General features: G+C 39.9%; 1 protein-coding gene and 1 pseudogene across 4 annotated transcripts; both read right to left on the bottom strand.

Moving 5' to 3' along the window:
- Window positions 1–3,527: 3,527 nt before the first annotated feature.
- On the bottom strand, window positions 3,528–45,747 carry COPS4 (COP9 signalosome subunit 4). 4 transcript variants are annotated; one of them, XM_036338099.1, is made up of 10 exons: window positions 45,541–45,743; window positions 34,935–35,014; window positions 33,096–33,247; window positions 32,337–32,440; window positions 24,639–24,792; window positions 24,001–24,151; window positions 18,956–19,126; window positions 10,467–10,582; window positions 8,411–8,495; window positions 3,528–4,053 (listed from the first exon to the last, which is right to left on the bottom strand). In XM_036338099.1, the coding sequence occupies exons 1-10, from the start codon at window positions 45,612–45,614 to the stop codon at window positions 3,920–3,922; spliced, it is 1,221 nt and encodes a 406-aa protein (XP_036193992.1). In that variant the 5' UTR covers window positions 45,615–45,743; the 3' UTR covers window positions 3,528–3,919. The 4 variants fall into 4 exon arrangements, with proteins under 4 accessions (XP_036193992.1, XP_036194006.1, XP_036194008.1 ...); XM_036338113.1 differs by having other exon boundaries at window positions 45,545–45,563; XM_036338110.1 differs by lacking the exon at window positions 3,528–4,053 and adding an exon at window positions 7,500–7,631 and having other exon boundaries at window positions 45,541–45,747.
- Window positions 45,748–51,080: 5,333 nt separating this feature from the next.
- Window positions 51,081–52,733, bottom strand: LOC118676641 (annotated as a pseudogene).
- Between the last annotated feature and the right edge of the window lie 8,215 nt (window positions 52,734–60,948).

Raw genomic sequence — 60,948 nt, 5'->3', positions numbered from 1 at the left:
TTAGGGCAGGACACCTGCCACGTTGCCCTGGCGACCGCTGAGCAGCCAGGGGTTAGGGCGGGACACCCGCCACGTTGCCCTGGCGACGTGGAGGGCGTTCCCGCCCCCCGGCCGCTCCGGGCCTATGCATGCAGGTGCCAAGCAGCCTGGGTCCTGGGGACACCACTGGAGTGTCTGGTCCTGTCAGCCCGGCCTAGGGGCGGCTGAAGTTCCCAGTCCTTTTCGTTTCAGCAGCCCCTGGACCAGTAGCAAAAACCAAGAGCGCGGGGAGCACCAGGGATTTTGGGAATCGTAGTTCTGGTGGCAGACACGTTGTGGGATTTCCTAGACACTAGAGCAAGGGTGGGCAACCTTTTTGTGAATGCGTGCCAAAACCAGCAAAATCTCTGACTCAAAATTCTTCTGCATGCCAACCCTAATTTTTTGAGAACATGTTATGCCTACTTGGTATCTCTTAAGGTGTACGTATGTGAAGAACCTTGAAGAAATAATAAAATTCATTCGAGCGACAAAACACAGTATATGATGATGAAAAATACATTTATTTTTTAATGTATACATGTACACTGATAGTCCGACAGAAAACTTTATGACTCCATTTGATATTATCAGTGGGACTTTTGCTGCTGCATCACTGATGACAGAGATTTTACATCAGGTTTATATTTCGTGATCTTCAGAGATATGCACGAGCTACTACTTTCATCTGTCAGGCTACTCCTATTATGAGGCTTAACAAAATTCATCACTGAGAACAAAGATTCACAAGTGTATGTGGATGAAAACATGGAGAGTAACGCTGTTGCAAAGTTTTTTAAATAGAAAAAATTTTCTGGAATGGCATTCCAAGTCCTCAATAGTTCGTTTTCGACACTTCTCTCTGGTACTCCTGTCTCTAATCGCTTTTTTTCAATGTTTTCCAAGTCAACTCTAAGGTCAATAAATTTCTGCTTCCAAATTGAGCTACTCTGAAATTCAATCAACTACATTTCAAAGTCGGCCATGTCTATCCATGAAAAGATTTGTAAGTTTAGTTCCTCCAGTTTCATGCTGTCTGGAAACCTCATGAATTTTGCTCTCTTCCAGTTCTCTGAATTTCGCAAATCTTGAGAAGAGCTGCTCAATAGTTGACTTGATGATGTTTAAAAACAGCTTTTGAAGGCTTTGACAGTCTGTTCTGTCATCTTTTGGGAGGTCTTTGATGTGCCTCTTGAGGTTTGGGAAATATCTAAATCTCTCACCATCCACATCCCTCTTAAAGACTTCCAGTTTCTTTACAAAAGCCTTTATGTAACCAAACATAACATCAAGTGTCTTGCCAGTTCCTTGTAATTTAACATTTAAGTCATTCAAATGTTCACAATTGTAAATGGAAGATTATAAGAGAGGGTTTCACGTGCCAGCAAAAGTTACTGGCATGCCATGTTTGGCACACATGCCAGGGGTTGCCCACCCCTGCACTAGAGCAAAGTGAGCCTGGAGCAAATTACTGTTGGGGGGATGAAGGGAGAGCAAAGGTGAGAGACATAAGTAAAGTCAGAGTGTCGAGGAAAAATTAAAAGGAAGATATCCTGCAACTTCTATGAAATCTCCACAATGGAGCAAAGGGAAAAAAAAAGACCTCTACTATTCTGTGAGCACTAAACCAGACTGGGCTGGCGTCTCAGACAATTCCCTCACATGATTGCACAGACAGACAGAAACTCCCAGATTGGAGAGGGCTCCCCTATTGGAGAGGGTGCAGGTCGGGCTGAGGGACCCATCCCCCGTGCACAAATCTTCATGCACCAGGCCCCTAGTACAAGAATGAAATGTTTCCCATATTCACAAGTGTTAACCTACTTTTGCCCCACTGACTACATAATAATGAATCCTGACATCTGAACTCTTTTCTTAGTCTCAGGGAAATAACTCACTGAATCTTTGAACTGAATCTTTAAAGTAAAATAATCTTGGTGGCCCTTCTGCTCATTAGCTTGGACCCTATAGTACTCACTGACAATAAAACTTTAGATATACAAATATCTAAAATGAATCAAGAGACAATATCAAAGAATACAATTTATGTTAAAAATAGAGACAAAGGGCCCTAACTGGTTTGGCTCAGTGGATAGAGCATCGGCCTGCGGACTCAAGGGTCCCAGGTTCCAGTCAAGGGCATGTACGTGGGTTACGGGCACATCCCCAGTAGGGAGTGTGCAGGAGGCAGCTGATCAATGTCTCTCATCGATGTTTCTAACTCTCTATCCCTCTCCCTTTCTCTCTGTAAAAAAATCAATAAAATATATTTAAAAAGAAAAAGAGACAAAGGGATATGGGAACCAACTATAAAAACTCCCCATTGACAAAACTGGAAATAGGTTGTATTTTACGCCCTTGGTGTAAAATATCTGTGAGTCCATACAAAATACATAAATATACAAAAACAAACAGGGGAGAGTAGAAATCTCCCAGAAGTACAGAAGAATTCAAAGTAATTTATGTAGATACTTCTCCCTCAAGGAGATGGAGCATAATCCCCCACCCCTTGAGTGTGGGTTTGTATAGTGACTTCTTTCCAAGGAGTAAGAGGGGGGAGTAACCACTGTGGAGAAGCCTGACACAACTACCTCAGCCAGGTGATCAAAGTTAACATCATCAGGGTCAATTCTAGAAGACGTGGGGGCTTCTCTAAGAGTGGCCACTCGGGGTTTTAACTGTCCAGCTAGTCCGCACTCAGCTTCCCATAACTTGTCAGTTGCCATTTCACTGTACACACAGGTTACTAACTTGAGCAGATTCTGTTCCTAAAAAGCTGATCTCCATTGTGATTCTATTTGCCTGTCTCTATAGGTTCTGGAATGGTGGTTTGCTCTGATTTCAATTCTTTTGTGTATCTAAGAAAAGCCATGATTTTCAGCCGGCCCAGCTTTTTTCTTGTTGTGAGAATGAAGTGATGATTCCCAAGCTCTTTACATGTTGGGGCTGAAACTGATAGTCGCCCACAAACTTTTCTGAAACTCCTTTTCCCATTTTCTCTATAAAGCTAGCTGAAATAATCCTCTCTGAGGAGCCTTGCCTGATTTTCTCTGCCAAACGAAAAGCTCTTCCCTGTGTGCTCCAGTATTTGGTACAACTAAAAGTATTACACGTATTATCTATTGGCTCTGTGACTGTGAATGCTAGAGAACAGGCATTATGCATTTCTAGCATATGGTGTAACTGTCTGCCTAATTAAAAGGAAAAAGGAAGCCCTAGCCAGTGTGGCTCAGTGGTAGAGCATTGACCTACTGAAGGGTCTTAGGTTTAGTTCCCAGTCAAGGGCACATTCCTGGATTGCAGGTTCATTCCCCAGCCCAGGTCAGGGCTCATGCAGGAGGCAACCAATTGATGTCTCTCTCTCTCTCTCTCCCTCCCTCCCTTTCTTTCTCTCTCTCTCTTTCTCCCTCCCTTCCTCCCTCTTTCACTCTCCCTAAATATCAATGGAAAAAATATCCCCGGGTGAGGTTTAACAAAAACAAAAAAAACAAACAAAAAAACACTGTTCACTAATTTAAAACAAAGTACTACCTTTATTTGGCTCACTTCTCCATTTATTAGAATAACCACATTTGGAGAGGCACAAAGCACTTAAGTTTTACATGACTACAAAGTTATCACAAATCCCAAACTTCTTAGCCACAGATATTTCACTTACTCTGTTTAAAGAAAACACTTTCAAAACTTCTGAGTTAGCTTGATACACAGAGACCCTGAATATATGGGAACTACATATTTTTAAATGCTTGTACTTCCTGCTCTAATAATATCTTCTTTAAATGGAATCCAGCATAAAAGGGATTGAAATACATAAGGTCATGATGCAAATGCTTTGGAGACAGTGAAATTAATCTGTACAGCATGGAAAAAGATGTAGTGTGCACAGAAGTTCTGCAAGGAGTCACTGAGCCATCTGGGCTTCCATGGCTTGTGCTGTCCATTCCGGTGCTGTCTGACTAATTTTCTCCAAAAGGTTATTCACTTGGAAACAAAGCGATTGGATCTGTTTGTCCCATGTTGGCAGGGCTTCTCGTGCTAAATAAAAAAGAAATAATGTAAAAGCTAAAATTACTCTTTTGTATTCACAGCAAATATAAGTTTAGAGATAAATACAGAGTATGAATTTTTTAAACTTTACTCCAAAAATTGTCTAATAAAATTAAGCTAATTAAGTAATAAAGAAAAGCACCGGAAAAAAAATCACTTAAATCACTGGCACAAAGTATGAAACAAACAGAAGACATGTACACACAGATTATTATTTGTGAAAACAAAATAAAACCAATCAACCAAACAACCACAACTACAATATGACAGCTTCACTAAAACTGTCTCATTACCATTGGCTAATAAGACACTGCCATCTGCTGGGAAAAGTATAAATCTATTTTCAAGGTGACCCCAAAAAATGTACACACACTTTAACAGCTGATAGCTCAATTTTGAAAATGAAATGCATTTTAATAAACACTATCTTTATAATTATTCAAAGTGTGTGTATACTATATATTCAAGGCTGTTTCTACTTGACTCTGAGGGATAAATATTTCAATATTTAAACCCAAAATAAACATACAAACAAAAAAACCCAACTCATCAAGAATCCAGCAGGTTTTTTTCTATATGAGCAATATAAAATTAGAAATGAAAAATAGGGGGGAGGGATCCCATTTAAAGTAACACCAAACTTTACAAAAACTGGGCACAAAATTAATGAAGAAAAAAACTATAAATCTTCATAAAGAACATAGAATAATGAGTTATCAGTCCTTTCCTAACAATATGTAAAATGTTTTAAATTACAAAGACAATCCCATTTTCTTTACTTTGCTTTCTAAACAGGACAAAATTAGAATTTTGAAAATAAAAAACAAGTTGGTATACATTAATTTAAGTTGTCCTCTCACTTGATGGCTGGTTGGAAACTGGATGTAAAGAAGAGTGATCATTTAAAAATGTTTGATGTGGGGGGAAATGTACAATACTGGGGGGGGGAGCAACAAAAAGACCTTTATGATTGGGATTAGAAAGATAAAGCTAAAAAAATAAAAAATCATGTAGGACCCTTTAGAGCAGTGGTTCTCAACCTTCCTAATGCCGCGACCCTTTAATACAGGTTCCTCATATTGTGGTGACCCCCAAACATAAAATTATTTTCGTTGCTACTTCATAACTGTAATTTTGCTACTATTATGAATTGTAATGTAAATATCTGATATGCAGGATGTATTTTCATTGTTACAAATTGAACATAATTAAAGCATAGTGATTAATCACAAAAACAATATGTAATTATATATGTGTTTTCTGATGGTCTTAGACGACCCCTGTGAAAGGGTCATTCGACCCCCAAAAGGGTCGCGACCCACAGGTTGAGAACCACTGCTTTAGAGACTTTGTAGAACTTTGTTATATAAGCAATGGGAAATCACTCATAAGAGTACCAAGAAAGAGAGTAATGTAATACTTTCTTTTGTTTGTTTGCATTTTTAAATTGATTTTAGACAAGGAGGGAGAGAAACATCGATCAGTTGCCTCGTCCTGACCAGAGACTGAACCTGCAACTAGGTATGTGCCCTAACTGGTAATCGAACCCGAGACCTTCCAGTGCACAGGACGACACTTCAATCAACTGAGCCACACTGGTTAGCACTGTTTGCATTTTTAAAAGATCATGATCACTTTGGCTATATTAAGGCAGCTGGACTAGAAAGGAGCAATTATAGATATGAGAAAAATAAGTTAAAAGCTATTTCTCAAGCCCAAAAGAGGTCATGGTGGTTCAGAATAAGCTGGTGACAATAAGAAATGAAGGAGGGTATGTGATTCCAGATGCACCTCTGAGGTTAAATTGAAAGGATTCTGGGCAGCAAAGAAGTGATAAGATCAAGGACAAAGAATGCTGGAGGCCCTAGCCAGGTAGCTTGGTTGGTTAGAGCATAGTCTCAACACACCAAGGTTGTGGGTTTGATCCACAGTCAGGACACATATAAATATCAACCAATAAATGCATAAATAAGTAGAACATAAAATCAATGTTTCTTTCTTTTCCTCTTACTCTCCAAAAATCAATAAATTAAAATTAAAAAAAGGAAGGCTGGAGAAAGTGAACAATGTGGTTACTGGATGGCTTGTTGGTTGGTTGTTGTGGGAGGCAGGCAGAGAGGGGAGATAATGAATTCATTTTGGAATATATTCATTTGGAGATGCCCATCATGTAATCCGGTGAGAAGCACCTAATAATCAATTAGAATCACTGCATCTGGGACTCAGAGATTTACCCCAGAAAAGTATATGTAAGTGTTGCCTGCATAGCGATGATAACTGAATCAATGCAAATAGATGAGATTCCCTAGGGAAACTTAGTAGAGTGAGAAGAAAAGGCCTAGGTGTAAACCCAAGCCGTAGCATTAAATATTGAATCTACAAAGATGACTAGGAAGAATACCTGGAGAAGTAGTAGAGAAAGCAGAAGATGACCGAGTCAAGATGATGGGGGTAGGGCAGGAGATATTAAGAAGTAAATGATCAATCCTATTTGATATATTGAAAAGTCAAGAGGCTTGAGAGGTAATAGGATTTTTGTTAAAATGGAAGAGACCCAAGTATGTTTAAAATTGATGGAAAGAAGCCAACAGAAAAAGAAAAGATGAAAACAGAAAAAATAACTGCTAAGCTCAGGTTCCTAAAAATGTTGGGGAAGTGGGAGTAGTGGCAGAGGCCAGAGAAGGGATCCAAAGCACAAGTGGAAGAACTGAAGAGGGAGGTGGAAACCATCTCTGGTATAACATGAAAGAAGAAAAGAATTAGATCTCCATTTAATACTTACAAGTTTATGAATCTGCTAAAGAAGATAAATTCACACCAATACCTTTTTTTTCTCTCTGTGAAATAGGAAACAAGGTTCTCTGCTGAGATAGAAGGAGAAAAGTCAAGAGATTTAAGAAAAATGAAATCTGAAATAATCATTGAAGAGTAGGAAAAAGAGTTGACTAAAGAAATGTATCAAGAATCTCAGGTAGTGTTGAGAACCCATGACCCTGAATTTGCAGTGGTGTTCAATTTGTCTGGTGCTCTGACTCTTCTCCGACATTAGTTAGCTACTCAAGTACGGGAGAAATGGAATGGGTTCATTCAAGATGAAGTTTTGCTGGACAGCTGGGACAAAAAGATAACAGACAAGTGTTCCAGGGTATCTGTAAAAGAGTAATGGACAAGAGCATTAAAGACAAAAAAGGGCTGGGCTGACTGGAAAAGTCAACAGATGAGAGGCTTCAATGCAGTCAAGGAAGAGTTGAAATGAAATAACTGAGACAGACCACGATAAAGAGAGGAAAATGGTTATGGTCAGAGTGGGATATTTCAAACTAAAATTTTACAAGTGGACTGGTTCTGGGCACAGCAGAGTCCACAGTGTAAATGAGATAGGAACCGGGGCTGAGGAGGTATTAGACAATGAGAAAGTCAAGAGATCTACTTACCTGCCTGCCTCCATTAGTCTAATGAATAGGAAATGCAGCGTTCATCTCTACATGCCTGCTACATGGTATGCATTCAATAAACGTTTGATGAGTAAATGAACGAACTGATGACAATTCCAGTTTCAAATTTTTCTACAGCATAGAAAATGCTGCATTAATGTAAGCTCACAAAACATGTATCTTAAATTATTTCTCTGAGAAAGAAGACTATTCCAGTAGTAAGAGTCTAGGTCAAAGGAAATTGCTCAACATGCTTTAATCATCCTATATAATAACAGGGTAATATGCAAATAGACCAAAAGGCAGAACTAAAAAACCAATCAAAGCGTAATATGCTAATGAATGCTAAAGCCGCTCACTGGCTGGCTCACTATGACGTGCACTGACCACCAGGGGGTAGATGTTCTGACCAGTAGGTTAGCTTACTGCTGGGGTCTGGCCGATCAGGACTGAGTGAGATGGGCTGGACACACCCTGGAACCCTCACATGGTCCCTCCCCGGCCCGATCGTGCACAGGTGGGGTCCCTCAGCCTAGCCTGCGCCCTCTCACAATCTGGGACCCCTCAGGGGATGTCGGAAAGCCGGTTTCAGCCCAATCCCGCAGGCCACTCCCCTTGGGAAGGCGCCAGATGCAGGGCTCATGGTTGGCAAGCACTGCTGCTGCAGCAGCATAAGCCTCTCCCAATCAGGACTGATTGAGCGCAAGCCCACAGCAGGCACAGTGGGGCCAGGATGAGTGGGAGCGGCAAGTAGGAGCTGCAGGCGGCGTTGGACTGCAGGTTTCGGCCCAAACCCTGCAACCCACCCAGAGGGACCCCACCCATGCACGAATTCATGCACCGGGTCTCTAGTAAATATATAACACCTCACTGACATTTCATTATGGCAGAAACAAAAAAAAACTTCTTACTTTCAAAGTGTACTATTCCATCAATCTGATCAATAAATCCATTCATACGTCCTTCTGTTATCATTTGTGATGCTATCTTTTCTGCCTGTTTAAATAAAAAAATAAATTCTCAGACACTTTAATTATCATATCTAACACATTCACATATGCTAAGACAATTGAAAACTCTTGGTTTAGCTACCCATCACTAAGCTTACAAATGTGTTTATCTGCCATTCATTACAAGAGCAAATATGGTAAATCTTCCTATTATACCACACCAATTCTTTCTAGTTACATCCATTGTTTTAAGTTAACTGGGATCTATTTTGCTTGGGAGGTTTTAGAGAAGAATTTTTTATTTTTGGGCAAAAATTTTTTATCACTGCTTAAAATCAAACTAACAATTTTGTTTTTCTACTGAGATCCACACCTCAAAAAAAACCCAACTTTGCCCTAACCAGTTTGGCTCAGTGGATAGAGTGTCGGGCTGCAGACTGAAAGGTCCTGAGTTCAATTCTGGTAAAGGGCAAGTCCCCAGGTTGCAGGCTTGATCCCCAGCAGAGGGTGTGCAGGAGACAGCTGATCGATGACTCTCTCTCATCATTGATGTTTCTCTCTCTCTCTCTCTCTCTCTCTCTCTCTCTCTCTCTCTCTCTCGCTTCTCCTTTCTCTCTGAAAAATATATTTTAAAAAACACAAGACTTTTCTCATTTTATTTTATTTCAATTTTCAGTGTTCACACCCCAAAAACTCTCTAAGAACATAATATGTTTGAAGAAAAAAACTGAAAGGAGAAAGAGATGTTCAAATTTAAAAGAGAACTGAAAGGATTTAAAAAACAATTAAAGGGAACAAAAGGTTCTCTACCTAGTGCCTAAAGACATGTTTCACATTTACTATGTGTGAGTAAACTGGGTTGTAACTCAGTCATTTTAGTAAATCTGACCACCTTCACAATCAATCATAAATCACTTCTAAATAGTCTGTGACTGGCATTTATTGTTAAAAATATATTCATTTCCCTTAGTCTGTTCATAAAGGGATCATACCTCAAAGCCTAAGAAGAAAGCATCTGTTTTTTTTATTTTTATTGATTTCAGAGAGGAAGGGAGAACGAGAGATAGAAACATCAATAATGAGAATCATTGATTTGTTTCCTCCTGCATGCCCCCACTGGGCATCAAGCCCGCAACCAGGGCATGTGCCCTGACTAATTATCGAACCATGACCTCCTTGTTCATAGGTCAACGCTCAACCACTGAGCAACACCGGCCAGGCAAAAGCATTTTTTAATGGTAATTGAGCCTTGGTTCCCACATTGTTTCACTTCCTTTATTGCATATTAAATGTGAACATGTAAAGGAATTGTGTTAAAAATCCTAACTTAAAATTGCACTAACACAGAAAAGAAGATGTGACATAAGTACATGACTTTAAGTTTTACAAGTTAGATAAAAGTAAGGTTAATTGTTTGCTTTTACTATTATTTAAAATTAAGAGAATGTTTTGTAAATGATACCTGAAATGCCCTCTAAATAGAATTGGTACTTTGTTGGGATTTATACATAGCCACTAAACTCTTATCATGACAAAGAATGAAATTAATTCCCTAGTAACTCAGTCAACTTCTTAAGTTAAATGAAGCACAGAAGTTACAATAGAATAGTCTAGTGTATTCTCTCAAAGAGAAGAAATATTTAACATATGAGTCAATCTAGGGCAGAAAATAGAAGTAATAAGGCATCTATCGAAATCTTAAGTTAGTCAGAAATCAGAAACCACTATGAAATGGATGTGAACAGACTCTAATATTCCCATAAACTGGGTATCATAACGTGGAAACGCTTTAAGATTTCCATTCTAGGTCATCTTATCATAAAACACAAACAAAAAACAAAGACAATTCCATTACAGTACTAATCTAAAATTCAAATAATTTATTTCCATTTACCTGAGGCTTTTTATGTGTATTTTTGTTGCAGTTGCCAATATTTTTATCAATTATATATTTTATTTTCTCATTACACTAATAGTCTCTTAACTTCCCTTTTATGTACTGGAAACAAGAACATACCTTAGCTGCAGGGATCTCTAAAAGAGCTCCAAGTTCTTCAAAGGTAATATTATTATATAATTTGCTTGCAGACAACAAATTGTGTTCAATAACAGCTCTGTCCAAGATGCTAGAACCTTAAATATAAATAAGACAGTTTTAAGTTTGAAACTGGTTTTTATTTTTTATTTTAAATATATTTTGATTTTTTACAGAGAGGAAGGGAGAGAGATAGAGAGTCAGAAACATCGATGAGAGAGAAACATCGATCAGCTGCCTCCTGCACATCCCCCACCAGGGATGTGCCTGCAACCCAGGTACATGCCCTTGACCGGAATCGAACCTGGGACCTTTCAGTCCGCAGGCCAACGCTCCATCCACTGAGCCAAACCGGTTTCGGCTGAAACTGGTTTTTAAAAGATGCATCCTTTTTTCCTGAAAATTTCTAAGCATGTAATAACTCATAGTCATTGTCTTTATTCCCATCAGAATTTTAAAAGTAACCAAATGCCTTATTTAATACAGCTTGGATATACAATTAAATACAAATAACACATTTGGAAAATGAGTGATTGGCAAATAATTACTATCTGAATAGATTTAACCCTTTGGGTTTGAGGGTTTGCTTCCTCGTGCTAGCTAGCAGATTCATAACTTCTCTTTTCTTGCTATTAGCTAACTTTTATTAGCAAGCAGTAGCAAAACAATCATGCAACCTCTTCTGCAAGCTTAATAATGTCAATATATACAGCTCAACAGAATTATCTCTACTCTTTTGGATACTTCACAAGCACCTTATTCTGAGGCAAATGTGAAAAACGTCCAGAATGTACGAACAAGCTAACCCTTCATGAGAAATAAGGTATAGCACCCTCCATTAAATGAAGTTATACAGGGCCTGACAAAGTTTTGGATCTAAGGCCCCACCCTGAAGGTGATAGTAGACTGCTGGGCTCCTCCAATTCTTTTGTCTTTCTTTCTAGTTTTATTGAGATATAACTGACATATAACATTGTATTAGTTTAAGGTTTACAACATAATAAGTTGATATATGTATATATGTAAAATGATTACCACAATAAGTTTTGATAAGATCCATCACCTCACATAGTTACAAATTTTTTTCTTCTGATGAGAACTTTTTAAATCTATTCTCTTAGCAACTTTCAAATATGAACACCTAAATAAATGGGAAAATATTAAAGACTTAATGTTGTTAAGATAGCTATAATCCCCAAGTTCATCTACAGAGTCATTATAATCCCTATCAAAATCCCACTGGCATCTTTACAAAAATTGACATGCTGACCTTAAAATTCACAAGGAAATTCAAGGAATCAAGCAGGATTGGACAAAACAATCCTCAAAAAGAACAAAGTTGAAGGACTCACATTTCTGATTTTAAACATACTACAAAAATACAGCATCCAAGACAGTGTGGTACTGGCATGAACACAGACATACAGAATAGTGGAACAGAATTTAGAGTTCTGAAATAAACTCTCACATCTGGGGTCAACTGACTGTCAACAAGTATGCTAAGACAATTCAAAGCAAAATAATAGTCTTTTCAATAAATGGCACTGCAACAACTGGATATCCATATAAAGTAAGACCCCTACCTTACACCATATATAAAAATTAACTCAAAATGAATCAAAGACCTAAATGTAAGAGCTACAACTATAGAACTTATAGAAGAAAAAGAAAAATTTTTATGATCTTGGATTAGGCAATGGTGTCTTAGATACAACACTGAAAGCACAGGCAACAAAATAAAAATAAATGAATTGGACTTCATCAAAATTGAAAATGTTTGTATTTTAAAAGACACCATCAAAAAAGTGAAGAAACAACACACTGAATGAAAGAATTGCAAATCATTTATCTGATCAGATCTAGACTATATAAAAAATTCTTACAATCCTATATAATAAAGGCTAATATGCAAACTGGCCGAACGGCAGAACGACTGGTCTCTATGACGTGCACTGACCACCAGGGGACAGACGTTCAATGCAGGAGCTGCCCCCTGGTGCTCAGTGCGCTCCCACAGGGGGCATACCACTCAGCCAGAAGCCCTGAGCCAGGCTCACAGGTGGTGAGTGCAGCAGCGGTGGCAGGAGCCTCTCCCACCTCCGCAGCAGCACTAAGGATATCTGACTGCCGGCTTAGGCCTGCTAAGCCATCAGTCGGATATCCCCTGAGGGCTCCTGGACTGCAAGAGGATGCAGGCCAGGCTGAGGGGACTCCCCCCATCGAGTGCACGAATTTCGTGCACTGGGCCTCTAGTTCAATAATAAAAGGACAATTAACCCAATTTAAAAATAGTCAAATGAGCCCTAATCAGTTTGGCTCAGTATATAGAGCGTCAGCCTGAGAACTGAAGGGTCCCAGGTTTGATTCTGGTCAAGGGCATATACCTTGGTTGCGGGCACATCCCCAGTAAGGGGTGTGCATGAGACAACTGATCAATGTTTCTCTCTCATCGATGCTTCTAACTCTCTATCACTTCCCCTTCCTCTCTGTAAAAAAAAATCAATAAAGTATATTTAAAAAATAAATAAATAAAATAAAAATAGACATATAAGCCCAGCCTGTGTGGCTCAGTGGTTGACTGTCTACCTATTAACCAGGAGGTCACAGTTTGATTCCCGGTCAAGGCACTTGCCTGGGTTTCAGGCTCAATCCCCAGTGGGGGCCATGCAGGAAGTTGCTGATCAATGATTCTCTCTCATCATTGATGTTTCTATCTCTCTAGCTCTCTCCCTTCCGCTCTGAAATCAATAGAAAAATATATATTTTAAAAACAGTCAGAAGAAAAAGATGGCGGTTGGCAGGACGGAGGTGAGGGATATGAAGTGAGTGAGGGGATGAAAGGAGAGTGGTAGCTCTTCAAAAGACTAAACAAAATTATCATGACCCCTAACTCCATTCCTAGGTATATACCAAGTAAATGAAAAACTTATGTCCAATAAAGACTTTTACATGAAAATTCATAGCAGCATTATTAATTAGTAAAAAAAAGTGAAAAATAACCTAAATGTCTATCAACTGATGAGGAAATAAAATGTGGTACATTCATATAATAAACTACTAGTTGGCAATAAAAGGAACTGGGCGGTAGGGGAGGCTGGAGGAAGGTCAAGGGAGAAAAAAAAAAAAGGAGACACATGTAATACTCTTTGTAATACCTTAAGCAATAAAACAAAATCTAAAAAAAAAAACACTATAGAAATGTAAAAAAAAAAAAAAAGGAATTGAAGTACTGATACATGCTACAACATGGATGAACTTTGAAAACATCAAAGTTCATTTCATCATGCTAAATGAAAGCAGTCACAAAAGGCCATATATTTTATGATTCCATTTATATAAAACTAGAGGCCCAGCACACAAATTCGTCCACCAGTGGGGTGCTTTAGCCTGGCCTGCGGGATGGGGCCAAAACCAGCTCTCCAACATCCCCCAAGGGGTCCCAGATTGCAAGAGGGCGCAGGCCAGGCCAAGGGATCCCACCGGTGCATGATCAGAGATGGGGAAGGACGCGGGAGGTTGGCCAGCCAGAGAGGGGCCGCGGGAGGAATCCAGGGCATGTCCAGCCCTTCTCGCTCAGTCCCAATCAGCCGGACCCCAGCAGCAAGCTAATCTACTGGTCAGAGTGTCTTCCCCCTGGTGGTCAGTGCACGTCATAGTGAGTGGTTGAGCATCCTTAGCATATCCTTAGCATATTACACTTTGGTTGAATGGACAACCGGGCACTTTATCTTATAGGATATCCAGAACAGGCAGGTCTATAGAGCAGGAAATAGATTACTCTTAATGTTCCACAGCTCTGGGACTATATTATGTGTCAAGACTGCTAGCCTAAACTAATATAAAAGATTGCTAGCCTAAGATTGTAGTGACAGTAAATAAAAATGTCCAAGAAAAATAAACAAAGAAAGCAATAATATCTAAAATGAAAGAGGAAGAAGACAAAACATCTGTTCTATCTATACAGCCCCATGTGACAAATTTGAAAATCATTTTCATTCTCACAGAGACTAATGAGTATCCCTCTTTTTAGAACAGAATCATCTGATTATATCTTTTCTTTTTTTCATGGTCAGAAAGCTCAAAGTTGAGAGAAACCAAGATGGCAGCATAGGTAAACACCGGAGATTGCTGCCTCGCACAACTACTTCAAAAATACAACTAAAAGACGGAACGGACATCATCCAGAACCACAGGAAGGCTGGCTGAGTGGAAATTCTACAACTAGAAGGAAAGAGAAAGGCATACTGACTCAGAGAAGGTGCAGTGCGGAAATAAAATACAAAGGTGCGGAGGTGCATGCGGAGAGGCCTGGCGGCTGAGGACACGATTGTCTTCTTCAATCGGGAGGGAGTCTCAGGCTCTGAACTCCAGTTCTGGGCAAGTCACTGGGGACCCAGACTCATACGGAAGAAACAGGACTGTCTGGCATCGGTCGGGACTCGAGGACAGCTTTCTCTCGGAGGTGCTCGCAGCGATTGCCGGGGCATCTGAGGGCAGGACTGAGAGCAGCCATACTGCTCGCTCCGCCCGCCCTGTTGATCCCCTGGGACCCCGCCCTGCCCAAGTGGTGCACGGAGGCTTTTGCATATGAAAGGCCCAGCCCTTCGTAATCTGAAAATTACTTAACAAACTGCAGTGCCCCAAGGCCCCAGGGCAACTTGCATTGCTTTACAGCTGGCTTCTGCTGGGTAGCCTCAGGCAGAGGCTAATTAGCACCTCCTTAGATCCAAGAACCAGTGTACCCAGTGGTCAGAGTGGGACCATCCAATTACAACTCCTCAGATCCATAAGGGACACACTCAGGGGGCAGATTCAGTGAGCACCAAAGCCCCACTGAAACAAGTCTTGCCCCAGAAGGGTGTCTTCAGCACAGAAGTTCTCCCACTGCAGACACAGCTGATTCTCACAGCCAATTGGCCTAGAGGTCTATTCCTCCCAGTGATACCTACAACAATCAAGGCTTAACTACAACAAGACTGTGCACAAAGCCCACAAGGCGGTGCACCAAGAGTGTCTACCTCAGGTAATTGGGGAGACTGAGCCACTGGGCCCTATAGGACACTTAGCACAGAAAGCCACTCTATCGACACAGCGAAGAATAAAAAAGGTCGAGACAAAGAAAAAGGACACAAATGACAGAAATGGAGGAAAGCAAACTACTGGATATAGAGTTCAAAACCACACTTTTGAGGTTTTTCAAGAATTTTCTAGAAACTGCCGATAAACTTAATGAGACCCTCAAGAAATCTAATGAGACCCTCAAGGTTGTGATAAAGGACTAACTAGAAATTAAGCATACACTGACTGAAATAAAGAATATTATACAGACTCCCAACAGCAGACCAGAGGATCACAAGAATCAAGTCAAAGATTTGAAATACGAAGAAGCAAAAAACACCCAACCAGAAAAGCAAAATTAAAAAAGAATCCAAAAATACGAAGATAGTGTAAGGAGCCTCTGGGACAACTTCAAGCGCACCAACATCCGAATTATAGGGGTGCCAGAAGAGAGAGAGAGAGCAAGACATTGAAAACCTATTTGAAGAAATAATGACAGAAAACTTCCCCTACCTGGTGAAAGAAATAGACTTACAAGTCCAGGAAGCGCAGAGAACCCCAAACAAAAGGAATCCAAAGAGGACCACACCAAGACACATCATCATTAAAATGCCAAGAGCAAAAGACAAAGAGAGACTCTTAAAAGCAGCAAGAGAAAGAAACTCAGTTACCTACAAGGGAATACCCATATGACTGTCAGCTGATTTCTCAACCTTAACAGAAACTTTGCAGGCCAGAAGGGAGTGGCAAGAAATATTCAAAGTGAGGAATGCCAAGAACCTACAACCAAGATTACTTTATCCAGCAAAGCTATCATTCAGAATTGAAGGCCAGATAAAGAGCTTCACAGATAAGAAAAAGCTAAAGGAGCTCATCACCACCAAACCAGTATTATATGAAATGCTGAAAGGTATCCTTTAAGAAGAGGAAGAAGAAGAAAAAGGTAAAGATACAAATTATGAACAGCAAATACACATCTATCGACAAGTGAATCTAAAAATCAAGTGAATAAATAATCTGATGAACAGAATGCACTGGTGATTATAATAGAATCAGGGACATAGAAAGGGAATGGACTGACTATTCTTGGGGGGGAAAGGGGTGTGGGGGATGCGGGAAGAGACTGGACAAAAATTGTGCACCTATGGATGAGGACAGTGGGTCAGGAGTGAGGGAGAAGGGTGGGGTGGGAACTGGGAGGAGGGGAGTTATGGGGGGGAAAAAGAGGAACAAATGTAATAATCTGAACAATAAAGATTTAATTAAAAAAAAAAAGCTCAAAGTCAAATCTGAAGCTCAAGTATATCGAGTATGGAAACCTTTTCTTATTTATCTAGCTTTTAACTTGTTTGTCGGATATCTTGCAAAAAGGAGTTAATGCTGCTCATAAAAATGCACAAAATATAACTTAAAAGTAAAAGAGAGGAGCCCGGCTAGCATGGCTCAGTGGTTGAACATCACCCATGAACCAGAAGGTCACAGTTCAATTCCCAGACAGGTCACATGACTGGGTTGCAGGCTTGATCCCTAGTGAGGGGTGTGCAGGAGGCAACCAATCAATGATTCTCATCATTGATGTTTCTATCTCTATCTCTCTCCCTCTCCCTTCCTCTCTAAAATCAATAAAAATATATTTTTTTAGAAAGTACAAGAGGTGATGAGCACACAATACAATATACAAATGATATAATATAGTACACTTGAAATTTATATAATCTTATTCACCAATGTCACCTCAAAAAAATTTTTTTTAAGTAAAAGAAAAACTAGAGTAGTAACAATCAAAACACATACACACACTATTTACAGGTGGAATACAAATTTAAGCTTTCTAGCAGCTAACCAAATTAAGAAAACCAATCGATTTATTAATTCACATTGTTTTTAAATAAGACAAAAACCAACTGCTCAGGAGAATCACAAGTAATCCTAAGACTGAAAAGGAATTTTTCCTGAGGATCTGCATAAAGAGTATCCTATAGAAAAAAATATCTGCTTTAGACAGAAAGAGAATCAATTCGTTTCCTTCTTCTAAGTCAGCGGTTCTTAACCTGTGGGTCTCGACCCTATTGGGGGTCGAATGACCTTTTCACAGGAGTCGCCTAAGACCATCGGAAAACACATATATAATTACATATTGTTTTTGTGATTAATCACTATGCTTTAATTATGTTCAATTTGTAACAATGAAAATATATCCTGCATATCAGATATTTACATTACGATTCATAACAGTAGCAAAATTACAGTTATGAAGCAGCAACGAAAATAATTTTATGTTTGGGGGTCACCAAAACATGAGGAACTGTATTAGGAAGGTTGAGAACCACTGTTCTAAGTGCAATTAAATAAAAGAAATTCAATAGAAGGTCAATCTAATCCCTTCACTGTTCTGGTTTAACTCAGGAAAGTAGGACTGGGTGAACTGCACATCTTTCAGCCAAATTCTACAAAAATGACTTCTTTTAAAAAAAAAAAAAACATATTGTTCTTTTTTTATTTTTATTTTTTATTGATTTTAGAGAAAAAGAAAGGAGGACAGAGAGCGAGATCAGGAGAGGAAGAGAGGGAGAGAAAGACAGATATGTCGATTTGTTGTTTCACTTATCTGTGTATTCATTGGTTGCTTCTTGTATGTGCCCTAACCAGAGATCTAACCCAAAACCCTGGTGTATCAGGACGATGCTCTAACCAACTGAGCTATCCAGCCAAGACTCATAAATTACTCTTTAAAGAACAGCTAAATTATCTTCAATAGGATGACAGTAAATCCAAAGGAGTGAGTCTAACAGATCTGCATGTTTATTTTAACCTTTTCCAGATTTCTGATGTTTCTACAACTACATTTTAATCATGTGGTTATTGATATGAGCTACTTTAAAACCTGTAAAATAAACGATGTTATGAACAAGTATCTATTAAAATTTCTTTCCTGGCAAAAGCAATCTGACTTAAGCAAATACATCCCTTAACTAGGAAACATGAAATCAAGTTCTATTCTTATTGGAACAATTTCACCCTGAATAACCTTGGGCAAGCTAAAGTGCCAAATTTTGTTAAAGCTAAAATTAGACTCGATAATTATTAAACTAATATTTGAGATTAATTTAGGTACTTATCACATGGTTTGAACTTTTTAAAAACCAGTAACTATAAGCCTACCCTATAATTCTTACCATTTCCCTAAAATGCGTAATTCCACAAAATGCTTTCCAATTGGGCTATTTTTATACTTCAAACCCCTATCTATGTCTGATACTCAACCCCAGTCAATGTTTTTTTTAATCAAGTGATATATAACAATGTTACAGGAAGATATCAAGATGCTTCAAATTTAATATACTTTCAATATACTTTCCACTAGCATGTACCTAAATATTCATTACCACATAGTTATTAGACATGATAATTACCATCAGCTGTAGTTGCTTTTTGGTGAGGCATTAGCATGGCAGCAAATTCTTGAAGTTGATTTCCTCTGATGATCCTATCCAGGTACATTTTCTCTAGGATCCCATAAGCAGCAAGTTGCTGGCACCTTTCATCCTTAAAAAGAGTAGCTAGCATTCGAGAACGTTGTTGCCCTAAGGAAAACAAATGTGCATTAAACATTCTCACAACCTATTTCATCACTGAAAAACAATCTTTCTTATGACCCCATTTTTGCCTACTAAAATATTCAGTCAATTGTCATTATTTGTAGTAGTTATCTATATATATAAAAGCCTAATATGCAAAGTGTCCCCTTGGGAGTTTGACCGACCAAGAGTTTGATTGCTCGCTATGATGTGCACTGACCACCAGGGGGCGGAGCAGAACTAAGGAAGGCCCAGGCCGGCAGCCGGGAAGGGAGGCCCCAGTCAGCAGCCAGCAGCCGCTAGGGATCCTACCTGTGCACGAATTTCATGCACTGAGCCTCTAGTGTTTTATAAAGTTGATGTCAACAGTAAATTAGTAAATACTCAATTGCTGTTCCTAGGAGAAATACAGGAATGTTGTGAGCCTCTAGTTACAACATTTTTGTCAGCTAATCAATATGTAACCTTTGCTTTATGTATGTTTCTGTTTAAAGGCACCTTATTTACTGTATATTGTTGATTCAATAACACTGAACTCATGGCCTACACTAAAACTCATGCCTGAATAAAGCTTATCTAATACATGCATTTTCTTTATCAGGTACATCACAGACTTCCTTCACTTAAGAACACAAGACAGTACTTCAGCACTAGCTTAGGGCCCATTTCAAACATCAAAATCACCATCAAAAACATGAAAAACATAATAGTAACAGACCACAAAAAAGAACTTGTTTACAGCATGAGAGCAGAAACAAGGAGGCAGAGCACTGTCTTAGTTAACTCCAGCTGGAAACATACATTGGGAGACTCAAATCATTTGCTGTTCTGCACAAGTTTGCAAATGACTGGGAAAGCACCATGAGTGTTGATTTTGGAGTGACAAATTTTAGCAAGTAGGCAAATGCACAAATATGGAATAATGAGAAACAGCAGTATATTCATTTGTGAAGATTAGGATAGATACCAAAATGCAACAAGTGGTTCAAATTATAGCTAATTGCTACTTTCTTCTTGCTTATTTGTATTTCTACAATGAACATGCATTCCTTTGGTAATAATAAAAAATTTTATAAAAGATGAACAAATATTTCTCTAATGGGAAATTTATACTTTCAAGGATCTTTAAATGATGAAAAATTATGTGACAATTGATTATATTAAAAATTGAACTAATGGAAAAGATACTATGAACAAACTTTTTCTTTTTAAATGTATTTTTAGCTCTGTATTCTAAAGAGCCTAACCACAATGACACCCAGTAGCAAAAAGCATATCTAGCACCCTGATTTTGGTATCTCCATTAAAAGAGAGTAGGGATCCTTGAAATAAGCTGATTTCAAGTAAGGAAAGGAAAAATACAAGATAAGTCTAAGGCATCTTTTTATGCTGCAATGCAGACAAGTATTCAAAGTTTAATGGGGCCATGTCAAAAAGACATGATTTGGTAATATTTGGGATAATGTAACATCAAAAAGAACAATAACTATAATAATAACACACTGAATAAATAAAAAACAAAGTCAAATACACAAGAATGTTTATAGAAATACTATTCCTAATAGCCAATAAGAAACTACCCAAAGCCCTGGCTGGTGTTCTCAGTGGTTAGAGCATCGGCCTGAGAACCAAAGGGACATGGGTTTGATTCCAGTCAAAGGCACATATCTGGGTTGCAGGTTTGATCCCCGGGCCCAGTAGGGAGCGTGTGGGAGGCAAGCAATCACATGTCTCTCTCATATCAATATTTCTTTCTGTCTCTCTCCCCGTCCATTCCCTCACTTCCACTCTCTCTAAAAAAAAAAATCAATGGGAAAAATATCCTCGGGTGAGGATTAACAACAACAAAACTACCCAATAGGATAAAAAAAATCGTGGTATGGTCACATAATAGAATACTACATAACAATGAAAATGAAGAAACTATATGTTACAATATGGATAAATTTTATAAAGTTAAGCAAATGAAGCAGGTAAAACTAGTATATACTAATGATTACTCTCGGAGGTGGGGAGGGCTAATAACTAAGAGAAAGCATGACAAAGGCTTTCAGGATAACGATAATATTTTGCTTCTGGTTCTGGATGTTGATTACATGATGATGTTCATTTGGGACAATTCATCAGGCTGTACAATTTTTATATGTGCATTTTTCATGTGTGTATATTATACACACACAATAATAAGCAGAAAAAAAGTCCATAGTGATACTAAAAAATAAAAAGGAGGGAAATAGAGAAAAGTTTTTATGTAGTAGTAGCTAATAAATGTAGAACAGAATTAATAAATTACCATTTTCAGTTTATATTATAGAATATAATGAATGATCCAGAAAAAAATTAATAGATAATAAATTATCAAAAGTTAGGGAACAGGATTTTTGCAGTGTCAAAGCAGCACCCCAGAAATTATTTACAAAATATAAAGGGAATAAAATACCTTTAAAATGGAATTTCTACCTTAACCAAATGACCAAACTCAGCATCACTAACTGTGGGACAACCTGACATTATATGTTTTCTGATATAATACAACTACAAGGACAAAGCATCGCTATGAGGTATTCTTAATAGAAAAATTTTAACCTGGATCTAATCTAACCTTTGGCTAACTTCTACTTTACAGGAAATAATTGGGATTAAGCAATAAATAATATATACAAAACAAATCTAGAGTGAAGAACATTCCACACAACAACTTCAAAGAGTATTTTTTTTAAGTGAGAAAACTCTATAATGTTATATGTTAATTATATCTCAAGAAACTTCAGTTAGGGGTGAGGAATCTATTCTAGACCAAAAATGTTTGAAGACTAAAAAGACAATCACCAAATGCCACACATGAACTTGTCCCTTGTTCAGCAGGGAAAAAGGCAGATACAAAAGATATTCCAACTTGGGCAATGACAGACCAAATGCTAAATTCTACAGTTGACTCAGTTAATTTTTTTAGGGATGACAATGGTACTACAGTCATGTAGAAAAATGTTCTTATTCTTAGGTGATGCATGATGATATAAGAAGGGAATGTCATGATGGCCTACAAATTACTTTGAAGAGAGAGTATACCTGCTAGATAATAAAACATGTTATGAAGCTATAATAATTGAAAGAGCATGGTACCAGTATATTCATAGACAGGCTAATTAATGAAACAATACTGTGTCCAGAAATCTACTATAATGTGCTTTAAATCAATAGGAAGAAAAACATGGATTGTTCAATAAAGGATGCTAGGTCAAACGACTAGTCATTTAAGAAAAAAAATTAATTTCCCTATCTCATTCCTTACACTAAAATAAATCCTAATGAATTGGGATTTATAGGTAAATTTAAGTACAAAGTAGACAAAAATAATCTACACTAGTGATTACTGTTTGAGAGAGGGAGTTGGAGGTAGTGAGCAGGAGAAGGCATGAAAGTCACAGCACAAACCAAGGCAGTGACATGGGTGCCATACTGTATTATGCCACACACTCAACAGTCAAAATAAAAATATAGTTGCACTTTAAAATGTTCTTGCAGCAGTAAAAAATTATTTTTATTAATTCTTGATACTTGAAACTATATCTTTTTAATATTTTATGTGATGAAATGGAAAATGCAGTTTCTTTTTTCATGGAACATCATTTACATAAAATAATGACTGATAAGTTACAGTTTTTCAGGCATGGGTATTTGGCAGGCATTTTTCTTAAAAATGAACAAAGTGGTCTTGGCTGGTGGGGCTCAATTAGTTGAGCGTCCTCCTGTGCACCAAGGGGTAGCCGGTTCAATTCCTGGTCAGGACACATGCCCAGGTTGCAGGCTCAATTCCCAGGGGGCATGCAAGCAGCAGCCAATGGATGTTTCTGTCTCTGCCTCCCCCTACCCTTCTCTCTATAAAATCAATGAAAACATATTTTTTAAAAAATAACAAAGTGAGCCTGTCACTATCAATCAACAGTATTTGTGGCCCCTGATAAAATTCGAGTTTTCAACAAAAACAAATAACACAGAAATTTTGGAACACGTCCATCTGCCACAATGAGCTAGACAGCTTTCCAATAATTAAAGAATTTTCTGATGAGATCAGTGGTAATATATTTAATAAAAATTCTAAAATGATTTAGAAAAGCCATGGCTTAGAATTCTCAGCATATCTTCTCAATGCCCTTTCTGCTTTATAAGTTGAGTGATTTATATGCTAAAATTTAGTAAAAAGAACAAAAAATAGTTTACTTATATTTATTGATAAAAAAGATAAATGCCAAGTCTAAAACTGAGGCTTGAAGATTAAAAGAAAAAATCCCAAAAGCAATACATTGCCGAAACCGGTTTGGCTCAGTGGATAGAGCGTCGGCCTGCGGACTGAGGGGTCCCAGGTTCGATTCCGGTCAAGGGCATGTACCTGGGTTGCGGGCACATCCCCAGTGGGAGATGTGCAGGAGGCGGCTGATCGATGTTTCTCTCCCATCGATGTTTCTAACTCTCTATCTCTCTCCCTTCTTCTCTGTAAAAAATCAATAAAATATATTTAAAAAAAAAAAAAAGCAATACATTAATTTTCATATCACCAATCTCTAGAATTTAATTTTTATCTCCTTCTGTGTAATTCTCACTTAATTTTATATCCATGTTTTTCAGTGATATTTTAGGAGAATTAAATTTCATATTACCTCTTAACTATTCCTAATACCTGTGGGTAATAGACTGATACATTCATAATTAAAAATTTTTTAGGTTTGCAATCCATTTTATTGCTGTTCCTGTTTAAATGTTTAAACTAAATATACCATAATTGTATTAATAAGACATCCCTTTGCTAAATCCTTTAGTAATAATGAACCTAAAATATTAAGAAAATTGACTGTTCATTAACACATAATTGACATGTTTACCTGCTGATGCTAAGATGGTACAGTGCAAAGCATGTTTTAAGGCCTCTAGTCTTTCACTTTCGTGCACTATTGTCTTGTAAGAGAGCTCATTGTACCTTTGCGCAGCTTCAATGAATTTTCTTCTATAATCAAGAACACGTGCATAGCATACCTATAGGAGAGAAATGTTTCCATTAGGGGGGACATTTTTAAAGCAAAAGCAAAAAATAAAAAAAGAGAGAATTTCTAATATATAATAGTATTTATGATGTTCTGGAGAATCTATACCAATAAAAGGGTAATATGTTAATTAGACCGGACATCATCTGGACAACCTTCCGGACATCCTTCCGGACAAAGCCATGGTGGCAGGGCCGAGGCAGAGGCAGTTAGGGGCAATCAGGCCGGCAGGGGAGAGCAGTTAGGATGTTCAGGCCGGCAGGCAGGTGAGTAGTTAGGAGCCAGCGGTCCCAGATTGTGAGAGGAATGTCCAACCTAAACTGTCAGTCGGACATCCCCTGAGGGGTCCTGGATTGGAGAGGGTGCAGGCCAGGCTGAGGGACATCACCCCCCTCTTCCCCTGCCCCCCACACCGGGCCTCTAGTCTTAGTATAACAGGATTCTCCAATACAAAATTCTAAATAAGCTCATCTGTTTACCTTATAATGTATCTGTAACTGTTCGTTGGTTGACTCATTCTGAAGCAATGATGCTCGATTTATGTAAGCCTCTGCCTGGACTGGGTCATCATCCTCTAGATATAGCCTAGCAATCTTCAGGTATGTCTCCAGTTTATAATCCACAGTGTACTGTCTAGAATACAACAGAAAAACACAAATGACTATTTTATCAAAAAAATTATTAGAAGTGGTAGAAAATGTGATGGACTCAAGCTTTTTACTGCATATTATCGAAAAGCTAAGAAATATTTCTAAAATAAGTTTTAATTAATTTTTATTACTTTTATCATTATTCATATTACAGTTTAGCTTCTTCTAATTCTCAGATAATCTCATAAGTCAAAGATCTAACATATACTACTGGTAGGACTATAAATAAGTCCTGGGGAAAAAATTGGCAATATGTTCTCCAACTATCATTTGAATCCTTTAAATTGCGTATACTCCTTACCCATTATACAGGGTGGGGCAAAAGTAGGTTTATAGTTGAGAGTACACTAAACACAGTATATTCTTATATTATTATTTATTATTATATTATTTTTCCATATGAACTGTAAACCTCTTTTTCCACACCTTATATTTTACCCCTAGAAAATAAATCCCAAGAAAATAATCATGGACATGCATATATATGTATGTACAAAGACAGTCATTTGTAAAATTATCCATAAATATCTATAATGGGGGAAAATGGAAATCACTGATAATATTTATGGTATTCAATTGAATTGAATACTGGTAGAATACTATACCGTTATTACAATAATTACCATGTGATAATAGTCATCCTATATTTTAGCTAAGTTAAAAAACTGGATAAAATAAGATAATAGTAGCAATTATCTCTGGGTGGTAAGATTACAAGTGGTTTTCCTTTCTTCTTTATCCCAGTGGTCACATTTTATGCAAGATATACATAACTTAAGACCCTACATAATCCAAAAATCATGTAATTCAAGATTAATCCTCACAGAAAAATTAATCCTATTTACCAGCAAAAGTGATGCCACTATGTGGCAACAGAGTTTACAATTGACTTTGCCCCAGATTTGAAATTAATTCTTTACTTAATAAACAAATTCAACTTTTAATCACTTTTACTTTATTTTAACTTATTTAGAAAATAATTAAATTTTCATTTCTTTGGTATCCTCACAGTAACTACAGTGTTACAGAACTATCAAAATGATAGTTACCACCACTGCAAAGAATATCTAATTTTATATTTATTTCAACTACCAATGAAAATAAGTCAACTGCTCTATGCTAAGGAGAAAATGCTCCAGACAGAATAAGACCAAAACAATTAAGAAAGCCCCACCCTTTCAAAATAGCAAAGAAAAAAGAATTAACAAGAGGCTTTAGAAAGTAAAAGCCTCCTGCCCTAACCAGTTTGGCTCAGTGGATAGAGCGTCGGCCTGCAGACTCAGGGGTCCCAGGTTCGATTCCGGTCAAGGGCATGCACCTTGGTTGCGGGCACATACCCAGTAGGGGGTGTGCAGGAGGCAGCTGATCGATGTTTCTCTCATCGATGTTTCTAACTCTCTATCCCTCTCCCTTCTTCTCTGTAAAAACTCAATAAAATATATTAAAAAATATTTTTTTTAAAAAAAGAAAGTAAAAGCCTCCTTATGAAAGCCTACATATGAACATCTTTTCATATACTGGCTTCTTTTTCAAAGAGCATCACTGCCTAACAATTTAAAAAATTCACTAAAGGCAATATGCCTGAAGTAGTATCTGCCTTATCACAACAAATATTAATGGAGACATAATACAGAATCCCTCATTCACCTGGCAAAAGAGAAGCAGCTGAATATATTTTTATATTTGCCTACTAAAAGGAGAAATGTGTCTAATAATACAATCAAGAGTCTCACACCTTTCAATCTTTTTGTACAGTAAACTTTGGATGAATGTTTCATAAATACACATAAAAAGGCAAGATTGGTTGAATAAGAGTTACAAACCATAGTCTTAATTTTCTCATTGTTTTTCCGTTTCTAGTATCTTTCTCTAGTATCCCAAACCCAACAATTCATTGAACCCATTGTGACCTCCAAACCCGTGATCCTATTACATTGCTGTCTTCTTCCCCTAAAAGGCCTCATTTCTCTCCTTACCTATCTTAACTCTTTTAATCAGTCATAATCATTGAATTGCACATGTACTCACCTCCCTTGTCTCTCTCATGCTGTCATACTTGTTGGAAAAAATCAAACTCTAGTTAAACCTAACAGTTCACCCACTCCTTTCCTGCAACCATGAAACTGAACTCTACTGGAGAAAAATATTTAACCAATCTGACTGATCTCATTTTAATCACTACAACCTTCAAATGAGCCCTTAATGCTGCCAAGTATACTATACATTCTTAGTCCATTTACTGCCCCACTCTTCTAGAGAATTTTTTTTTTTTTTATGTTCTTGTCTTTCAACCTTACAACTCCCATCCCAAACCACACTTCTAGCTGATGACTCTGGCTCCAACTTCACTAAGAATACTGAAGCAATCAGAGTAGCTGCACCAACTCCAACACCACCTCATTAATATCTGCACCCACATACTCTGTTTTCCTAACTATTACTATTCTGCCACCAGGGAACCTATGGCAATATCTGCAGACATTTTCTTTATTGTCAAAACTGGGAGTAGTGGCGCTATTGGCATCTAGTGAATAGAGGCCCCTAATGTTGCTAAACATTTTGTAACACACAGGACAGCCTCCCCAACAAAGAGTCATCCTATCTAAAATGCCAACAGTGCTGCCCATCTGGCGCGGCTCAGTGGTTGAGCATCGACTAATGAACCAGGAGGTCACGGTTCAATTCCTGATCAGGGCACATGCCCAGGTTACAGGCTCAATCCCCAGTGGGGGCATGCAGGAAGCAGCCAATCGATGATTTTTCTCTCATCATTGATTTTTCTATCTCTCTCTCCTTCTCCCTGAAATAAATTATATATATATAATGCCAACAGTGCCAAGGTTGAGAAACAGTGCCAAGATGAACTATCTATGCTCCTAAATAAAGCCTATCCCTCCACTAGATTCCTTCCCCTCTTGTTTACTCCTGCAGGAATCCTCTCCACTACTCTCCTATATAAAACTTTTGCTTTCCATTAGATCATAAAAGTAAAAATAATCTCTTAACCTAACCTTTGCTATCATCTTCTACCCTATTTCTCTGCTCCCCTTGTGAAAACTTCCCCACAGAGTTGTCCATGACAACTGCTCACCATCTCCAATTTCTCTTTTCCCTTCTCTCTCCCTCCCTCTCTCTCTTTCTCTCTCTTTTGTATATGTGCTGCCGAAGTGAGTACTTCTTTTCTTTTAAACAACTTCAGTCAGGCTTTCACGCTCACCAATTCACCAAAACAACTTTTGTCAAGATCTCCAATGACCTCCATGTTACTAACTCAGTCATCTTACTTGACCTATCAGCACAACAGCTAATCACTTGCTCCTTCTCAATACATTTTCCTCATTTAACTTCTAGGACACCACACACCCCATTCTGGTTTTCTTTTTACCTCAATGGACAATCTTCATTTGCTGTATCTTCCTCTTACCCCTGACCTCTTAATATTGGAGTGCTCCTGGCCTCAATACTCAATCCTCTTCTCTATCTATAGTCCCTCCCTTGGAGATCTCATCCACAATAATGGCTTTAAATTCCATCTATATATCAATGATTCCCAAATATATATATATCCCTAGTCCAGTCCTCTCTCCTAAATTCCAAACTAATATATTCAACTCTGTACAAGATATTTCCACTTGGTTACCACATGTCGGAAACAGAACTCTTGACCTTCCCTCAAAACCTATTCTTCTCCATTCAATACATGGCAACTCCATTTTTCCAGTTGTTCAAACTAAAAATCAAAACTTATCTTGATTCTTTTTCTTACACTCCATATCTACCTTAAAAACATACCCAGAATCCAACATTTTTCACACTCTCCATTTCATCTGCAGTAGTGCATAAGACCTCCTAATGGCCCTACTTCCATCATTGCATGCCTACAGTTTATTCTCAACTCAGTAGTCAGAATGAGTCTTAAAAATATGTCAGTCTTCTGTAAAATATGTTCCAATGGTTCCCCCTCATTTCACTTAAAGAAAATACAAAGGTCTGAGAATGGCTTACAAGACCCCACATAATCTAGTCCTTAGTACTCTCTGATCTCATCCTCTATCGCTCTCCCCTTTGCTCACTCCATTCCACCGATAACGCTCTCCTTGCTCTTCTTAAAAAACCCCAAGCATGCTTCCATTTTAGGGCCTCTGCACAAGCCATCCTCTCTAAGAGGATCTACTAATACTCTTCCCTCAGAGAGTTCAAAGCCGCTCACTTACCTCCTTCAAAATCCTGAGGTGGTATCAGGATCACCCTACCACTCCAATCACCCTACCACTCCAATCACCCTACCACTCCAATCACCCTACCACTCCAATCACCCTACCATTCCAATCAATCACCCTACCACTCCAATCACCCTACCACTCCAATCACCCTACCACTCCAATAACCCTACCAAACCAATCACCCTACCACTCCATCACCCTACCACTCCAATCACCCTACCACTCCAATCACCCTACCACTCCAATCACCCTACCACTCCAATCACCCTACCACTCCAATCACCCTACCACTCCAATCACCCTACCACTCAATCACCCTACCACCCATCACCCTACCAATCCAATCACCCTACCACTCCATCACCCTACCACTCCAATCACCCTACCACTCCAATCACCCTACCACTCCATCACCCTACCACTCCAATCACCCTACCACTCCAACACCCTACCACTCCAATCACCCTACCACTCCAATCACCCTACCACTCCAATCACCCTACCACTCCATCACCCTACCACTCCAATCACCCTACCACTCCAATCACCCTACCACTCCAATCACCCTACCACTCAATCACCCTACCACTCCAATCACCCTACCACTCCAATCACCCTACCACTCCAATCACCCTACCACTCCAATCACCCTACCAACTCCAATCACCCTACCACTCCAATCACCCTACCACTCCAATCACCCTACCAATCCAATCACCCTACCACTCCAATCACCCTACCATTCCAATCACCCTACCACTCCAATCACCCTACCACTCCAATCACCCTACCACTCCAATCACCCTACCACTCCAATCACCCTAACCACTCCAATCACCCTACCACTCCAATCACCCTACCACTCCAATCACCCTACCACTCCAATCACCCTACCACTCCAATCACCCTACCACTCCAATCACCCTACCACTCCAATCACCCTACCACTCCAATCACCCTACCACTCCAATCACCCTACCACTCCAATCACCCTACCACTCCAATCACCCTACCATTCCAATCACCCTACCACTCCAATCACACCCTACCATCCAATCACCCTACCACTCCAATCACCCTACCACTCCAATCACCCTACCACTCCAATCTCCCAACCACTCCAATCACCATACCACTCCAATCACCCTACCACTCCAATCACCCTACCACTCCAACCACCCTACCACTCCAATCACCCTACCATTCCAATCACCCTACCACTCCAATCACCCTTCCCCTCCTATCACCCTACCACTCCAATCACCCTACCACTCCAATCACCCTACCACTCCAATCACCCGACCACTCCAATCACCCTACCACTCCAATCACCCTACCACTCCAATCACCCTCACCTACCACTCCAATCACCCTACCACTCCAATCACCCTACCATATCCAATCACCCTACCCACTCCAATCACCCTACCATCCATCACCCTACCACTCCAATCACCCTACCATTCCAATCACCCTACCACTCCAATCACCCTACCATTCCAATCACCCTACCACTCCAATCACCCTACCACTCCAATCACCCTACCACTCCAATCACCCTACCACTCCATCACCCTACCACTCCAATCACCCTACCACTCCAATCACCCTACCACTCAATCACCCTACCACTCCAATCACCCTACCACTCCAATCACCCTACCACTCAATCACCCTACCACTCCAATCACCCTACCACTTCCAATCACCCTACCACTCCAATCACCCTAACCACTCCAATCACCCTACCATTCCAATCACCCTACCAGTCACATCACCCTACCATCCAATCAACCCCTACCACTCCAATCCCCTACACCACTCACCTACACTCAATGCAATCACCCTACCACTCCAATCACCCTACCACTCCAATCACCCTACCACTCCAATCACCCTACCACTCCAATCACCCTACCACTCCAATCACCCTACCACTCCAATCACCCTACCACTCCAATCACCCTACCACTCCAATCACCCTACCACTCCAATCACCCTACCATTCCAATCACCCTACCACTCCAATCACCCTACCACTCCAATCACCCTACCATTCCAATCACCCTACCATCCAATCACCCTACCACTCCAATCACCCTACCATTCCAATCACCCTACCACTCCAATCACCCTACCATTCCAATCAATCACCCTACCACTCCAATCACCCTACCACTCCAATCACCCTACCACTCCAATCACCCCTACCACTCCAATCACCCTACCATTCCAATCACCCTACCACTCCAATCACCCTACCACTCCAATCACCCTACCACTCCAATCACCCTACCACTCCAATCACCCTACCACTCCAATCACCCTACCACTCCAATCACCCTACCATTCCAATCACCCTCCCACTCCAATCACCTACACTCCACTCACCCTACCATTCCAATCACCCTACCACTCCAATCACCCTACCACTCCAATACCCTACCATTCAATCACCCTACCACTCCAATCACCCTACCACTCCAATCACCATACCACTCCAATCACCCTACCACTCCAATCACCCTACACTCCAATCACCCTACCACTCCAATCACCCTACCACTCCAATCACCCTACCACTCCAATCACCCCTACCACTCCAATCACCCTACCACTCCAATCACCCTACCACTCCAATCACCCTACCATTCCAATCACCCTACCCACTCCAATCACCCTACCATTCCAATCACCCTCCACTCCAATCACCCTACCATTCCAATCACCCTACCACTCCAATCACCCTACCATTCAATCACCCTACACTCCAATCACCCTACCACTCCAATCACCCTACCATTCCAATCACCCTACCATTCCAATCACCCTTTCCACTCCATCACACACCATTCCAATCACCCTACCACTCCAATCACCCTACCATTCCAATCACCTACCACTCCAATCACCCTACCATTCCAATCACCCTACCACTCCAATCACCCTACCATTCCAATCACCCTACCACTCCAATCACCCTACCATTCCAATCACCCTACCACTCCAATCACCCTACCATTCCAATCACCCTACCACTCCAATCACCCTACCATTCCAATCACCCTACCACTCCAATCACCCTATTTAATGATACAACCTTACTTTACTTTTCTTCATAGCCCTTATCACCTTCTAATATACTACAAAATTTATTTATTTATTAAATTGTTTATCATCTGTTTCCAACACTAGAATGTAAGGAAAAATATAATGAACAATTATACATATCCTTTATATGTTATGTGTATATATACATATATGGATACATATATATCCATCCAATATCCACTATTTATTATACTTTTGTCCTGTTTCCAAAGGAATTCCCACCAACACTTGGGCTGCATTTCTCCAATCTTCTTCTTTCTCATATATGGATGCAAGATGCTGTCTTATGGAAGCAACCTGAAATAGTAGATACACATGTTATATCAATTGCTATTACTCAACTAATTAAAATAAATAGATAACTGAATTGTAACAATTGTCTCATTCAACATAGCAAGCTGGCAAGTATAATTATTAAAAATTTACCTAGACCACCCAAATTTTTCTATTAATTTTGTATTGATAGAATAACAAAACAGTAAACTGAAATAGCACATTACAATGTGGATTATGGTAATAATTTAGTTTAAATATTAAGTTTTGCTTCATACAATGTGGATTATGGCAATAATTTAGTTTAAATATGAAGTTTGCTTCACACAATGTGGATTATGGCAATAATTTAGTTTAAATATGAAGTTTTGCTTTTATGCTACTGCATAGATAATGCTGGAGTTTTCCTTTATTTTCAGCATAATTAAGAATTTAACTGATTTTTAAAAACTGTCTAAAGAGTAACTTTTGGTGCATAAAATAAAATTGTAATAAATAGGCAAATGTCAGCTGGAGTTACAATATCCTAATATTTATTTTATTATATATTGTAAAATGCTGTTTAGTGCAATTTTGACAAGATGAAAATGAATGATAATCTCCTTTAAAAATGTAATAATATCTCTCAAAATAATTACTACTATCTCAAGTTCAAACATCACTGCTCTAGATTTTTTACCTGCTCCTCAAATGAAATGACTCTAGGCTGGATCTTTTCCAAGGTGAAATGATAGATTTCTTTGGCTGTGCTATCAGGCAAGTTAGGGAGATGTGTGCAGAAATCAGTCAGCAACTGCCGAGAGATCACAAGGCTGACATTCTCATTTACCACTTGTCAAAAAAATAAGAAATAAGAAGGCATGAGTAATTCATAAGTTTTTTATTAAGCAATCTTTACCTAAAATTAATACTAAAAACTGTATGTATTAGTGCAACCTGCAATGCATTATTCCTGGATTTTCACACCCCTATCATCCTATATTACAGAATACATTTTCCTTATACTGAATTATGACTTCAACAAAATAGTAAAACTACCATAACTTCTCTAAGAAATACAAATGGTTGACAAAAAGTTTTAATAGCTGAGAATTTTACATTATTCCTTTCTCTTCATTTTTATACAAAGCAAAGGCACAGAAATACCCCTATTTTTATTTATGCCCTTATATCCCACCTAGCTACAAAAAGGAGTTAAAGAAGAAAAAGGTGAAATAATTTTCATGAAATTTAATAAAGCAAATAGAGACAGTGAATACCACTTATACTTTCCAAAAAAGGCAACAAATAAGAACTTAGGTCAGTTGAACATCCCCCGAGGGTTCCTGGACTGTGAGAGGGTGCAGGCCGGGCTGACAGACCCGCCCCGCCCCCCATCTCCCCCCCCCACCCCGCACGAATTTCATGCACCAGGCCTCTAGTATATTATAATGTATTAATATATTAATCAGTTTATATTATTTGGAATTCATTATTAAATACTGGTTGTAACTGAGAAAACAGTTTCATTACAAGTGCCATTAGACATAAAGCTATTAAAAAGATTTACTACAGAAACTAGGACTTATCAGGGAAATACAAGTAAATAAGGACAATAAATCAGAAATATTAGTTTCTAGTCTGGGCTCTGCCACTGACTAACTGAATGTCCCTGGGGGGGTAAAAGTGACTAAATCTTGACTTTTTTTTACAATATATTATACAAGAATATATCTATACTCTGCAGTCACAGTTATTAAAAGGAACCTGTGTGATAGATATTATGTGTGAACGTACACTGTAAATTGTAAAGTACTATCAAGTATTGCTGATATTGTTAATGCAGTATCAATTCCAGCCTGAATTTTGAGTAATCTTCAAGATAACTGAAGTCAGGGAGTGGGGGAGAGTGTATGAAATATGAAAATTTCTAGTTCCTATTCAAAAGGAATGATCCTGACATTAATAACAGTTCATTCTTACACAGCACTTACTATATGCCAGGTACTATTCTAAGCACTTTATTATGTATAATAACTCATTTAATCTCCTAACAATTCTATAGGGTACATATCATATCCTCACCGTATAGACAAGGAAAAGAAGGCACAAAGAGGTTAAAGATGACACAGTTAATAAAACAGTAGACTAAGATTTGAATCCAGTCTACTTTCTTTGTCACTATGCTACATTGTCTCTTATCAGTTTCTATTACAAAATTTTATACAACTACTATACAAAATTTTAATTGGGACTATAACTCTGAAGACAATTCATTTTTAAAAATCAAGGTGTAAATAGTTTAAATTCTAAAATAAATCCATCAATTTCAATGTTGTGAGTATGCAAAACAGTTTATTCTTGTTTTATTATTTATTAATTATTGTATTATTTTCCATATGAACTTCGCCCCACCCTGTATATTTAATTTAATCTCATAAAAATTATATTGATAATTTGATATAAGACAAGACTGAGGCAAGCTTTAAAGTCCTACTCAGTGATACAAAGGCAAATATGGAATTTTCATTCCACTTACTTGCTTCCACAAAAGCTTTCAAAGCTTCTAGTTGTTCTGCCCCAGATAACTGAATGGCTTTTTCCAGGATCTGACGATACCTAAAACAATACCAAAAAAATAAATGTTCAGAGGGCACTATATATGCTAAGGTTCACATTGACATTTATTCATTTCTATTTACATTGGTGTCTTTCCTAGTGCTTTCTTTTCTGGTTTTCTTTATAGTACACCACAGATTTCGTCTTTTTAAAGTTTCTAGTCCATCACAAGAAAGAGTGAAACTATAATTACAAGTTACTGGATCTAAGATGCCACTTTTGCTTGAAAGTTGTAGTTTTGAATTTAAACTAAAAAGTCAAATTTCCTTTCAAATGCCTTAAATGATAAGCCATTAATTATTTCCTTCAATTATGTAATACAGAGATGCATGAGAACATTATTCAAGGTGACACAGAACCCTTTCCTCCTGTGGACCTAATGAATCTTCTAGGGTCACCAACACTTAGAATAATAATAAAACAATGAAACCAAATATTAGAGATTGAATGTCTTACTAAGAGGCAACTGATTAATGTATTCCCTCAGACTGATCTCTCTCTCTCTCTCTTTCCCTCTCTCCTCACCTAAGATCAATTTTTTTGAAATAATTATTTATTGTTGAAAGTATTTCATGTCCCTTTTTTCCCCCATTAGCCCCCTGTAGTCTCACACCCCCAGGCCTTCAGCACCCACTCTCTGTGTCCATGGGTTATGCATACAAGGTCTTTGGTTGATTACCTCCCACCCACCCTCCCCTGTCTTCCCTCTGAGATTCCACACTTTATTCCATGCTTCCATGTCTCTGGATCCACTCCATTCATCAGTTTATTTAATTACTTAGATTCTACATATGAGTGCGATTTAAGATCAATTTTAATTTTAAAATATTTAATATTATGGAGGAAAGTATATTTCATAAATTAAGGCACCTTGCATCTGTCCTATCCATTTATAAACAATTTTTATTGAGCATTTATTATGTATATGCATATGTATATGAACTAAATAAAGGTCAGTAAGTCAATTCATGACTTTTTGGCACTTGAATCTGGAAGTAAACAAAACATATACACATGAAAATGTACCACAGTCACTATTTAGGAACAAAATGAATGAAAAAGGCATGTATTAATAGATCTTTGATTTATAGTAATGGTGAACTACCTGATTAGACCAAACGTACCTCAAAAAATAAATAAAAAGATGAAAGAAATAAAAAAAAATTAACAGCATAAAATCCTAACAAAAAGAGAAAACAGCCTGAACCGGTTTGGCTCAGTGAACAGAGTGTTGGACTAAGGGGTCCCGAGTTCGATTCCCGGTCAAGGGCATGTACCTTGGCTGCAGGCACATCCCCGGTGGGGGGCATGCAGGAGGCAGCTGATCAATGTTTCTCTCTCACCAATGTTTCTAACTCTCTATCCCTCTCCCTTCCTCTCTGTAAAAAATCAATAAAATGTTTTTTTTAAAAAAAAGAGAAAACAGGTGAGAATAGGAGCATAAAGAGATAAATAATAGCTTCTGCCTGAAAGCATTTGCAGACTAGAAAGTCAGCTGAGAGGTACTTTTTGGTGGGAAGGGGGTGGGTTCTGTGTTGGAACATTATGCCATCTGCTGGAAAAATTGAGAAGCAAGTTGCAATTTGTTGCAGAATCAGGATCTCAGTTCCTAGCCAGCCAAAGGAAGGGACAACTAGCACTTTAGAAATAAGGGTACAAAATCTTTTCCAAGGATCACCAAGGTAAAGCAAAAAATTCCGAAGCCTAAGGCTCGCACCCTCAGGTGCCTAGAAGAAGGAAATGAAAATCCTCTCTGAAAGGTAACATCCTAGGCCTCCTACTGTTTTTAAAAATACATTTAAATCATTTACCCAACAAATGAATATTACAGGCACATGACAATATGAGCTAAAATCAACAAAAGCAACAGACAGTAACAACAAACAGGGACTCTAGACACTGGAGTAATCAAAAAGACTGTAAGACAATCATGTTTATGGAGATAAAGATAAGCTTTAAGTTTCGGCAAGAAACTAGGACTCATGAAAAGTGTTATTTGAAAAAAACTACCAAAACTATAGAACTACAAAAATACTATAACCAGCCCTAGCCAGGTAGATCAGGGCATTATCCCGATACACCAAGGTTGTGGGTTCCATCCCCAGTTAGGGCACATACAAGAATCAACCAATAAATACATAAATAAGTGGAACAACAAATCGATGATCTCTCTCTCTCTCTCTCTCTCTCTCTCTCTCTATCAGTCAATAAAATATAAAATATATATGTTAAAAATATACTATAACCAAACTTAAAAACTCAGTGGAGTTCTTAACAGCACATTTGAAGAACTGATAAACTAAGAGGCAGGTCAGAATAAAGCATTGAAATGGTAAGTACAGGAGACAGAATAAGAGATACACAGAGGTCACAGTAAGAGGACCTAACAGGGGTTTCAGTGGCGTCTTAGAGGGGAAATAGAATGAAACAGAAGCAACATTTAATGAGATATAGCTGAAATTTTCTCAGGACAATGAAAGAATACAATCTATTGATTCAAGAAATAAAATGAAGCTCCACAGGATAATGTGGTGGAGCATTTACAGAAAGAGACCACAGTTCTTTTACTGACTGTATCTTTGTGACTTTATAGCTCTTCACATCAAGAAGTGGTTTATTTCCCCACCCTCTGATCTGGGCTTGTTTTGACCAATAGAATGCAGTAGAAGTGAAGTGCCTGTTCTGAAACTAAACCTCAAGAGGCCTTATGTGTTTTTATCTCTTGGAACCCTGCTGCTGCCACTTGAACAAGGCCAGGCTAACCTATTAAATAATGAAATATGTAGCTCAATCACCTCCACTTGCCCCAGCCAACACACAGAAGCAGAGCTGTCTACCTGACCTGCAGCTAACTACAGGCACATGTGGGGGCACGTGTGGAACCAAAGCCATGTGGAGCTGAGAAGAACCATCCAGCTGGGCCCAGCCCAAACTGCCAACCAACAGAATTATGAGCTAAATAAATGTTGTTTTAAGCCACCAAGTTTTCCAGAGGTTTTATTTCACAGCAAAAGCTAACTGACATAGACATGCAAAAACAAATCCACACAGACACATCATAATGAAGTTGCCGAAAATTAAAGACAAAAATCTTAAAAACAGGTCATAATTTTTTAGGGGAGAGAATTTCCTAATGAGGTTGATCTTTAAGCATTCTAAATATTTCAACATTAGTGTAAGGGGGAAAGAATGGAGAGAAGACAGGCATTCTAGGCACACAAAAAAATCACTATCTGAAATGTAGTCCAGTTTGGTGAAAACAGTACAGTGCCAAAAGGGAAGATGTGTTTAGAATTAAGGGCTATGAGCCAAGCAGGCTATATTCTGGCTTTGCCACTAGCTACATGACTTTGGAGCAAGGTATTTCACCTCTGTACTTCAGTTTTCTCATATGTAATATAATATTATTTTTAAAGGATTATTGAAAATGTAAGTAAAGTTGCGCTTGGCACGGAATAAACCTTAAGTGCCAGGGAACTTCACTCTTGAGATAGGAACCACTAAACTGTTGAGTATGGGAATAACAAAAGGGCCAAGAATCTGAGTTACAAGGGGCCTTTAAGGTTATACAGCCTATGGGGGTGTTGGGAGTGGTGTGGGGGGTTGGGGAGGGAGGGGGTGGTGGTAGTGGTGTGTGTGTGTGTGTGTGTGTGTGTGTGTGTGTGTGTGCGCGCGCGCGCGCATCCTCCATTGTTCGACAGTTCTATTCCATTCTAATTCAAAGTCTACCTCTGTAAGGCAGAGGAGTCTATTTTCTTTTCTGCAAACCAGCTTTTCTAATAATCAGAGGTGGCTAAAAGGCCTGACATTACTTTCCTTTCTCCAGGCTAACAGCTGTTTATAAAATGAAATGTTTAGACTCCAAAGGTCCAATATCTTCCTCTGTACCCTTCATACCTCGGAACTGGAAAGAAAAGAAAAACATAAAAGCTTCTAGTTCTATAGGATTAACTCAACGAATACCTAGACTCCAACCTCTATGGTAAAGGTAAAAAAATAGAGCCCAGCCGGCATGGCTCAGTGGTTGAGCACTGACCTATGAACCAGGAGGTGAGAGTTCGATTCCTGGTTGGGGCACATGCCAGGTTATGTTCTTGATCCCCAGTGAAGAGTGTGCAGGAGGCAGCTAATCAATGATTCTCTCTCATTATTGATATTTCTATATCTCTCTCCCTCTCCCTTCCTCTCTGAAATCAATGAAAATATATTTTTAAAAAAAGAAGAGCAACTAACCAGGTCCTGTGTGTATATGGGTATGAATGTATATTGGGGGTTGTTCACAGAAGACTTTAGGAAGAAATAGCATTTGGCCCTGGTCAGTACTCAGTGGTTAGCATGTCAGGCCTCGAAAGAAAGGGTCACAGGTTCGATTTGCGGTCAAGGGCACATACCTGGGTTGTGGGTTCCCTACCCACCCCCGGATGGGGCCCATGTGGGAGGCAACCAACCGATGTGTCTCTCTCATATCGATCTTTCTTTCTCTTTCCTCTTCTCTTTCTCCCTTTCTCTCTCTCTCTCTCCCCCATTCCTTCCCTCACCCTCTCCCTCTCTTCCACTGTCTCTGAAAAGCAATGGAAAAAATATCCTAGGTTGAGGATTAACAACAAAAAAGAAATAACATTTTATTTTTTAAAAAAATATATTTTATTGATTTTTCACAGAGAGGAAGGGAGAGGGATAGAGAGTTGGAAACATCAATGAGAGAGAAACATCGACCAGCTGCCTCCTGCACACCTCCCACTGGGGATGTGCCCGCAACCTAGGTACATGCCCTTAGCCGGAATTGAACCTGGGACCTTTCAGTCCGCAGGCTGACGCTCTATCCACTGAGCCAAACTGGCTAGGGCAAGAAATAACATTTTAAATGAAATTTAAAAATCCGCCAAAACCAGTTTGGCTCAGTGGATAGAGCGCCGGCCTGCGGACTGAAGGGTCCCGGGTCAGATTCCGGTCAGGGGCATGTACCTGGGTTGCAGGCATATCTCCAGTGGGAGATGTGCAGGAGGCAGCTGATCGATGTTTCTCTCTCATCGATGTTTCTACCTCTCTATCTCTCTCCCTTTCTCTCTGTAAAAAAATCAATAAAATATATTAAAAAAAAAAAATCCAAGTAGATTTTAGCTAAGTGAATAAGACAGGCTATCATAACAGCTATCACTCAAATGTTCTCTCTCAAGGAGCTCCTCCCCTTCTAAAATTTTATATGAGAAAACAAACACAATGCATATATGTACAAAAGCAGTGTACAAGCCTTAGCTGGTTTGGCTCAGTAGACAGCCTCAGCCTGCGGACTGAAGGGTCCTGGGTTCAATTCCAATCAAGGGCGCATGCCCAGATAGCCGGCTCGATCCCCAGTAGGGGGCGTGCAGGAGGCAGCCAATCAATGATTCTCTCTCATCATTGATGTTTCTATCTCTCTCTCTCCCTCCCCCTTCCTCTCTGAAATCAATAAAAATGTATTTTAAAAACTAATAATGAAATTAAAATAAACAAAAGCAGTGTACAAAATTTGCAAAAATGCTTTTCATATGGCCAATTATGTCAATTTTACAACTACTGTGTCCATTCATATTTATAGAAAAGCATTTTTAATTGAAGTTTTGGCAACAAAAGGATAGGTTTAAAATGTGGTTTTTAGAATAGGCAAACTTAGATTCAAATTTAAGCTCTGCACCTTTCTAGCATTTACTGAATCAATCACTAGTTATTGAATGACTACTCTGTTATAGATATCCTGTTAATCGGTGAGAATATACAGTATCAATATTCTAGAGACATTTTCTCCATCATCCCTTAATATGGAACCCTGTGTTACTAACTCCTAATTAAACCCCAAAACTACTGATATATTTCAGGAGTGTTTCTTTCATAAAACATGTAGCTGGAGGAACTGTTTTATTATGAAAATAAATACCCAGACATGTTCTTGCTCAGATAGGACCAGATATGTACTGCAGGCAAGACCAACAATTTCTTCAAAAAGCACTGGCTATCAGTTATCAAGCATATTATTTCAATTACTCTTCACAATAAACCACGGGGTAGTCTGTTACAGTACTGGCCTCCAATGAATTATGCCTCCCTCTGACCATGCACCTTTGCAATGTAACTTGGCCACTCCTTCCATAAATCGGAGCTGGCCTTGTGACTTACTCTGATCAATACTTGAGAACTGATGTGAGACTTTCAAGGCTAGCCGTAAGAGGTTTTGAAGCTTCCACTCTGACCCTCTTGGTCCTGTAAGGAAGCTTCTACTAAACCATTGAATGCGAGGCCATAGAGAAAGAGACCCAGCCAACAGCCAGAGATGTATGAGTGTCCATTTTAGCCCAACAGCCCCAGCTAAGCTGCCGTCTAACTGCACCAGCATGAGTGAGCCCACACAAGACCAGAAAAACAGCCCAGTTAACCCAAAGAATCCTGAAAAATAATAGCTGTTTTACACCACTAAGTTTTGGGTTTGTGACACAGCAATAAATAACTGGAGCACACAATAATATAGGTACTATTGTTTATCTGCAATTCAGAACTAGGAAAGTAAATGTTTAAGTTTCAGGTACCTGCGAATACATGAAAACTGTATCTCTTCTGATCATTAATGCACTTATTTTGTTCAACAAAACATAAGGGAAAGCAAGCATGGGGAAAAATACAAGCTAGTTTACTTTCATCCAAACCTATAAAAAAATGGAAAAAGCACTGATCCATGAAGACATATTCAACTTACTTCCAACTCACAGAATATATCAATATGGAATGAATAGCTTTAATAATAATAGTAACAAAGATAATCTTATGGCACTTTCTAAGTGTCAGGTATATACACACACATACTCATTCTGACCCACTCAAGAATAAGTCGTCTAATCATTTCCATTTATCTGAGGGGGAAATTGCTGCTGGAGGTAAAGCCCAAGATATACAGTAAAATTTCTCACTGATAAAAGTAGATTACATTTACCAACAACGAAAAGGCAGCACAGCTTATATAAAACAGGGTTTCAACGTCCAAGTAAAAGCAGGTGTGCCTCATTAACATAGATCTAAGTGATCCCAGCTGTCAGAATGTAAATATTGACCCAGACTCATACGGGGAGAGGCTAGAGACTGTCTGGCATCGGTCGGACCTCGAGGGCGGCTTTCTCTCAGAGGTGCTTGCAACGATTACTGGGACACTGAGAAGCGGGGCCTCTTAGGACAGGACTGAGGATCAGCCATAGCTGTTTGCTCGGCCCTGTTGATCCCCTGGGACCTCGCCCCGCCCAACCTGTGCGCTGGCTTTTGCATATGAAAGGCCTGGCCCTTTGCAATCTGAAAATTACCTAACCAACTGCAGCTGGCCCAAGGCCCCACAGCAGCTTGCATTCCTTCACAGCTAAGCTCCTGCTGGGTAGCCTCAGGCAGAGGCTAAATTATCACCTCCTTAGATCCAAGAGCCAGTGTACCCAGTGGTCAGAGTGGGACCATCCAGATTACAACTCCTCAGATCCATAAGGGACACACTCAGGGTGCAGATTCAGTGAACACCAAAGCCCCACTGAAGCAAGTCTTGCCCCAGAAGGGTGTCTCCAGCACAGAAGTTCTCCCACTGCAGACACAGCTGATTCTCACAGCCAATTGGCCTGGAGGTCAATTCCTCCCAGTGATCCTACAACAATCAAGGCTTAACTACAACAAAATTGTGCACAAAGCCCACAAGGGGGTGCACCAAGAGTGTCCACCTCAGGTAATTGGGGAGGCTGAGCCACTGGGCCCTACAGGACACCTAGCACACAAAGCCACTCTACCAACACAGGGAAGCATAAAAAATGTGGAGACAAAGAAACAGGTCACAAATGACAGAAATGGAGGAAAGCAAACCACTGGATATAGAGTTCAAAACCACACTTTTAAGGTTTTTCAAGAATTATCTAGAAACCGCCAATAAACTTAGTGAGACACTCAAGAAATCTAGTGAGACCTCCAATAAATTTAATGAGATCCTCAATAAGTCTAGTGAGACCCTCGAGGTTGTGATAAAGGACCAACTAGGAATTAAACATACACTGACTGAAATAAAGAATATTATACAGACTTCCAACAGCAGACTAGAGGATCGCAAGAATCAAGTCAAAGATCTGAAATACGAAGAAGTAAAAAACACCCAACCGGAAAAGCAAAAAGAAAAAAGAATCCAAAAATATGAAGATAGTGTAAGGAACCTCTGGGACAACTTCAAGCGCACCAACATCCAAATTATAGGGGTGCCAGAAGAAGAGAGAGAGCAAGATATTGAAAACCTATTTGAAGAAATAATGACAGAAAACTTCCCCTACCTGGTGAAAGAAATAGACTTACAAGTCCAGGAAGTGCAGAGAACCCCAAACAAAAGGAATCCAAAGAGGACCACACCAAGACACATCATAATTAAAATGCCAAGAGCAAAAGACAAAGAGAGAATCTTAAAAGCAGCAAGAGAAAGACAGACAATTACCTACAAGGGAGTACCCATATGACTGTCAGCTGATTTCTCAACAGAAACTTTGCAGGCCAGAAGGGAGTGGCAAGAAATATTCAAAGTGATGAATAGCAAGAACCTACAACCAAGATTACTCTACCCAGCAAAGCTATCATTCAGAATTGAAGGTCAGATAAAGAGCTTCACAGATAAGGAAAAGCTAAAGGAGTTCATCACCACCAAACCAGTATTATATGAAATGCTGAAAGGTATCCTTTAAGAAGAGGAAGAAGAAGAAAAAGGTAAAGATATAAATTATGAACAACAAATACACATCTATCAACAAGTGAATCTAAAAATCAAGTGAATAAATAATCTGATGAACAGAATGAACTGGTGATTATAATAGAATCAGGGGCATAGAAAGGAAGTAGACTATTCGGGGGCCGGGGATGCGGGAAGAGACTGGACAAAAATCATACACCTATGGATAAGGAGGGGCGGTAAGGGCAGAAGGTGGGGTGGGAACCGGGTGGAGGGGAGCTATGGGGGGAAAAAGAGGAACAACTGTAATAATCTGAACAATAAAGATTTAATTAAAAAAATAAAAAATAAAAAAAAAGAATGTAAATATTGAGATCAATTTGAGAAGCATACTGTAAACAGAATGCATGTTCATTATAAAAGAACAGCCTGTGAAATTTACAAAGAGAAACAGACTATATACACTGAGTAGCCAGATTATTATGACCACCCCATCAGTACTTCGTTGGGCCACCTTTTGCCTTCAATACTGCGGCGATTCTTCTTGGCATTCACTCCACGAGATGTTGAAAGGTGATGTGAGGAATCTGACACCATGCCTGATGAATAGCACTGTCCAGTTCTGTGAGATTTAATGGTTGTGGAACCAGCTGCCTGATGGCTCTTTTAACTTCGTCCCACAAATGCTTAATTAGATTGAGATCTGATGATTGTGGGGGCCACCTAAGCAAGGTAAAGTCTCCCTCATGTTCTTGAAACCACTCCTGCACAATACGAGCACCGTGGCATGGCGCATTGTCTTGTTGGAAGAAGCCATCTCCATGGGGATACGCCATCAACATGATAGGATGAACTTGATCAGCAACGGTACTTAGGTATGTTGTGCTATTCAGACGTTTATGATGATCTGGCCCTCTAGCAACTTCAGCATGAAATTATAGCTAATTTGCCTACAAACATCAGGTGGTCATAATAATCTGGCACATATATATATACACACATATATATGTATATATATATATATATGATTAGCAGTGCTGACAGGCACAACATACAACATGTCACAATTTTAACTTGGAGTGGACCTAAGCCCTCTACAATATAAATTGCGACAAAATTGCCAAACAATCCAGGTTCCTGCAAACAACCCTACTCTACACATCCTGATCCATATTATGAGGACATCATCATCGCTTCTCGGCCTTTTGGGTGAGATCAAACGTAGGTATGAGGACATCAGCCCACGTGCCCTGCCTCAGAGTTGGTGGCGGACAGAGAGTACCCATGACACAAGGACCCAGAGAACATGGTCCAAGTGGTTTTGGACGACATGATTGCGGCCATACCTCCTCCACCCCCAACCGCCTAAAGAAACCATCTCCCTGAAAAAATCTGCATCGAGGTCCCAAAATATAAATTACCCTCAATTTAAAAAAAAAAAAAAAAAAAAAAAAAAAAGTAAGAAAAGAAAGGCCTAAAGGGAAGTCCGAATCCGGTGTGAGCGGCCAGCCAGCTCTGGGAAGAGGCACCAGGGACGACTGGGAAGGCCGTGAGAGCAGTCGTCCCTCAGACCGCGCTTCCAGAAGGCTACGAGGCAGTAAGGATGCTATCGAGCGCTGAACAGGTGACAGTCACCAGGCCTACGGCCCCACGGGCTCCCTGCTTTCTGCTGCTGGCAGCATTGGCCTCCACAACCTACCCCAGGCCCGCCCCCTTGATCCGCAGGCCGGCTACTACCACACACCCAAAAGCCGCCGTCAAACCGAGGAGAAGAAGTCTGTGGCTTCCCCCCGCCACTCCTCGCATGGCTCTCGGAAACACTCACTTGCCCGCCAGATCTTTATGAGAGCCACTCGAATTCATGAGCTGGGCCAAGTCCTGTCGCACGGCCGCCGCCATCTTTCTCTCAGCTCAGCCGAGGCTGCCGGGCCTCACAAGCAAAAAGGAAACGAGCGTAGTCCTCCAGAGCTCAGCCAGAGGGAACCCGAGATGCCACAGAGTAGCATCTGTGTGGGCCAGAGCGCCGCACGTTAGGAGCCTACGCTAGGTCCGCCCCCAGGGGTGAATGACGGGAAGCTCCACTCTAGTCTGAGGCCCGCCCAGGCCTCTCCCACAGGCTCAAGCTCGCACGCTCCCACTTCGGATTGGCGGAAGAACTCCAAGGGAGTGTGGCCTGTGCAACCCCAGTGAGTTCCGGGTACGCAAAATGACCGCATTTTCATTAAGTTCCGTGTCTCACGCCTATGGTTTATCATTTTTTGTTCTTTAACATAGCTCTTAAACTACGTGTAGTAAAGAATTTGTTGTTTTTATTGCCAATTCACCACAGACAGGTACTTTTGTAAAACGCAATTTAAAATGCCCACATTCCTCCTCGTACTCTGTACTCTTTTAATCATACATCCCAGTTTGTCCAGGATATTGTCATTTTCCATCTGTTGTCCTGGAGTAATTATTAATAACAAGTCCTTTCACTCTAGAAACTGTACCATTTGGAAGACGAAGTATGCAGTCATCCTACCTTTATATGTAATTGTAGTCATTATTTATATATCCTTACAGAATATCTTTCTGAAAATAAATGTAAATTTTTATTCTTTCTTTCACAAAAGATAACACAGCATATCATTATTCTGCTCTTGATTTTTTTCATTTTTCCTGGAAATCTTCCCATGTAAGTTCAGAGAGCTCCCTCATTCTGTTTTAGATCTGGAGAGCATCACATAAAATGAGGGGATGCCATAGTTTATTTAATCCTTACAGCTAGACACTGAAGTTGTTTTTAATCAACCAATGCTGCAATGAAAAACTTTGTACATATATCATTTGATATGTGTATAGGTAGAATACATTCCAAGAAGAATGTCAAAGGGGAGATATACTTACAATTTTTATAGATATTGCCAAATTGCACTTTATAGGGATGATTTTGCCTTTCTACCAGAAATATGTAGGAGTGCACTTTTCTACAGTCTTTCCCACAAAGGATGTCAGACTTTTGAATTTTTTACATCTTGATATGTGAAAAATAGCATGTTCCCTCTCTTGGAACGGTGAAAGAAAAGAAGACCAGAATAAGGAAATACTTTAAGAAAGTGATATGGAGTTTGCCCACATCAATTTAGATCTCACTCTATTGGCAAGAATTTTGACAAAGGATCATGCCTAGCAACAGTGAGACTGAAAATTTTGTTTCCAATTGGGCAAATTTATGCCCAGGAAAAAGGAAAGGATGGTTTTAGAGGGATCATCAGTAGTGTCTACCAGACTGTTCCTCTCACCTATATATCTGTGTGTGTCCTTTTTATCTTTGTACCCTTCTTCTTACAGTAGAATACTCTCAATCCTAAAGAAGAGAGTTCAATTTCCTATTTAATTTTTTAAAATAATTTTAATTGATTGATGAGAGATATAGAGAGAGAAACATCGATTTGTTGTTCCACATATTTATGCATTCATTGGTTGATATTTGTATCTGCCCTGACTGGGGATGGAACCCATAGCCATGGCCTATTGGGATGATGCTCTAACCTGAGATACCCAACCAGGGCTCCCATTTAGTTTCTATGTCAGCTCAAAATCCAGGATGTCTGATGATACACAATGTTCTCCATCAGGTCAGGTTGTGGATTTTCATGGTCCAAAGACATATAAACTATAAAACAAATTATCTGCCTCATGTCCATACCTATAATAAAAAACAGTAGTGGAGCAGGAACAGGATAACCACAGTCAAAACTCTGAAAAAGAATGGGAAACACAGCAATTACTTGTCCATAGCAATGGTGGGATCCTGGGTAGGAATTATGAATGCCCACTACCCCGGTAGTGGAGAAAATTCCTTGGTTAAACTCTAATTCTGCTCTTTTGGAGGCTCTCCATTGTGTATTACATTCTGTGGGCCAACTTTGTCCTCTGAATACAGATTAACTGGATGTTGGAGAATATTCCCTCTTTGGGGGAATGCCGTAGGGCTTAAATAATAGGAGGCTTTTCTAGGCCAGGTTTTCCAGTGTTTTTATTGTGTGTTTTTTTTTAAATATAATTTCAGCCCTGGCTGGCTAGCTAAGTTAGTTAGAGCATTGTCCCCATATGCCAAGGTTGCAAATTTGATCCCTACTCAGGGCACTTACAAGACAACTAATGAATGCATGAATAAATAGAACAACAGCCCAGCCAGCATAGCTCAGTGATGGAGCATCAACCCAGGAACCAAGAGGCTGCTGGTTCAATTCCCAGTCAGGGAACATGCCCAGGTTGCGGGCTTGATCCTCTGTGGGGGATGTGCAGGAGACAGCCAGTCGATGATGTTTCTCTCTCATCATTTCTCTCTCTCTATCCCTCTCCATTCTTTCTAAACAAATCCCCAGTAGGGGGTGTGCAGGAGGCAGCCAATCAATGATTCTCTCTCATCATTGATGTTTCTATCTTTCTCTGAAATCAATAAATATATATAATATATCTTTATATAATATATTATATATATACATATATATATATATATATATATATATATATATATATATATATATTTTACAGGCCCAGTGCACGAATTCATGCATGTGTGGGGGCCAGCCTGGCCTCTATCGGGGCAGATCAGGGCTGGGCCTGTCCTGAGGAGAAGACGGTGGGGAGTTGGCCAGCCAGCCTGCCCCAATCGGGGTCAGATCAAGGCCCGGCCAGTTGGGGGGAGAGGCCATGGGCAATTGGCCAGAGAGCCCCTCCCCCAACTGGGCTGGGGATCCTATTGGGGGTGGGGCTGGCCCCCAAATGGGGTGGGGGCACCTATCAAGGGTCAGCAACCTAGGGGAGGGCCATGGGAGGTTAGCTGGCTACCCCTGCCCCTGATTGGAGTGGGGAGGCTAATCTGGGGCGGGGCTGGCTGGGGGAAGGGCCCGTGGACTGATCAGGGTGGTGGGAGCTGATCTGGGGTGGGTTCCAGTAACCACACCCGGAATTGTTTCAAGAAGCAGTTGTTAAACCTGTCCTATTTCCTGCTTCCACTCTCAAGCTCTTCTTTTTTTTGTAGTTTTTAACCCATTCTTAACATTTTCTTTTTAACAATGGTAGCCTTAAAATAACCTGAAACAATAGGCATAAATGAGAAGATAAACTCTATTACTTGATTTTTGCTTCCTCTTATCTTTGTTTTCTAGTGTGTGTGTGTGTGTGTGTGTGTGTGTGTGTGTGTGTGTGTGTTCCAGAAAGTCTTAATGGGTATGAGGAATCTCTAAGCCAAGTCATTTCTTCTGCTAGTGGGTGTACATAAGCAGTTGGCTTTTTCAACTTAATAAAGCCCCAGAATTTCTGCACATTCTACCCCCTATTATTGTGACTTCAAACTTTACTTGTAATACCTTGCTGGAAGCAAAGGGAAGTAGCCACAGACACAAATTGGCTCTTTCCAGATACCTCCACTAGAGCTATAAGCTAGGGAGGGAGGTTGTCTGCCTTCCTAGTTGTTGTAGGCAGCAATTTAACTTAATTTTTTACATGACAAGGCCTCCGCTTTCCAGACTGCTCATTATCCCTGCCCAACCTCTAAGAGAATGCTACCTATTTTTAGGTTTTGCTTATAGGAGTGAAGGCACTGGAAGCTTGGCACTGGAAGCTTCATCTCATCCTCTTTTCAATTGCTTAGCAAGAAGTTAGCTAAGCACATCTGAATTAACTCCAGGGAAGTGCACAAATCCTACTTCTTTTTCACCATGCAAAACCTTGGGTCCCAGCCCTAACCTACTGAGTCAAAATTGTTGTTAACAAAATCCCTCTAGTAATTATTTTGCATTGACGATTGAGTAGCCCTGCTGTAGCAGATGTCAACACCACTGGTAGAGGAGCTCCTCTCACTAAACTCTTGTCAAATAAGTCCATTTCCCTGCCCTGGACACCCCATTTTTACATATTCAACTAGATGGTCTCCACACCCTCAATTTCCCTACAAATATGTAAAGGTATTCATCCTGGAGGCCTTTTCCTGGTGCATCTTCCACTCTATGTCCCATGTGCCCAGCTCACATATACTTTGATAGAGGAGGGGAAAAAAAGAGCATAGGTTATTGTATATATTTCTGAATACTAATCCTTACTCTATATTTATTCCACATGTTGCTAGTGCTGTGTGACAGAATTGGTCTAGAGTGATCTTGTGTGTTTCCTAGCCTAGACCCAGAATCAGCCACCTTTTCAAAAAGTCCTTGTTCCTTTAGTTCCTTTTAGGAATTGATATTTACAGATAATCTGAGTGCTAAGGATTCTCTTTGCTACTGTACTATTCATTTGGGGAACTCTTTTTTAAAAATATATTTTTATTGATTTCAGAGAGGAAGGGAAAGGAAGAGAGAGACAGAAACATCAATGATGACAGGGAATCATTGATTGGCTGCCTCCTGCACATCCCCCACTGGGAACCAAGCCTGCAACTGGGGCATATGCCCTTGACTGGGATCAAATCTGGGACCCCTGAGTCTGCTGGCAAACACTCTATCCACTGAGCCAAACCAGCCAGGGCTGGGGAACTCTTCATAGAACTGAACTAGGAAATATCTACATATTTGAAAGAAAGAATAACTCATGAGTTCATACTAATACTTCTAAATCCAATGTAGGTGCTTTTATTTAACCTCTTCTATATTACATCTGTGGCTACTTCCACATCCAGAATTAGTATATTCCATAATTGTTCATTTCATTCATCCCATGTTTATACACACAACAGCCTCAGTATAACAAAACTAATACTACCACCCCCAATATGTTGGCTGAGAAGAGTTCACTATTTTACTGCTATTTCTCTCCCCATTTCCTCTCATTTTTCAATTGTACTGTGTCTACATTATGAGCATATACTAGTATAGCCATTACAAGCAATACTTTCTTCATTTTATTCCTCATTTAATCTTTTTTAAAATGTATTTTTACTGATTTCAGAGATAAAGGGAGGAAAGAGATAGATAAAAACATCAATGATGAGAGAGAATCACTGATCAGCTGCCTCCTGCACACAAGCCAGGCATGTGTCTGGGAATCGAATTGTGACCTCCTGGTTCATAGGTCAACACTCAACCACTGAGCCACGCCTGGCTGAGCAATCCTTTAATCTTAGTTCTAAAAATATTACAATTATTACATATTTAACGCTCACCATCTGGCCTTATATTGATATCCCTCTAGCCATCTTTGCTGTCTGAAGCTAGTTCTTTCATCAGTTTCTGAAATTCACTATCAAACACTTTCTGTAATAATATATGAGAACAGTTTTTCATGCATTTCCTCCCTTCTAGACACTTTAGTTCCTTATTGCCTCTTTTTTAAAAAACCACAGTGTTGTTGTTTTTTAATTTGTCACCATTAAATGTCTCAATTTTAAAAAGATTCTTGGATTGGGGGCTCATATCCATCAGCTCGTTCAACTGTAGTTCCTGTCTCATCTCTAGAAGCTTTTCCAGAACTGCTACCTTCACCATGAAGCTCCATGAGTCTTCTTCATTTTGACTTTTCTAAAAAAGACACCGTGGAGCAAGAATTAGATTGGCAAACGGTTCTATGTCTTTTCCAATACTGCCTGGAATAAATTTATTGGAACTTCTGTCAAGTCATTTGTCTGAAGTCATGATTTCCATCATCTTCTTCCAGACTTGGCAGACCTGTTGGTGCTGAGCATATGAGGTCTTTTGAATCTGATTGTCTCTGTTGTTTGTTTATTAGTTAGTTTTTAGTAAATCCAACACAAAGTAGATGAAGCAAATAAACATTGGTAGTCTTGATATCAACATGAGCTTCAATCATGATCTGCCATTTTTTGTTGTTGTTGTTAATCCTCTCCTGAGGATATTTTTTCCATTGCTTTTTCAGAGAGTAGACAGGAGGGAGAGGGGAAGGAAGAGAAAGAGGCAGTGGGGAGGGGGAGAGAGAAACATCAATGTGAGACATTTGGACTGGTTGCCTCCTGCACATGCCCCGCTCAAGGCAGGGAGCAAATCTACATCTACATGCCCTTAACCAGAAATCAAACCCAGTACTCTTTGGTGTATGGGCCCATACTTTAACCATAGAGCTACACTGGCCAGGGCTATCTTGAATTTTCTAAATGCAACTTTGTCATTCTGCAGGTCAGCTGGCTTACTTCAAAAACCCAGCCTTTGAAACCATCAGATATGATTTGGTTCCTTGAGTTCTCATAACGAGTGTTTTTCCAATATTTCTTATATTTAACATAGCTGGTGCTTTCACATCATGCCAATATTTCTTTTTTTAAAAAAAATATATAATTTATTGATTTTTTACAGAGAGGAAGGGAGAGGGATAGTTAGAAATACTGATGAGAGAGAAACATTGATCAGCTGCCTCCTGCACACCTCCTACTGGGGATGTGCCCACAACCAAGGTACATGCCCTTGACCAGAATTGAACCTGGGACCTTTCAGTCGGCAGGCTGACACTCTATCCCAGTGATGGCGAACCTTTTGAGCTCGGCGTGTCAGCATTTTGAAAAACCCTAACTTAACTCTGGTACCATGTCACATATAGAAAGTTTTTGATATTTGCAACCATAGTAAAACAAAGACTTATATTTTTGATATTTATTTTATATATTTAAATGCCATTTAACAAAGAAAAATCAACCAAAAAAGTGAGTTCGCGTGTCACCTATGACATGCGTGTCATAGGTTCACCATCACTGCTCTATCCACTGAGACAAACCGGTTAGGGCAGTGGTCGGCAAACTCATTAGTCAACAGAGCCAAATAACAATGATTGAAATTTCTTTTGAGAGGCAAATTTTTTAAACTTAAACAATATAGGTAGGTAAATTGTTATTAACTTAATTAGGGTACAACTAAGGCTTAGGAAGAGCCACACTCAAGGGGCCAAAAAGCCGCATGTGGCTCGCAAGCCGCAGTTTGCCGACCACGGGGTTAGGGCATGCCAATCTTTCTTAGAAAATGGATCAACTGCTTTCTTCTTGGCTCCCTTTTTTCCACCTTTTATAAGGCACTTATTCTTGCTGCCCGCCATGGTGCTGCTCCAAGAGCCAAAAGGGCCTCATTTCCTCTTTATTATTCCTCAATAAAATAGACTCAATATTTTTACTTCTTTACTCTTCACTCCTAGTTGACACTTTTAGAACATATTTAATTCTATCCCTTCTATCCCACATAATTCCTAGGTTTTACTAAGAAAAGTTGGTACTTTAATTCCATTTCACCAAGTGTTTGGTTTTCTTAAACGTCCCTCCTACCGTCTGACTAGTTGCTATGACATGCACTGATCACCAGGGGGAAGATGCTCAATGCAGGAGCTGCCGAGCTGTAGTGACTTGGCAGTGGCAATTCTCAGGTGATGCACCCAGAAACCAGAGAGGAGGGAGCCCGATTCCTCGCGGGGCCGCGTGATTTCACCTTTGCCCGTAGGTTATGTTATTGCTGGGGCACTGTGGGTCCCAAATCTGGTTTACTGCATACTTGCGTTTGCGTTCCACACCCTGTACAAATAGCAACTTTGCAGAATGTCCTCTCGCACTCCGGGACCCTTTGGAGGATGTCTGAGAGCTGGTTTCAGCTCCATCCCTGCAGGTCAGGTTGAGAGACCACGCCCCACTCTTCTCTACCCCCCCCCCCCTCCGCCCCGAGGGACCCAGCTCACTTTGCAGACTCTGGGGAGGGACCACTGGAGGTTGGCTCCAGGCGTGTCCAGCCCATCATCTTACCCAGTCCTGCTCTGCTGGCCACCTTCTAATTAATTTCCTTTCAATGTGCATCAATCTGTGCACTGGGTCACTAGTATTACTATATAATTTCAAGAAATTACTCACCACAAATTCCCCTTCTCTTCGTTGTCTCTGTCTTTTAAAAAAAAAAAAATGTTTGTATTGATTTCAGAGAGGAAGGAAGAGAGAGATAGAAATATCAATGATGAGAGAGGATCACTGATTGGCTGCCTCCTGCATGCCCCCTACTGGGGATTGAGCCCAGAGCCCAGGCATGTGCCCTGACCATGAATCAAACTGAGACCTCCTAGTTCCTAGGTCAATGCTCAACCACTGAGCCATGCCAGCTGGGCCAATGTCCCTGTCTTGACATGAGGTCTCTGTTCTGATTTGTTTGTTTGGTAGGGTTCACTTGTGATTCCTCAGACACTATGCATGGATAATGTATTTATGAACCTGTATATATTCACAGATACCTTTCTATTGTCCTGACATGAATGGGATTTTGGCTGAGCTGCTATCCTTTTCTCTCAGTGACCTGTAACTGTCTTCTAGCTTCCAGGATTTCAGAGAAAAAGTCTAAAGTCTAGTGATCTTTCTCCTCCCTGCTTTCTTCTCTATGAAAGACTGAATATGCAAAAACATACTTAAAAATAAAGCTCTGATCCACAACATGCAGCAACCATCAGGAAGCCTAACAGCAATTCCTGTAGCAATCAGCCCCAAATGGCCACCAATTGATCAATAACTGACAGAGTCTTGAAATTTCCCCCACTTTGAACTTACAATCAATCAGAGAAAGCCAAATATGCTCCCCTAATCAATCACATAATTTGCCCCACCTTAGGTTAGGCTCCATGATAGCTTCCCCAGGCCAACAGCCCCTATCAGGGCAAACCTGAATTCCCTTTTCTATAAAAGGTATGAAGTTTTTCCATTCCATGCCTGCCTTTGACTCCCTGACAATATGGTGGCCAAGTCTTTTGCTATAAAAAACTCTTACAGTCCAGTCGGCATGGCCCAGTGGTTGAGCATTGACCTATGAACCAGGAGGTCACAGTTCGATTCCCTGTTTAGGACACATGCTGGGGTTGCGGGCTTGATCCCCAGTAGAGGGTATGCAGGAGGCAGTTTCTCTTTCACCATTGATGTTTCTATCTATCTCTCTCCCTCCCTCTCCCTTCCTCTCTGCAAGCAAGATATATATTTCTATGCAATAAAAGCCTAATATGCAAATTGAGCAAACAGTGGAACAACCAGTGGAACAACCGGTAGCTATGATGTGCACTGGCCACCAGGGGGCAGATGCTCAATGCAGGAGCTGCCCCCAGCCGGCAGGCCCCAGGCCAGCCAAGGCGGGTGCCAGCAGGGAGACTGGCAGCAGCAGCGTAATTGGGGGGCTGGGCAGCAGCAGGGGGTGGGGCCAGCAAGCAGGTGGTGCCAGGCTGGCCAAGGTGGGTGCCAGCAGGGGGGTGGGGATAGGCCCCCAATCACCCTGCTGGTCACCCCACAGATTGGCCCTGATCACCAGCCAGGCCTAGGAACCCTACCCTGCACAAATTTCATGCACCAACCGGGCCTCTAGTTTTTAAAGAAAACTCTTACAAGTAGGCTTTCCTTGGCTGGTCTTCATGCTCATTTCCATACCTTTCCCTGCCCCTTTTCCTGTCCCTTCCCTTCCCCTTGTTCTCCTTCTGCTACCTGTCCTCCTTGTTCTTCTTGCTTTTCTTCTTTTTGCAGGTAACTTGTTTTTTCCATGTGGAAGTTTTTAAGATCTTCTCTTTCTAGGAGTTTCCCTCAGGTATGCTTAGGCATATCTTTTCTCACTGATCTTACCTGAGACTCAGTGACCCCTTTCATCTGTAATTGCAAGTCTATCTTTAGGTCAGGAAAATTTTCCATTATTATTTGTTTAATTGTTACCTCTCTTTAAACTGTTCCTTTCTCTCCTTCTGGAACTCCAAATATATCAGGTCATATATCAGGTTTCTTTATATTTTTTGCTCTGTGCTTTGACATACCTTTTACACTTCTCAGGCCACTTAGTAAGATTCAATATATCTTCAATGTTGTGTTTTCAGAACCATGATTTTCATGCGTTTACTTGTGTAAAAATGTTATAGCTGTCTTATTTATAATAGCCCCAAGTGAAAACAACCCAAATGTTCATCATCAGGAAAGTGGATAAACAAGGTGTGGTATATTCATTCAATAGGATACTACTGTTATGGGTTCACTCAGCAAGATAGACCACTGACTCAGAATTTAAATTTAAGAGCCTTTATTAAGCTGGCCAGCTGACTACAGTTACAGCACCCTGCCGAAGCAGAGTCTGAACTGCAGCGCCTACTGCAAGAGTTACATATTATTAAATTCTGTGGAGGCCCAGAGAAAATGTGTCTTTCAAATTCTGGGCCCCCCAATATGGAGGAAACTCTCTTTATTTATACTTTTCCAGTCCTTTGTCTCCCAAATTTGGAATGAGACTTCCAGGCCTTCTGAGAAAGAAGGCCTGCGTGCTGGGAAGGGGCCATGAGACCATACCTCAAGGCCTGGCCTGATGTCAGCACCTTCCTATCTATGTGTTTTAGGAACAAACAGCACAGCATGACCCATCTGGCCGAAGCGCCAGATATGCAGCCCAGCACACTACTTAGCATTAAAAAAAAAATAACTACAGATACATATGATAAAGAACAAAGTTCAACTGAGTACACTTGAAGATCTAATTTGCTTTATTAGGCGATTCATGAATCAGGCAGCATCCCATCTAGCAACAAGGAGGGTGCTCCAAAGAGTTGTGCAAAATGGAAGGTTTTTATAGATAGAAAAAGGGTGAGATAAGAAAGTTAAAAGAGTGAACTATTTAAGCAAGGATTACTTAATTATTTAAGAGAAAGTCACTTCACTTAGGGGAAGTCTTATCAAGTGGATTACCTCATGCCTTGCTGTTGCACCCCAAATCTGCAGGTAGTAATCTTACTCTCTCGCCCTGAGGAATAAACCCACACACATGACTTTGTAAAGCAATTTCATCAATTTCATATCTGGATGTCTAAATCAAACTTCTTTACTATTGTTAAGAAAAAAAACAGAGGTGTCCGGCCAGCATGGCTCAGTGGTTGAGCGCCGACCTATGAACCAGGAGGTTACAGTTTGATTCCCAGACAGGGCACATGCCCAGGTTGTGGGCTCCATCCCTAGTAGGGGGTGTGCAGGAGGTAGCTGATCACTGATACTCTCTCATCATTGATGTTTCTTTCTCTCCCTCTCCCTTCCTCTCTGAAATCTATCATCTATCTATCTATCATCTATATATCATCTATCATCTATCATCTATCATCTATCATCTATCATCTATCATCTATTGAGTAGACTGCTTCACTAGTGCTGACCAGGGAATTTTAGACTGATTGGTTTAAAATTACACTCCTGGGAGAGGGTGAAACTTCAGTTTGATTAGCTAATAAGTCTTTGTAGGGCTTAGCACAAGTGACTCCATTTTGGATTGTTGTTTCTTTTTTTTTTCAAGCTGTAACCAGTTTTATTAAAGATACTTGTCATAAACAATCATAGTATGTCAAGCAGGACATAAGCAAACAATCATTAGCAGTATACAACAACTTTCAAACTTCCTTATTCAATAGATTATCAAAATCAGAAAGCCACTATAAAACCCAATGAAGTCTTCATCTGATGCTTTGAACAGAGATAGTTTAGGGAGGGTTGACCTTTCACATTAAGCATGTTGTTTAACAACTTTTCAAAGCTAACCCTGACTTTCAGGAAGTAAAATGAAAATGGCAGTATTACCTATCTGTAGATCCACAGTCTAAAAAAGGAACTGCTACTCTTTTGAGGGATGCCATCTCAATGGTGACCCTGGAAAGTCCAGTTGCCCAAACATACTAGTACCTATTTTTGGGGGGTCAGGTCCAACAGGTCTCTGGGCTTAAGGGAGTCAAGTCTATGCTTAAGTGGAGAGGGAGAAAAGGACATAAAAATGAATCTTAGTTTCCCCATACCACAAGCTGTTTGTGCTAAGGTGGTTAATGTGTGTCAACATCAAGGGATTTCCTCCTCACAGGAACCAAGAGGAAGTCTCTCAAACTAGAAGAGAAAGGTTTATTTTCCTATGTCAGTCCAGCTTTGAAGACATTCTATTAGTACTATATATCCTTCCCTCCAAAAACAACAATGAAGTATTCTGTGTGCTAACAACATAGCTTTTTTAAAAAGAAAACTTGATTAAAAAATAGTATTTCAGCCCTGACCGGTTTGGCTCCGTGGATAGAGCGTCGGCCTGTGGACTGAAGAGTCCTAGGTTTGATTCCGGTCAAGGGCATGTACCTTGGTTGCGGGCACATCCTCAGTTGGGATGTGTGCAGGAGGCAGCTGATTGATGTTTCTCTCCCATCGATGTTTCTAACTATCCCTCTCCCTTCCTCTCTGTAAAAAAAATCAATAAAATATATTTTAAAAAATAGTATTTCAAACTGTGCAGTCACCAGAGATACACAGTTATCAAAAATGCACACACTTCACTTGGCATCGCCAGCACTTTCAGCTTTCTGTGCCTGGCTTGTTTTAAATGGACTTGTTTTAAATTGACAAATGGACTTATGACGAAAGGAGCCCAAGCCTCCTTTTCCCTTTGAGTACCTTCTCTCCCTTCTTTGCAAGGGCTTTTTGAGGCTTGGTCTCTGGCTTTGGAAGAACAGGTTTAGTCAATAACCTGGTGGATCGTCTCTGTGGCTTGTCCTTCACCTTGGCTTTACCTCCTTTAGCATCTCCTTTCCCTTGGGCATGATGGCAGTTGGGTGGGATGGACAGGCTGGACAAAGGGATGCAGCAGCACGTGAGCTTTAGTCAACCCAGGGGACGTTCTTGACTCTTCTTCACACTGCTCAGGTTTGTTGTTTCTTCTGAATACATGTAACAACATGAATGAATCTCAAAAACAATACACAGTGAAAGATACCAGGCATGAAAAAATACATGCCAAAAAAAAGTACATGCAGTAATACCGGCTCATCTATAGAGGATGCAGTCCAAGGCCCCAGTGGATGCCTGAAACAAAGTACTGAACCCTATATGTACTGGGTTTCTTTTTTCTTATACATATATACTTAGGATAAAGTTTAATTTATAAATTAGGCACAGTAAGAGATGAACAATAGTGAATAATAAAATAGAACAATATAACAATATACTGTAATAAAAGTTATATGAATATGTTGTCCCTCTTCTCAAAATATGTTATTGTACTATACTCACCTTTTCACTTAAAGAAGGACTTTACAGCTCCTCTTTGGCACATCTGAATTGCCAGCATCACTACTCTCGTGCTTTAGGGCCATTGTTAATTAAAATAAGAGTTACTTGAACACAGCACTGTGGTACCATCTCAGTCCATCTGGTAACCCAGACATCTGCTAAAGGGCTAATGTGTATATACAGTATGGATAAGCTGGACAAGGGATAATTCACGTGCGGGACAGGATGGAGCAGATGACAGTACAAGTTTTCATCTGATAGTCAGAACAATGTGCAGTTTATGAATTGTTTATCTCTGGAATCTTCCATTTGGTATTCTTGAACATACCTATGGTTTGCCATAGCTTGATTGTCTCAAGTTATAATTCTCTGCTATTCCCAAATAAGCTCATTTTGCTGGTAAAATGATGGCTATTTTATTTTTAAGGTTGACATTATGGTTCCATCTACATGTTCTAAATCAGACAAAACTAATCTGCAGTGATTGAAAATCAGAAATTGCCTGGGGAGGGGGTAATGAGGAAGAGTGGGAATTTACTGGGAAGAAGTAGGAGGTGATAGAAATGTTCTATATATTGGTAAGGGTGTGGGTTATATGCATGTATGGATTTACCAAAGCTCATCAAGTTGTACACTTAAAATCTGTGCATTTCACTGAATGTAAAACCCCCGTTTAAAAAGGGAACTTTTGTTGCATAATCTTGTGTGTATGTATTGAATTTAGTCTTCTGAAGTGCTTTTATTTATGTATTTATATATTTATTTATGGTTTACTAGTAAGTTGTCTTCTGTAGCAGTTTCAAAAGCTAATGCTCATCCAGCCTCAAAGGAAGAGAAGTTCCAACACAATTGCTCTGCTCCCCCAAAGTCCCACAGGTGTCAGGATGACCAGCAGGTCCTCTCAATAATCCCCAATCATGTCCTATCCCTCCTCTTGGAGGCCCATGGATCTTATAAGCTATACTCTCTCCATTATCTAGCATGTTACTAATGTTGTGGCCCCACCCCATAACAAAGAAACAGAATTTCCGGAGGATGAGGCCCAGAAATCAGGATTTTAAAAAAGATTCCCAGGTGATTCTAATGTGCAGCCAAGGTTGAGAACCACTGCTCTAGACTCACTATAACCTTAATCTTTATTCATGCCACCTATTGTCCACTGTATCTGTCTGCTGGTTCTCACATAGTTATGTTTCAAGTGGGATCATATAGTTGAATTGGAAGAGGCGAGAAAGGTGAAAGAGATGTGATAACCTGATTCATTTTTGTAGACTATCTACAAAACTATCTACCCAGAACGGTGTGTTTTTTATTTAGTAAGTGCTCAAAAATATTTGTTAAATTGAGTAAAGAACATAATTGGGTAAATAGGAGACCTAGAAAATCCCAGCATTGTTGAATGTTATGTCAGGTCCATCTCCTTTCTCTGGGGGTGGCACTAAAATCAAGGAGTACACAAATCCAAAGATTGATTAGGAACTAATGTCAGTAAGTAGAGCAGATAGTCTGAATATGCTACTAACTGTACTAACTGTGGCAACAGCCAGAAGCAGATAGTGAAACTTGGATTGTAAAGCAAGAGCTCTAAGAGATAGAAAGACAAGTAGGAAGGGTTGGGTTTAGAGACTTAGTAGAAGGACTGTCCTGGATAAAAAATTGATGAGAATTGTGGCCAACAATAGAGACCCTCAGATTCTCTTAATAAAAATAACACCTGGAGAAGTTCTAGCTTCTGTCTTGGTGTAGAAAGCTGGAGAAAGCATTACTCTTATCACCACAACATAAGCTAGGTAATCTACAAAATTATCACTTTTACCAAGCCAATCCGAGAGCTGAGGTCACAGGGCAACAACTGGCCTGAGATGTAAGGAAAGACTGGTGCTTCTATCTAAACACAGAAGAGATGCAAAACACTGGATCACTGGTGGTGGAGCATGGGAAGGAAGATGTGTAGCATTCAAAGAGGAAAAAGAATTCTACTACATTTTAAAATAAATTGCTAAAGACAGAGTGTGGGCTGGCATGGGAACCCCATTGGAGTCACACTCATAAGGGGAGTTCATATCCACTGCCAGGCTTTTCTCCAGGGATCTTCACTGGGCACCCAGGACGAAGACTGGGGACAGAGTGGCAGACAAAGACTGTGGGGTCATACAGGCTTAAAGGAGAGGAGAGGCTGCCACTGCAGGAAAGGCAATATGAAGCCCGAGCCTTCTCCTCTAAGGAACATAAGACTCAAACTGATGG

Source organism: Myotis myotis, unplaced genomic scaffold (assembly GCF_014108235.1).
Source record: "Myotis myotis isolate mMyoMyo1 unplaced genomic scaffold, mMyoMyo1.p scaffold_m19_p_1, whole genome shotgun sequence".
NCBI lineage: Eukaryota > Metazoa > Chordata > Mammalia > Chiroptera > Vespertilionidae > Myotis > Myotis myotis.
Note: the sequence above shows the minus strand (reverse complement) of the source record. Positions and strands in the feature narration are given on the sequence as shown.

Coding starts and splice junctions, on each gene's coding strand:
- COPS4 (XM_036338099.1), bottom strand. CDS start 45,614: ATGGCGGCGGCCGTGCGACAGGACTTGGCCCAGCTCATGAATTCGAGT. Junction 32,441..33,095: donor TCATTTCATTTGAGGAGCAG/GTAAAAAATCTA, acceptor CTACTATTTCAG/GTTGCTTCCATAAGACAGCA. Junction 10,583..18,955: donor AAAAGCAACTACAGCTGATG/GTAATTATCATG, acceptor TTTATATTTAAG/GTTCTAGCATCTTGGACAGA.